This window comes from Paramacrobiotus metropolitanus, unplaced genomic scaffold (assembly GCF_019649055.1).
Source record: "Paramacrobiotus metropolitanus isolate TYO unplaced genomic scaffold, Prichtersi_v1.0 Parri_scaffold0000243, whole genome shotgun sequence".
Lineage (NCBI taxonomy): Eukaryota > Metazoa > Tardigrada > Eutardigrada > Parachela > Macrobiotidae > Paramacrobiotus > Paramacrobiotus metropolitanus.
In genome coordinates, this window is record NW_026570463.1 from 2,022 (window position 1) to 70,618 (window position 68,597).

A 68,597-nucleotide genomic window follows, 5' to 3' on the forward strand; every position below is an offset into this window, starting at 1 on the left:
AGAGTTCGTTATCCCCTCTGCACCCTTCAATTAGGAAGCCGACTGCTTGCTTCTCAGTGATGATTCTTTTTGCCTTGAAGCGCATCATCGCCTGGTAGTACTGGTCAAGTGATTCTTTCCCGAGTTCAAATTTCCTTGCATAGGCCTCACGTAAGCCTAAGACTTCTTCATCTCGGTCACCGTATTCATCTTTGAATTTGTCCATCCACTCTGTTATTGAGTATTCGATTCCATCTTCTGCTGCGATGTCCTTTTCTCCTTCAAACCATGTTTTTGCAGGACCTTTCACTGCACTGGCTATCTCAATCATAATTTGATCGTCCGTCAACTGATAAGTCCTTTGGGTTTCTTTCACCAATCGTGTCCATCCACTCACTGTGTCACGACTGCCGTCAAAGGTCATAAGTGGTGTCTTCCTGGCCATCGAGTTGAGTGCTTTTGTCAATTGCACCGCTGTATTTTCTGCTCTTTGGTCATCATCTTCTTCGCTACTTCCATCATCACTTTGATTTCGTTTCGCTTTTCCATACCGGGATTTCCTTGGACGTTCCTGCCGGCTGGGGGGTCTGTCCCGTCGTCCTTCATCGATGAACACATTTGTTTCGATGCGCGGAGGGAATTGTGAAGGGTCACCTCGACTCATATGCGGGTAACTTTCCGAAGGTGGTTCTTTGTCTTCTTTGCCCTTTTCACCGTCCCTTTCATTTTTGACGCTTCCTTTGCCAGTACCAGTTCGTAGCGGCATGTCAAAGTGGAAGCTTTTGCCCGTGCCCGTTTCATGCGCCTTGCTGTAACTGGGCGGAGGGGACTCCACTGTTGCCGTTTTAACTCCGTATTGTAGGAGTTGTTCATCTTTGTGCTTGTTAGACGTCTGGAGCGCCTTATTCTCATCTTCCAATCGTTTAGTTCTCAGTTGAAGTTCCTCTCTTTCTCTCTTTAGATCAGAATTTTCCAGGTTGACCTTTCGTAAGTGTTCCTGCAGTTTAAAAGACTCGTGTTGGGTGACCTTTTCATTTTCCCGTTCCATCTTTTTGATGTGCTCGACCAGCTCACTCGTTTCATTTTCGAGTTGCTGATACTGCCCAACGGCTGATCTCAACTGATCCTTGATCGTGATCAACTCATCATCTTTTGCCAATGCTGTGGTGGTCATCTCGACGAGGTCAGTGTTCAGCTTTGCAATTTCCTGACTCTTTTGAGCGACGTGTTGTTGCCACTCTTTGTCCTTCAACTCCAATGTTGTGACCATTGTGTCCAGTCGCCGTGCTTCCTTCTGCCATTTGAGTCCTTCCTTAGTGACCTTTTCGATGTCTTCTGTGACCTTTTCGTTCTCCTGGTTGACCTTTTTGATTTCTTCTTTCAGGCGTTGTCCTTCAGTAGCTGTAATGTCTCTTGCCTCTCGCATCGCCTTGATTGCATCATTGCGCAACTTCTCAGCTTCGTCCGCCCGTTCCTGATGACCTTTCGATTCGAGTTGCAGAGTACTGACAGCCTCCTCCCGTAGCTTCAAGTCATTCCTTAGTTTGAACGTCTCCGTCGCCAATGTTGTCAACCGTTGTGTGACCTCTGCGAATTTGGTCGCGTACTCGTCCCGTTTAGTTTCAGCTTCAGTGACCTTTTGACGCAACTGGTCACATTCGTCCTTCAATTCGGCTAAGTGCCGTGACCTTTCCGCCGACTCTTCCGACATACTCTCGTTAAGGTCACTGACTGCAAGATGACCTTCCATTTCTCTATCATCTACCATTTTCAAATATTCTTCTGCCATTTCCTTTTGTTTTTCGTATTTCACCTTCCATTCCTCTGCTGTGCTCTCCAAATAAGCCTGTTGCTGCTCCAATTCATAAATACGAGCGTTGAGGGATCCCATCTGATTTTGGTATTCCTGCCTCTTTTTCATCACCTGACCTTCCTTCACTTCGAGTTCCTCTTCCAACTCCTTTACACGTCTTTTCAGAGTTGACGTGGGACTGTTCGGTGATGGCGGTCGTACGTTGATGACCTTTCCAGTTTGCGTCCGTTCGATGAGGTGTTCCGGTATGTCTTTGAAAGGTGTCATTCCTTCAGCCCGGTCAGCTAGTTTCATCGCAGATTGGAAAGACATATTCATCGTCGTTTCATCATCCGTGAAATACGATTCATTCGATTCATCTGAGGCCATTGGAGTTGCAAAAAGGTCATCGTCTGCCGCTTTGTCGATCAGCGAAAGGTCACTCAATCCCAGTTCCGCCAGTTCCTCTTTGGTGACCTTTGTCTTTCCCATTTCCGTTTGAGCAAGGTTCACGTTTTTATCCTGCTCATTCATTCCACTGGTGGTAGCATCCGATTGTGATGCTCCAACTGGTTCCGCTCCCCTTTCTGTGGGTTTGTCCTCCCCGGTGACCTTTGTCTGGTTCATCGGATCACTTCCCGCCGTAGACGCGGGAGTGTGCTTCTGGTCGTCGCTTGAACTTTCCTGATTGGCGACCGCCTCGAGCGCCTTCTGATAAGTGCTATCAGAGCCTCGTGAATCCTTCTTCTCGAATGCCTTGGGCGCTCGAGTATTCCGTTCATGTTCAACTGGACGTGAGTACGGGTACAAATCTTTTTTGTACGGATTTGGTGCACCTTGCTGTGAGCTTCGGGAGCTTTTGCTTCCCTGACTGCTGTTGGATGTCGGTTCCTCTTGGTCTTTGTCCATGTTGATCGGATAACTTGGACGCTCCTGCCAATTGTTCTCACACACACGTTATTGTATGGTTTATTCAAGTATCCTAAAGGTCACTCTGTACCTCCGAAATTTTTCTAAGTCCTTATTAAAGGTCACTTTTCGACTGAAAAATTTCGACCAAGTCCCGTTTTAAAGGTCACTTTTTCGATGAAAAGTTCGAGAGATTTGCCCTAAAAGGTCACTTTCGGACAGAACTTCGAAACCGTTCTCACAGTTCAGAACACGTTAACGATTGAGTTCCTACAGCTGCTGATATCGCTGTACTACCAATCAACTCGATTCAGCTTTATGAAAGGTCGCTGTTGATCACTTTCAGATCATAAAGGTCACTAAAATGGGTCAATTTGATCAATTCCAACTTTTTTGGTAAAGGTCATTTTTCAAAGTCAAAAGTCAACTTCTAGTCTCAAAGGTCACTTTCCGACTCAACTCAACTCAAAAGGTCACTTTCCAGCTCAATTTGCAAGTTAAAGGTCAATTTCCAGCTCAATTCTATCAAAGGTCACTTTCTAGCTCAGTTTTGATCAAAGGTCACTTTTCCTTTGTCTGAACTTAAAAGGTCACTTTCCGTCTCACTTATCTCATCTCAAATCAAATTTCCCATTATCGCTCAAGTTCAACGGAAAATCCCCATTCGGGTTGTTTACCTCGTTCTGATTGGTCTGCTAGCTCAAAATGTTCAGTTCAAATTTCAGCCAATCACAGCTCAGATAACTGACCAATCACGTTAGTCCACTTAAATTTTTAATCTGCCTGATGTCACGGTCAACGGCCAGACATGCGCGCCGCGTGCAAAACTCCGCCTACTTCTACGCTCAGCTCAGTACGGACCAATGAAAATTGATAATTTTACCATCTAACCAATCCCGTAATTAATAACGGGTTTTCTACCTGTTTCCTCGTCCTTTCCACGAGAATCGTTCCAGATGATCCAGATTCTTCTTCCACTGTCCGTTCCCGCGCTGCCGCCGGTTTTACCGTAACTGTTGTGCCGCACGCTTTTGGTGGGTTACTGTGCCGGCTGACTGCCGTAGCAACAGTAGTAGCGCTCTACTCCAGTTTGGAGGAGTCTGATCTGTCTTTTCCCCTGCGCCCCTTTTGGCGCTTCGCCGCTTGTGGCCCACGGCTTAGGCTTCGCTGAAGCCTTGCCGAGTAACGGTGACACCAGTGCAGGTCTTCGCTGAAGACTCCGCACCGAGGAACACCGCCGACTGAACTCTTGAACTCTTTCACAGCAGTGGAACAGCACAGGTCTTCGCTGAAGACACTGTACCGAAACCAAGGCTGGTAATCCCGTCCGATGAGGAACTTGCACCGCTTGTGGTGTTGCGCTTTGCTGTCGGATAGACCTGTGCCTTACTGGTCGGGTTTCACGTCAAATAACAGGCCAACTTTGCCTGACACAATTCAAATCAGAGAACCGCTGTCGGCTCTGCTACCATCTAATGCTAGATCCAACAGTGATCCAGATACGGAGACCTAAACGGAATAGATCCCGTGGAAGCGAGCGATACGATATGGATCGCGAGCTATGCGGAAACACAAACGTCGCACCGTAAATCGCTGACTTTTTAATATTGAAAAGTCTGGAGAACAGAAAATCAATTATTGATCGGCGCAGCTCGATCGTAAAAACGTAGAGCCAATTCAACAGCGTGCAGCGCTGTACAGCACGTGCTATGCCGCGCCCACTATCAGAACGCAAGCCAATCACAAGAGACACAACACAGACACGTAGTCCAAAGGCGTGGCGCCACAGGCGTAGCGCCACTGACGTGAACGCTAGTGATCCCGGTCTCACACATAGTAATTGCGAACAGTTATTTCTACCTAACCAGGACACCGCGCCAGCGAGTATCCGCGTTTACGTAATTCTATTAATTTATTACTGCGCTGTGAAAAAGCGGGGAGACGGACAGTATCAATGTACCATGTACAATCAGAAATGGTTACGATGTTATAATTTTAATGTGACAGTAACACATAAAGCAAAAAAAATTCATAATTTTCATGCCGAAAATATAACGGCGCTAGTGGAGTTCGGGAATGGTAAAGTGTTTGACGGCAGTCTGTCATGCAACGGTTAAAGCCAACGGTAAAGGTTATTTCGAACGGTATTTGGGAAGGTCAATGGAAAACGGTAAGGTAATGGCGGCGGCAAAGGTAAAGGCAAAAGGTGAAGTTGAAAAAGGCAAAGTGCAAAGGCAAAGGTAATCTTGGCCGACCCAAAAAGAGCGCTGACATGCGGCAGCAGACTTCGAGTAACACCAAATCCTGTTTATAGAGATTATCATGCCATTACGCGTGTTCTGCATTAGCGCAGAATCCAGACGATACGGCTTAGTTAGGCAAAACTTGAACGAGAACATGCGGGTTCTTACTTTGCAGCAGTGACGACACAGGAAAGCGGAGCGGCCGCCGGCGTCTGTGGTAGTCCGACAACATCCGGGTTGTTGGCGAGCAGCCGTTGGATGGTGGCGCTGAACTGCAGGAGCTTGGCACTGCGCGCTTTCTCCTCTGCTAAACTGCTCTCCAGTTGCTGCAAGCGCAGCTGCAGATCCACAAGAAGCCGGTCCTTCGCGGAGATCTCGGTCGTCAGTTGTGCGATGACACCGTCGTGTTCGGTCACTTGCTGCTGCAGCGTATCATCCACTTCAACAGACACAGCATTCATCATTAAGATATTTTGTGGATGCTACTCGCACCGAAAACAAAAATGCCGGTGAAGAATGTACAGAGGGTGAGCCACCCACATTGGCACACTTTTGGTAGGAAATTATTTGTGAGTTCTAGACTCAAGTTCTTTTAAATCCGCTGATGCGGTAAAGGGGGTTTTTCAGGAATTTGTTTTGCGAAAGGCATTCCAGTTTTGAAACGCACTGTTTTTCTACCCCGCTCCAGGTTTTTCTTCCTGGATTTTGAAAGACATCTTTTACTAAGCTCAGATATATTTATCAAGTACAAAATACCCCAGGCTATCGGGTAATGTTTTTGAAAAAATTGTTGAAGACGAAAGGAAGTTTTAAAAAATCAGTTTGTGCAGTGTGCCAATGTGGGTGGCTCACCCTCTGTACTGTATTAACCTTGAGCGTCTTGCTTGTCCTCCGCCCACATCGCTCTGCTGCGCCTGTATTGCTTGGCAACAGGTCGGCCAGGAAGGAGTGCTGTGCGGCGTTGCGCCTGATCCATCGTTTTGAGCATTTCATCTCCGTTTAAACTCTCGGATATGGCTAAACGAAAACCATTAACAACCAGGACCCTTAGCAGTAATATACTGCTATGTACTGTTAATTTAGAATCAAAGTCGAATCAGATAACGTAGCATATTGAGAATCTACAAGATTTTCCAATCACATCATTCTTTAAGCGAACTTTAAACACGGTGGCTACTGTTGCCAGAGTAGATATCTCCGTAAATGGAGTCTGGATTCCCATCAAGATTTGTGAGTGTACACGTTCCTGCTCGGGGAGATAGATGATCTTCCACGTTTGCCCGTATTACTACGTTTAAAAACATGGCGAAAACAATTCTGGAACCTGAGATTTGGCCACAAAATGTGCTTGTAAAGGAGGGGATTTACAGTGTACTGAGCTGTGATGTTTAAATACGCTGCTGTATTCCTGTTTGAAGTTTGATCTGAAGTAGAGTGTATTCTGGAGAATTGTTGTTATTGTGAGGGTCTGCTGCCTCGAATGGGCTCCTGCCCTGAATCAGCGAATATGTACGGACGTTAAACCATTAAACTTGAAACCTTACTGCCCAGTGATGATAATAATCGTACATTTAATAATTATGTTAAATGCCCATTGCGTGTTGATAGTAAGAACATATCCTGGGTTTCCTTGGTTCGATTCCTACGTTGGGTACTCATAAAAATCAACCAAAAAACTAAAAAAAAAAAAAATTTTCCAAAAGCCTTGTAAGATATCTCCGTTAATGAAGTGTGGGTACTGTAGAGTGGTAATGATAATAATATAATAATAATAATAATAATAATAATAATAATAATAATAATAATAATAATAATAGTAATAATATTAAATAATAATAATAATAATAATAATAATAATAATAATAATAATAATAATAGTAATGTAATAATAAATAATAATAATAATAATAATAATAATAATAATAATAATAATAATAATAATAATAATAATAATAATAATAATAATAATAATAATAATAATAATAATAATAATAATAATAATAATAATAATAATAATAATAATAATAATAGCATAATAATAATAATAATAATAATAATAATAATAATAATAATAATAATAATAATAATAATAATAATTAATAATAATTAATAATAATAATAATAATAATAATAATAATAATAATAATAACAGTGTCTCTTTTAAGAGATATAGAGCCGATTCATTTCGAGCAGTTTTTGCGGATTCTGTGAGCGTTTTCGGACTTTTCTAACTGAACTGGATACATGAGAGCATCTAAGGCAGAATACCTTGTTGGGGTGAAGGTAGTTTTCTGGATCCGTTAAAATGGAGGCCGGTTCGTGGGTTCGACATCTTGGATTACGAATGTGCCATCGGAATGTTTGAGCTCCAGCCAGACTGCCTGTAAAAAGAGCTGCCGTAGAAGCAAAATCAATGGCGATCCCGTTTCTACTTTCGAATATTTTTATCCAAATTACAAGTCTGATAATCATAAAGACTGATTTAACTTTCCAGTACAGTATCCCATAGGTTAACTGCCAAATTAGGAATTATTTGCCATGGTTCTTTAATCCGCTGCAATGGACCATGCAATTCGCTAACTTCGGTCTGTGCAATCAGAATTAGTCAAGGCACCAGGCTGTACGGTCGAACAAGGTAGTAAACGTTCAGGCGATTCACTGAACAGTTGAACTGTGGCATAAAGGATAATTTAGCGGGGTTTGTTGATCTGACATAACTTTTCTTGCTTCGAGTTCGGCTCCCTTCAAGCTGATGGGTTCGTTAGTGACCCGCCATTTCGACAATACGGCCTTGTCGTGACGTAGCACCGGAAGTAGGCGTGGCGTGCTTATCCCTTCTATATATTACCGCCACGATACAGCATACACATACAAGCTTGTCCGGTAATTTCGTACGAATCAATACAGGGAAATACACAAATTTACGACGTAGTGTAGTGGCAATTGCCATAGAGCAAACTCGGCGCTTAATATGTGCTGTTTGTACCTTTACGTAGGAAATTACCGGACAAGCTCGTACAACATAATAATAATAATACGTGAACGAAGTTCTCGTAAGGGAAATGGCCCGGTACATGGTATCAAAAATGGGATACATGCACTAAAACTTTCGCTTTCGCGCCCTCCCAATTACTTTGTTGTAATATTTTATGTTATTCTAAAGCTGAATGATTTGTATACATTGTTCTGAAAACCGTTTGCGAGCGCAACATCCGGTTGCCGAGATATGGCGAGTTAAAATGGGTGAAAAGTTTCAATGCATTGGTGTGTACCGAAGGTCTGGTTATTACCCGTTCTTTTTGAAACTTTGCTATAAAAGACACATGGCCGAACCAATATCAGATCCATAGCGTTTTTTTCCAACTTTAAAATGAATTTCTAAATTTCAATTTCATTTTAAAATTATGGAAAAGCGCTAACGACCTGAAACTGGTTTACTTTCGACTTTATGGTCATGCGCCTTTTATTGCAAAGTTTCAAGCAGATCTGGTAATAACCAGACTTTTGGTACACAACGATGCATTTAAACTTTTCGTCCATTTTAGTTTGCCATATCTCGGCAACCGGATGTTGCGCGCACATACGGTTTTCAGAACAATGTATACAAATCATTTAGCTTCTGAATGACATATCTGTAATGTGTTATGAAAATGTGTTATCTGGACTGGACTCTGGAGTGCGCGAAAGCGAAAGTTGTGGTATATGTATCCCGTTTTTGACGCTATGTACCGGGCCATTGTCCTTAATAAGTACAGACGGAGACATAATTTCAGGAGATAATATTATGGAGAAATCATTTCGAAGTTAAGCACAGAATTCGGAGAACAGTATAAATCGTTTAGTCACTGGATGCCAGAAGCGTTGTCAAGTCTCAGTCGTCAAAAAAAGCCAAATTCAGCGGCTCCTGTCAGTTTCACTCTAAGAAAAAACCTAAGAACGCCTAAGAAAACACAGATGGTCCACTTTTGCAGTCGAACGAGCAAGTACCGGGTGTATGTACCCGAATTGGGCACCATGTACGGGGTCACTTCTCTTAAGATTCTAACGCACCGTGCTACCAGCCAATCATTTTCAAAATCCGATTTGAGTTTGATTCGAAAATTTTGAATCTGTGATTTTGACTTTTTGTTATTGAGATTCAGGACGCTGCATTGTCAACAGCGTGTGACTACTGACGCTTTATTAAATACCTAACTCAGATACGACGTGCTAACCCAATCGACCACGTTGACCTTTGTTAACTATTTAAAACACAGTAGTCGCTGAGCGACCGTCAGCCTATAGAAAACCATCCGTAGAATATTCCATTATCCGACTGTTGAAAGGCGATAACTAACTCTCTCCAGACTTGTTCTTCCATCACACTCTACAATGATATTCCATGCATTTTGCAAAAAACACAAATGAAATGCGTCTAAATTAACATGTACTCGTAGACAAAACATTGAACCAGTTTTCGTCGACGGATTATTAATGATTAAAGTCCACTTAACACGATCTTCACTGGTTAACACTTTTGGGCCACTTCCTTGATATTCTTCCTATAGTTTCTCATAGGACAATCCCGGTATAGTTACTAATGTACAGTTATTGCTGCCTGTTGTCTGTCCACAATGTACTTATGCAAAACAATATAGCGATGATTCATACCCACTAATCCCTTCCATCCATAGAAGTACTGTACCACGACATGACTGTCCATACAAACTGTAATTCTACCAGTCATGCTCATGACAACATCAACGGCAGATTCCTAAGCCGGGAGCCCAGATATATGACCGTATCGTACAAGGAGCAAATTTAAGATTTTCTAAGTATTGAAGTTTTGCATCAGGTTTCGGCCGCTCGGATTCATGTCCTTGGATCTTTTGTACGCTGTGTCATCGCTCGGTCTGTTGGGATAGTAAAACATCTACTCTAAAATTATGCTGCTTTTGACATTAATTTTACTGTGTGCCGGTTTATTGCAGAAGCGGTCTCAGTCCCTGCTCGGGCTCCCGCCAACAAACAGCAAGATGGCGCTTTAAATGGATTTGCGGTTGGAGGTATTAGCACCGGCTTAGCGCAAGCGTTTGACAGACTGCGCTTTCGTTTATGACACAACGTACCCGGCTATTCTCTGGTGCGGTTCCGCTTTAAGCGTGTGTGCCTGTACGGTGTCCATTCATTTCGGAAACCATTCATTTCGGAAACCATTCATTTCGGAAACCATTCATTTCGGAAACCATACGTTATCACTTGTACTTGCAATACTATTATAACAGTAGTTTAATATTACTATATTAAACTGGTACTACAGGTCGGTCGCGCCAAGTGTGGACAGTAACAAAAAATTCTCAGCTGCTACCGTTGAACCCCAAAATGCTTTCGTTATTTTCATATGATAGTTCTTTATCTACAGCAACTTTTTTAGTCCTATTTCTGCATTAGAAGCTAATATGTAGGGATCGGCAGCAGAATTTTAACTTTCTATTTTCTTACAAAAATCGCACTGCCTAATAAAAAATATTCATGATCAGTCAATAATCTTTTAAAAATTGTAAGTGGTTGAGAACTACCAACTAACGAAGTGGTCTTACAAAATTGCTTTTCTACCTTCCTTTATATTGCTAACATCTTACCCAACGCGAGCCGCGCTCCAGGCAACCACATCCTTTTGACGGTGGCTTTTAACATACAGGTCTATGGACGATACATCTTTTATTGAAATTTCCAAGAGCACGGATAGCGCAAGATTCTTTTACTTACCCACAGAGGACACCTTTTGGGTCACTCAATAGTTTTTAAAAAAGTCCTTACAAAAAAATCACCTTTTGAATTTTTTAGAAGGGAAGTTATAAACACCCGAAAACGCCCGCTACCCTTCTTCCTCAAGCTCCACCCTGCCCCCTACGAAAACGTTAAAAGGTTCCGGTTTTATTATTATTTTGTCCGCAATGAAAAGTTACACAAGAAAAGTGCAAAGTTAATGTTAAAACTACTTACAGAAATGTATTAAAATTTATTTTGTGCAACTGTCCACACTTGGCGCGACCGACCTGTATTATGTTTAGTAGGCAGTGTACAGTCTGTGTACTTTTTATCTGTACAATTAAACGGGTTCCCGACATAACAGTAATCCATGTACAAATTCTGTACAATCTTCATTTCAACGCAACATATTATTGTTTTATCGGCACGTCTCACGTTAGGCTGTAACATGTAAATGCATGGTTTATGGGCACGGTTTATGAAATACTTCTACGCGCAACTGCTGTGGTTTTTTCGTGTACCAAAGATTATTGTTTTGGTTATGACGCCGCTTATCTGCAGCCGTAATCGATCGTGCGCACTAATAGTCGCTAAATGCGGGTAACATTGCTGAGGTCGATTATTTTACAGTACTTCGTATGCGGAACCTTTAATAAGTATCATGGTACGAGTACAAACTATGCACCAGAACAGATGCAGTTAATTCTTGTGCTCTCATTGTAACCCACAACACAAGCAAATCGAACCGTCGACGTGGCAGTTGCCAGTTCAGTACAGTACATAACAGTTTATGAAAAAGATCCCTGAAATGCTTTTTCGTTGACAATTCACAATTCACAATTGTATAATTGTTTCTATACAATAATGGCCAAAATAACGTTTTCCGTGACTAACTGTAAAGGAAAAGTGTTGAAATGCATGGTTTCCGAAATGAATGATTTCCGAAATGAATGGTTTCCGAAATGATAGGGTGCCGCTTGTGGTGTACAGGCTAGTTCATGCTGTTCCATGACAGCAGCACATGTAATATGTATCGTCTGGCACAAGCCTGAACGAGTGGATACTTACTTTCAACGCGGAACTGGAAAACGGTTGGAGTAATCTTTTATTTGTTTATTTAAATAGGTTGTAGAACCTGTAGTTGAACCGTTGCGATTCACTGTTTGGCTATATCGAAATTTTATCGCAGCGTTCCATACGCACCAAGGAAGGAGGAAAGTTAGAAACAGCTTGACGATCTTCCGATAAAGCTGCACAGTTATGCTCGATCGCTTTACTTGGAATCTGGAAGTCTTTACAGTTTTGGTCGATCTGCATTCTGCACTGCACCTTAGGGACTGGGTTTCCTCCTTCCTCGCCGACATCCACCATGCCCATCTACACTGACCGCATCAACAGCGTCCATTTCCTGGGCGTCGACGGTTGTATGCGTTTAGGCCGAGTGGTCGACGTGGCCGACCGCGGACTCTTTATCGACATGCTCTGTACTAACCGGCGACGCGACCTTGTCCCCGTCGAGCGGGTCTTCATCCCCAGCGTCCGAATCGGTCGAACGGATCTCGCGGAGTTCCACGCTAAGTAGAGACACCTGGATGTGCAAGCGCTGGTCCGCGATACCCCCTCCGGACCGTAGGTGTGGTTGGACACCGACCTGACCAGTGTGCCGTACCAGAGCGTGGAAGTGGGCGTCGTCCAGTGGAGAGGCATGAGCGGGGTTCCCTGCACCGATATCGTCCCTCGGGAGCGTCTGCGTTCGCGTCTGACGCCCCGCCAGGAGTCTCTGGAGCGACGCTGCAACTGCATAAAACCGGGAATGCTCACCAAATGCAGCGTGCCGCTGCAGAAGTTTGGCTCGCTGTCGCGGGAAACGGCCACCCGGCTGATCGAGGCAGCGACGGTGCAGGGTGACGATTCTGTCCATTACCAACCGGAGTCATTCATGCGGATAGTGGAGCTGGTGGACGGCTGGTTGGGTGTTGTGTACGTGCCCCAATAGTGGGAGAACTGTGTCGCCAACGACGACCATTTCCAGGTACGGAGTAGATGACTGTCGGCCACAACTCGCGAACGGGATGTTGCGCGCAAACACGGATTTCACGTTTATGTCTACAAATCATCTGGCTACAGAATGTCATAAATCAAATTAAAGAAGCGTTTAAGACTGCGCGAAAGTGAAAGTTTTCCTGTGTGTACACGAATTTGGTACCATGTACCGGGCCATTTCCCTTTAGTAGATGTGCGACTGCGAACTGTACATTTACATCACTGTACATATGCATATAAACATTCACATTACATATAACTATACACTACATTTACATCACATATATATATACACATTTATACACACATATATATATGTATATATATATATATATATATATATATATATATATATATATATATATATATACATATATACATACATATTATTATTATTATACATTACACATTATTATTACATATTATTATTATTATTACGCATATTGGTTATTATTATTATGTTATTGATATGTTATTACACATACATGTCATCAACAATATACATATGTATTATTATTGTTATTATTATTATTGTTACATATTGTAATATTAATATTGTTACATATACATGTTATTATTGTTATTATATTATTACATACATACATGATACATATTATTATTGTTAAAGAACATACACATATTAGTTATATTATAATATACATATTATTATACATATTATTACATATAAGACATACAGATATATTGGTTACATATTATTATTATTATGGTTATTTTATATAAATAAGATATATATTATTATTATATTGGTTATTATTACATATATATATATATATTGGTTATATTATTATTATTATATATATATTACATATTATTGGCTATGCATATTGCAACAGTGGCCTATCTGGCTACTGTTCTAGTGGAGCGGTGATCAACCTTTACCACGATTAAGCGGCTGTTATGTAATGTAAGGTTGGTACGGCCGTCTGCGGTGCGGCCGGATGTGGACTCAGCAATTACTTAGCAGGCACCGGTTGGGATGAGACGATTCATCCCAAGCGGTCAAACGGAACAACGCAAACGCAACACATAGCAAGGTTTCTTATTGCAAGAGAATCAGCAAGAATTCAGGCAAGAGAAGCGGCAAGAGAACCAAGCGTTCCAAGACTAAAGTGAGAATTCTAGACATCGAGAGAAGGCCGGTAAAAATCCATAGAAATGTGGAGAATCGTTATCAGACGTTATGAATCATAATGCAGTAAAACAACAACCAATCATTGATGTTAAATGACCATTACTATTCGAAACTGGTGGTCTTACACGTTGTACAAATTCTATCGCTACATCCCTCACGGTAGCGATGAGATATACTTGTCTCATCAAGATGCTGCTTAAACAAAACAAAATAAAACAACATCAGAAATGAAAAGAAAATTAGAAAAATACTTGATTAAATGCAGTCCATTAAACGAACATGGTGGATCCACTTGTGGTGTCCATCCAACGGTTAGGATTCATCAGGCGGTGTCCGCTGTTGTTCCGTCATTTCCGGTAGGTGCGCTGGTCGGCATCACGCATACGATCCATCTGGTTACGGAGCTGGTCAATCTGCTGGCGTAGGTCTTGGATCTGGCTGTCCTTGTCCCTCACGGTAGTCGAAGACTGCGGTTTAATGTCATGTGTAGCATAACCACGAATGCCCAATGCGGTCATGATGGAAGCTACGTCCCGGTTAATGTTCAAACCAACAGGCATATCCGGCATTTCGACAACCGGTAATTTCTGGTTATACGCTGGCACTGCAGCCGTGGCGGCCAGCTGCGCATCGTACTCGCGGAGCGATTTAATTTTGTCAGCACGAATTTCATCAGTGAATGCACCATCCCAGTTAATTTCTCCAGGCATGAATGGCGCATCTACGGTAAAGTATCGGTACGGGTTAAAGTACTTCGGGTACTGTTCGACTTGTTCAAATCCTTGACGCTGTCCATTGTTAATGTAACGGTAAACGAAGCCAGTACGGTGTTCGTACAACCACTTTCCATCATCTCCCTGATAGCAGATCCAGGGAGAGCGCGAGAAACGATCAAAACGCCAGCTTTGGAAGTAGTGTGGACTAAGGACGGTGTCCATCGGAACCGGAAACGAACAGAATTTGTCGGTGTCCGCGTTTTCGTGATTCGTGCGTAGGCGATCGAGAAAGGTGAACGTGTTGCACAAAACCTGCTTCTGGGCGAGCTTAATTTCACGTTCTGTAGGATCGGTAGTAGTGTTAATGTCTCCAGCAGCACGCGCAACGGCAATGTCAATGTTATCCATGTGCCGACGATAATGTTCACGTGGTGTTTTGTTATGGAACCCGATGTATGGGTTGAATTCCTGGTACGTGGCGAGTTCAGCGGTTTGGCGAATGCCGCGGTTAATGTAACGAATGTTTTCAGTTGGTGGGTCAACAGCCGGGTAGTTGCGCTGACGACGATCACCACGATTAATGTTTCCATAATTGTTACGACCATTGCGATGACTACCACGACGAGCACTGTTGTACTGTAAGCTCTGACCATTGTACGGTAGTTCATCCTTCTCTTCTGTGGGAGCGTTCAGCAGTGGTTCACGAGTGGTGGACGGGTTAATATTCGAAGTGTCTTCCTGAAATAGCGGATCGTTGTAGTCCGCATGCGTTACGAGTTCGGGTTCGGTAGCCGGAACAGAGCTGGACGGTGCTGATAGCTGTTGCGGCTGCTGGTCACTGGTGTCCATGCCGGTGCCGGTGCTCTCGTCAACGTCCATGTCTACATAATGTATACTGTATTAATTTAATGCGCATCAGTTAAAGTACTGCCGGTTAGAATGCGCACGTCTTCGTAATTTACATCTACGAATAAGGGAAACTGCAACATTGTAATGTATAGGCTAAATCAACGCAGAAACACAGTTAATCTAATATCAAGGTTTATACGAGTATGTACTGTACTCGTAGTAGTTTAATTAATTTAATGTACGATTACGCATCGCCAGTTGTCTTTACATCTCGAGGTCGTAGTTTCTGTAAAAATGCATTCCGGCTAGCTAGAACGTCGGCATCGTAATGTTTGTATGACTTTAATTTGGAAACGTGAACAACATCAATAAGTTTACGTTTTGATTTTGCCTGGTCTAGCTTGACCTCAACGTTACCATTGTCGAAAACGTTCGTAATAATGTATGGACCTTTAAACTTATTAGTTAATTTTTCTGTGCGACCAACAACTCGTAGTTCATCTTTTACGTAAACTGAATCTCCAACACTGAACGGAATACCGACTTTATTTTGGTCGTAGTTTTCACTATTCCTCTCGTGCGTAATGTCAGTGAGTGTTTTAGCGAATTCCACTGCATGATGCCATTTCTGTCGCAGCTGTTCGATGTACGTTTTTATCGTAACTTCATTAGAGTTAGCCGAATTAATATTCCCGTAGATAGTATCAAGAGGCAATCGTGTTTCAACACCGAACAACAAATAATATGGCGTATGCAGAGTAGTTGAGTGTTTCGTATTATTGTAAGCATACGTAATATACGGTATGTACTGTGCCCAGTTATTCTGTTCGGAATTAACGTACATAGTTAATTTTTCTCCAAGAAACCGCATGAAACGCTCTGCTAACGTGTTCGACTGCGGGTGAAATGCAGTTGTATACTGATGGTCAATTTGTAAAACTTCATTAATTTTGCGAATAATTTTGCTGGTATATGCAACACCACGATCAGAAGTGATGTGCAGCGGCGGACCGAAGGGCAATATAATATTGTTGATAAAGAACTGAGCTGTCTCTTCCATGCCGGTAGACTTAACGACTTTGGTGACGACGTAACGAGAAACATTCTCAACTGCTACAATAATGTATTTTGCGTTGTCCGGCAACGCATGAAAGGGACCAACGTGGTCGAACGACCACGACTCCAAAATACCATACTGTTTAATTTGCTGCAAGTATCCGGTCGGTGTAATGTTTACGCTGTGACGTTTCTGACAGGCTTCACACGCATCAACATAATTTTTAATGTAATGCAACATTCTCGGCCAATAGTAACGGGATGACACAGCATGCCAAGTGCGGGTGAACCCAACATGAGCGGAAAGAGGGGAATCATGGCAAGCGTACAAAATCTCGGCTCGCATACTGGCCGGTATGCAAACAAGTAATATTCTTTTACCTTTACGAAGCCTGAACTTGTATAATATACCATCCATTAGACGAAATGTATCTGATAATCGTTGAAGATTTCTTGTCGCTTCCAGATACTGTGTGTCATCTGATACAAGTAGCTTAATTTTTGAAATAAATTCATCTGCGGACTGTTCGGCGATCAAAGTGTCACGACTTTGGTCCGGTAATATTGCGTACACGGGTATTTCACAGTCGTCTGCATTAATATCAGCTTGCTCATGGGGGTACCGGCTCAAAAGGTCTGCGTCTTGATGCAGACGGCCTTTCCGGTACTGCACTTTAAAATCGTATTCTTGCAGCAGGAGACTCCATCGGTTTAGACGACCTTGTGGTTCTTTGAGATTTAGTAAAAATTGTAATGCAGAGTGGTCGGAAATAACTACGAAGTGCTTTCCTGCCAAGTAGTGTTTAAACTTCTTTATTGCGAAGACAATTGCGTACAGTTCCTTTTCGGACGTCATATAATTACGCTGATGTTTGTCCAACATTTTTGAAGAGTATGCAACGACATGCCAACCGTCGGCATGTTGTTGTTCCAGTATGGCGCCGACGCCTAGTCCAGAAGCGTCCGTTTTAATTTGAGTTGGTAATGTATGATCAAAAGGTTTTAATATCGGTGCGGTTGTTAGGCACGTTTTCAGGCTTTCGAAAGCGTTTTGTTCCTCATCCGACCAACGGAAAGGTACATCTTTTCGAGTTAATTTGAGCAGTGGAGCAGCTAATGTTGAAAACCCGTTGATAAACTGTCTGTAGTAGCTAAGCGCACCAACAAAAGATTTAATATCTCTGGGCGTTTTCGGTGTAGGAAACGTAGCGATGGCACTTATTTTCGAAGGGTCGGGTTGAATTCCATCTCGGCTAATAATATGACCCAAAATTTAATTTTACTAAACCCTAGCTCACACTTTTTCGGGGAGATCGTAAACCCTGCGGAACTAACTGCTTTGAGCACCTGTTCCAGTAGCTTAATGTGTTCCTCAAAGGTCTCACCACCTATGAGGACGTCATCTACATAGCAGATGACACCCCGCCACTTCAGGTGGCTTAATATCGAATCCATCGCACGCTGGAAAGTAGCCGGGCCTCCGCATAGCCCGAAAGGCATGCGAAGATACTCGTATTGTCCATCCATCGTTACAAAAGAGGTTTTAGGAATATCTTTGTCAGACATACGTATCTGCCAAAAACCACTGTTAAAGTCAAGACTGCTAAAATATTTAGATGACCCAAAACACGAGATGGCGTCATCGACTCGGGGTAGGGGCCATAGCGGGCGCCCTGTCACGGCATTCAGTCCACGTAAATCGCAACAGAAGCGCGGAGCCGACGTGCTTCCTTTACGCTTTACAAGCAATACCGGGCACGCCCACGGCGAAGTGGACGGTCGTATAATATTCTTCTCAAGCATTTCCTGCACCTGTTTATTAATTTCTACACGTTGAGCATACGAAACTCTGTACGGTAATTTCTTGACGGGTTTATTATCACCTGTATCGATATCGTGTGTGACTTGGCTGCACTCGCCAAGTGGGCGGTTTTGTTTGGAAATACGTTTTGGTATTTAATTAGTAGTCGGATTAATATATTACGTTGCTCAGTGGTAAGATTTTGTCAAATTTTAGCTCTTTAATGTGTTCCATAAGCTCTGATTTATCAAGTACTGTATCTGTAGTTTCGATATTAGACACTTCAATTTCACCATATGTATCGACTGGCTCCATGTGGCCAATGAGAACGCCCTTTTTCAGTCTGACATCTTTCCCAGAAAAGTTTGTGATTAATATCGATACGTCACCATTCTCTGCTTTAATGATGCTGTTGGGTATGGCAACTAGATGCTGGTGCAGTAATGTTCTATTGCCGGTAATCATAATATCACCTGTGTACTTATCGGGAGCGGCAACTGTAAGTACTATTCCATGTTTAGCCGGTAAAGTGGTAGTAAATGCTAATTTAATGCCTGATCTATCCCAGCTTAGCACCGGGTCGGCATCTGCACTTACTGTAGGTAATGTATCTAACGGTGACGGCCATGGAGACGCGGGACGCTCGAGCGCCACCGGGCAGGAGTATCTTCAATTAATGTATTAGGTGATGGTGTTTGTTCTGTACGAGTATCCAGTAACATTTCTGAAGGCGCAACATTTTCGTGTGTTAATATCTCGGGTGTGCAGCTGTACTCTGTAGTTGTATTCCCGGCATCTGTACGAGTACTGCACGGGGCATCCATATCGGAACCAGCCTGGTCATGCTGCTCATTTTGCGCTTCCGTGATAGTTTCTGTAAGATCGCTTGCTGAGCGCTGTTCTTTTAATTTTGTCCGATAATTACGTACGAAACTTGTTCGCGGTACAAACATGTCTGCCATCATCATATCTTGTACATCAGACACTATCGGGGAGCGACGGAGTAATTTCTGTGTTTTAGGCACACGAGGCTCATCCTCAAAACATATTCGGTTACTATGACTGTTAATCCAAATGTTATGTTCCATTAGAAAGTCATTTCCTAATATGAACATATCGCCAGGAGTGTTACATAATATATATACTGGATGGCGAATAACTCGGTTCATAATTTCCATATCAACCTCAGTATAATAAGATTCAGGAGAAAACTGCCGGCTGGAAATTGTGACAATTTTTAATTTAGGAGCACCGTCTGCGAAGCGTTTGAACTTTAATTTTAGACTTGCTGCAAGAATTTCAGAAATTAAAGAAAAACTTGCTCCAGTATCGATTAGAACACGAAACATTTTGTCTTTAATTTTCAGCATGATATAAGTAGGACTCACTGTCTTTGGCATTTTATATGCGGCATATTCACTCTTTTTACTGGGTAATATTGGTAAAACAGTTTCACTCATTTTGACATTGAATGCATTAATTTCTGGAGAAGACTCATCACTGACATGTCCGCTGTCAATACTTTCGCTGTCGGAAGTTTCACTGTCGGTTTCAGGAATACTGTAATATACGGGAGGTATGTACTGATGACCATACGGCCCTCCTTTACGGTATGGTCTCAATCTTTTCCCTGCGGTGTACTCCAGAAGCTGTTGCCCTGTTTGGATAGACGCAGCTCGACAAAGTAATCGTATTCTTTCTGTACTTTATCAATGATTTCGCCAGGGCAGATACGAGCAATTTTAAATTTGTCATCTTTTTCGCGTTTGTTGCACTCACGGTACGAGTGTAAAAAGTCATAACACTTCGGGCAGAACAGTTTACCATTGGACAGTCTGTAACTGTCGAAGTCCACATATCTGCGGTCAATGCGGAAATCTCGTGATGACGACGAGTCACGGCGGTCACCACCACGGAATCGATCGCGGGAATTACTGTCATAACGCCGGTCGGGAGAGCGGCGCTCGGGGCGGCTGTCCTGTCTACCATAATTGCGACTCCGCGAGCGGTACCGATCATCATACCGGCGGATGTCACTGCTGCGTGATCTGTCTCTACTGAGCCGGTCACAGTAATCTGGACGGTGTGAACTGCTGTCAGCACTACTACGGGAATAATGTCCCTCACGGTTGCTGCGACCATAATCTCTGCTGTCTGAACGGGTGTACCGATCACGGCTCGCGTTCCGGTAATTGTCATCACGGCGGTCTCCATAAGATCGTTCACGACTGTGCTGCCTGTTACCGCTGGACGATCGGTCACGACGTGTATGTTCCGATGAATTAATTTTTTTGTTCTGGTCGGCGAAATTAATTTCGATAGGATTAGTGTCTGTACCTGGCGCTTCTACGCGATCTACGACACCGAGGGTCGTGAGAAAGGCACGCATTTCTCTTACAGTAGTCGGTTTGGACGCGGCCAAAAGCTTTCTGTATTCCGGAATGTCGCTAATGGCGCGGGTAATTTCAGCGATTTTACTCTGCTCTGACATTAAAGGGTCAACTTCCGTAAAGAGTACTTGCAGTTCGTCAAAGAACAGAGAAATGTCACTCCCTTTTTTGAAAACTTTTTTTGATAGTTCAATTCTCTTATTAAGTTGATAGTCTTGTGGTAGGAATCGCTCGATCATTGCATCTTTCCAGACCTCATAATGTTTCTTAGCGTGCGTAGGCCATAAAGATTCGAAATAAGCACGGGCAGTTTCGCCAAGGTAGTTTGGTAGTGATGTTATTTTCTTATCTGAATCCCAATTTAATCTCGCTGCAACTCTTTCGAATTGTTGAAAGAAGGCAGTTATGACATATGCCGGTTTATTTTCAAAAGTTTGAATTTTGAAGTCTTTTGCAGTCTCGCGGGGTTGATTCTGAACGGACATTGCTTGCAAAAGTGAATTAATATCAGTAGTAGAGTTGACCGTGGGTGCAACTGGCTGCACTGTAAACAGATCAGGTGTTTCGACTTTATTGCGCGGCACGCGATGCGTACTCGTAGGTACAAGCGGCGTATGCAGTGCGGCAGGCATTCGATCACATAATGGCGCGGTATACACAGCTTCTGTGCTGGGCATTATTAATGTATCAGTATATGCAGAACGTGCGTGCATCGGTACTGTACTCGAATGCGCTGGCTGATCAGTGTACATGCGGCGTGCGGCAGCGAGCTCTGCCTTCAGCGCTTTAATCTCATCGTCTCTCGCCTTCACAACATTCTGAGCGAGCGCCTGTGCCAACTCAATGGACGTAACATGTGTCTCATTCAACAGATCATCCAGATCCTCTCTTCCCTCATCCGGTAATTTCTCTCCCAGCCTGTGATACAATTTTCTGGCCTTGTGCCGTACTGGACTCTCAGTGTGATCGAGAGCGTCATTGGGAAGATCTAAGAGAGAGAATTCGCGTGGCGCAGAATGTGTTGCAGGTTCTCTCTCAGCTCTCTCAGACACTACGCGCTGACCTGTGTTAGTGTATACGACAGTTTCTCTCGCAGCGGGCTCACTCACATTCGCATCTGACTCATCGCGCACATGGTCCACGTGTTGACCAGAAGGCGCGGCTGGAGCTGTAATGTTTTGTCTGTGAGCGCTAGCGGCGGATTTCGGCGGGAAACGTACGCTCAACTGGAGAAAAGTAATATTCTGTGCAGACATGTGGCCAACTAGCGCGGTAATGTGAACTGCTTTGTTATCCTGCGCTTTGACGCGAACGTTCAACTGTCTACCAATCTGTTGCAGTTCGGTCTTAGTGTAAGCATCGTCAAGCTGATCTTCGAGTGTAATGTTAGGTACAGATTCCATGGGAGCAGTGGACCGGAACCGTCACTGTCCTGTATATACTGTATCTGTATTTCTCACGTACTGTAATGTTGCGGCGCCAAACTTTTGGCGCGCTGACCGGCAAGATAAGATGCGCGGGAAGTACTCGTATAATGTCAACGACGTCTATGTGCAGACAAAGGCGCAATGCGTAATGTTAAAATTATTATCCAGAAATCGTATTACCCGTAAAAATTATGTAAGTTACATGCAACCGATTCAAGGAGAAAACTCAAACAATGAAATTGCAAACGATTTGTAAACTTCTAGTATCGATATTATGTGCGCACTGATGTTAATTAATATCTAACCAGAATGTTCGCAAAAGCGCAATGCTATTCCACAGTGGGAAGTTTTACTCACCCAAATGCAGTTTGGGAATCTTGAAAGTCTTCAGGGAATCCGGGATTTCCGGTCCGGCGTAACGAACAGACTTTGGCTTGTGCAGATTCCGCTTGGCGGCACTGGTTAGGCGTTTGGCGGCTTTGGACTTCAGGGTGGTGGGAGAATGTGATTTAATGTCGGCTGGAAACGGTGTAATGTTGACAGTAGGTTAGTGTTGGCGGGAATCGGTGTCCGGAAGTTAATATGTGGCTCTTAACCCAGGAGCGCCATGCAACAGTGGCCTATCTGGCTACTGTTCTAGTGGAGCGGTGATCAACCTTTACCACGATTAAGCGGCTGTTATGTAATGTAAGGTTGGTACGGCCGTCTGCGGTGCGGCCGGATGTGGACTCAGCAATTACTTAGCAGGCACCGGTTGGGATGAGACGATTCATCCCAAGCGGTCAAACGGAACAACGCAAACGCAACACATAGCAAGGTTTCTTATTGCAAGAGAATCAGCAAGAATTCAGGCAAGAGAAGCGGCAAGAGAACCAAGCGTTCCAAGACTAAAGTGAGAATTCTAGACATCGAGAGAAGGCCGGTAAAAATCCATAGAAATGTGGAGAATCGTTATCAGACGTTATGAATCATAATGCAGTAAAACAACAACCAATCATTGATGTTAAATGACCATTACTATTCGAAACTGGTGGTCTTACACGTTGTACAAATTCTATCGCTACAATATATATATATATATATATATATACGGAAGTGTCTGACAGCAGTGTACTGCTGCCGGAGTTATGGAAGTGTTCTCCCACTTGGACACGGTAGCGCAAACAGCGCTGCGGCCGTCTCGGCGTCATGGAACCACCTTCTCACCCATCCGACGCTAACGACTACCCTGGTGATCCTCAATCGCAAAGACGACGAACATTCCCAGTTCTTCATGGCGGCGGTTATCTACAAACACCTAGCTCTAACATTCGCAACATTGTCGTCATGGCCGACGAAGAAAACAGGCCATCGGATCTGGATGATGTTCTAGCGGTGGCGGGGATGATCCACTACGTGGCGAAACAGCATCCCGGCATCCGCCTGCGGTGTCTGTATTTCCGGGGCGTAACGCTGCGGGACTTGGTGATTGGCGGCGTCCCGCGAAGTAACGTCGGCTGGGAATGCGTGGTACACCGAACGACGGAGGGGGAGGAGGATGATTGTCCCGGCGGGGATTGCCGATTCCCGACATTCGTGGAGGTCGTCGGTGGGTTGCCGTGTGACGCGCTCCGCCTGCTCGACGGCACCATTGGCCTGGTGTGTTCCGTCAGCGCGAGAGACGAGGATCGTCTCCGCGTCCGCTTATCCGGTACGTGGGATCTGCCGCTGGGTCCCGGGTTCGGCAGCGCCCTGTGGGAGGCGGTGGAGGAGCCGCTGTCGGCGCTGAATGAGGTGGACCGGCAGACTGGCAGTTGTTGTCGCAGTTTCTGAAATCTGTTACGAATCCAACGGAAAACTGTCAGGTTTCCGCAATCACGGCGTGCAAGGTGAGATGGACTTTATAAGAACAGAAACATAGTTGTTTCGCTGGAGCATCTACTGCGGTTTTTCTCATATGTCGGTCACTTCAAGTATATGTTTTGATATTTTGATCATCTGGTGTTAAAATTTCCGGGTATACAGAAATACCAGAAGTGAATAGTTTTTCATCGTGAAAACTTCGCTCATGAATTTCGAACCATAAACTGAAAGAAATGTCTTTTTAAGCCTACGCTGTTGTCATTGCAGATGTTATGTGCGCTGCAGTCGGACGATCCGCTTCCGTCCGCGCATTACCGCGGCAAGCGATGGTGCCGTGACAGATTGAACGGTCTGCAGCTGGAGAAACTGTCGCGCTTGACCCGGGAATTTCTATGCGTGCGCTTTCTCGGGGCATGCGTATGAGCGAGGAATAAGCCGATTTAAGCCTTATTTTGGAACTGCGCAATTTATCATGCTCTACAGTTAACACTGCAACGATTCTGTGCGTGTATTAATTGAGCTGGAGTTGTTAAGCCTGGTAAACTGTGAGTGTTGTGTTCCTGTTAAAGCGGATGAATGTTGTCTAAGCGCTTCACCATGTGTGACTACCTGTTCTTGTAGCCTGCCATGATCCCAGCATGACTAGACACATTTATCGGAAGCTTCCTATTCTATTTCAAAACTTGATTTTAGTTTTGTTTCTTCTTCCGTTCGTACGGGACGACGTTCTAATAAATTATTCCTGCAATCTGGCCGCACAGTGAACTGGTGTGTCTCTCATCTGGTAATTGTAATCATAGCTGCTTCGTGACCTCGCATCCTTTTCCAACCTGAACAGTCGTCAGCTCCCGCGAAGCGCTGAGTAAGTAATTCGAGTTGATATGTTTTAAGAGCATCGTTTTACTACCTATTTTGTGTTTTGATTTTGCAGTTCAGTCGTTCAGTCTCTGTCGAATGCAGCTGGTGTTTTGTGTGCGGTCAAGAATAAGCTCAGCTGTATAAAGTAGATTGCACTGGATGCAGCCAATTGCTTGGATTTCTACATGCGTATAAAGGTCAGTGACTTAGGTCACCAAGTCATCCACGATCACGGGTTTTCGGAATAATTCGACTTTTCTCAACAACGGACCAGCCTGCCGACACAAATCGAGTTGTTGTTTCAATCAACATACTGTCGGTCGGCAAAATAGCGGCGTTTGCACATTTTCGGTGGTGCACCATCTTTCCCGCGTTTAAACGTAGAGCACAGAAGAAGGCCGTTAATCCGTTCGTTCTCCGTTAATCTTTCTTTTACTTAAAACATGTATTCGGGAAAATAAACTTCACGCAACGCACTGAATTTCATGAGAAACATAACGTCTCACAACTCCGCATTTTCTACAGAGCGCAACTGTGAGTAGCGCAAACCAATTTATTCACCAGCGTGAACGTACACATCTTCCCTTAGATTCTCCAGTACTGTATACACAAACTAGACATCAAAATTGACAAAGTAAAAACTGCAGAACCATCCTCCGGCGAAGCGGTACGCCATTCAGGATTTAGGCTCCACACTCGTCTCCACGAAGCGCTGGAGGAGAAAGACCCGGGTCAGGCGCGACAGTTGCTCCAGCTGCACATCGCCCAGTCCGCCCACGCACCACTGCTTCCCGCGGTAATGCGAAGAAGGACGCGGATCGTCCGACTGCACCGCGCATAATACCTGTTAACAACGGAAAACCCAGATTGTTGAATTATTATTATCATTATTATTACTATTATTTCGACACAAGAGCAGACAACCCCGAGGTACTTTACGTCTGGTCGAACAAAAAGTAGCCAAACTCCAATCAAGGAGACTGCAACAGGCTACTGGAAAATCGTGTTGGTTATTTGGAAAATTTTATACTCTTTTTGGTTTGATTTTATGAGATAAAAGTTACCCAACCTAGGAATATGACAAACAATCCAAAATAGTAAAGCGGATGAATGTTGTCTAAGCGGTTCACCATGCGTGACTACCTGTTTTATCAGCTTAGCCTGATCGTAGCATGACTAGACACACTATCGGAAGCTGCCCATTCTGTTCCTAAACCTGATTTTAGTTCTGTTTCTTCTTCCGTTCGTACGGGACGTCGTTCTAATAACTCAGGCCTGCGATCTAGCCGCACAGTTACTGGTGTTTCTCTCTTCTGGTAATCGTAATCATAGCGGCTTCGTGACCTCGCATCCTTTTCCAACCTGAACCGTCGTCAGCTCCCGCGAAGCGCTGTATAAGCAATTCGAGTTTCTACACCGATCCACCGTTCTAGCATATTTTTCAAATTTTAAAATGAATTTCAAAAATGTCAAAAATCATTTTAAAATTTGAAAAAAATCATGGACGTCTGGATCGGTGCGATCTTCATGATTGTGAGCATTTACGTGCAAACTTTGAGGGAGGATCGGTCCATAATGAGACTTTTGGTACACCTAAACGCATTTAAACTTTTCGGAATTTTCAAACAGCCATAACTCCAGAACCGGATGTCGCGCGCACAAACGGTTTTCACACCAGTGTATACAAATCTTCTGGCTACAGAATGTCATAAACCGAAACAAAAATGTGTTTGAGAGTGCGCGAAAGTGAAAGTTTGCGCGCATTACACGAATTTGGTACCATGTACCGGCCCATTTCCCTTAAGAGCCTCGTTTTAATACCAACCTTGCAGACCGTGATTTCGGTTTCCTCCGGATCATCCATCATCAGCCTGCCCATGGCCCCCACAAACCGCGACATACACGGCACATCCCACGCACCCGGTCCGACCAGCGCCACCTCCTCCAGCGCGTCCCACAGCGCGCCCCCGAACCCGGCGCCCAGCGGCATTCTCGCGTCCAGCATGGAACGAACGCTCAGAAGATCCCCTTCTCGATTACTCAGCGAGCACACCAGGTCCACGCTGCAGTTCGTCATGCGGATGGCCTCACACGGCAGATTGTGGAGGGTCTCAACGAAGTCCGGGAGGTGGGAGTAGCGGCCGTCGCTGTTCCAGGCAATGGAGTGGCCGCCGATGACGCTCGTCCGGTGCACGGTGCATTCCGTCCAGTCCAGGGGATCGGTGACACCGTTGATCAGGAGGTGTAAGGTTAAACGGTGGAGATGCAGACAGCGCAGGCGGAGGCCGGGGTCGTGTTCCGCGGTGTAGTGGATCATCCCCGCCACCGTCAACAGATCCTTGAAGCGGATGTAAAATCACAGTTTAACGCTTTACAGTAATTAAAAGTTCAGCATGTGTCTTTTACAGCAGAGTTTCAAGAAGATCGAGTAATAACCAGACTTTTGGTACACACCAATGCATTTAAACTTTTCGCCCATTTTAGATCGCCATATCTCGACAACCGGATGTTGCGCGCGCAAACCGTTTTCAGAACAATGTATACAAATCATTTAGCTTTAGAATGACATAAAGTATTACAAAAAAGTGATTCTGAGTGCGCGAAAGCGAAAGTTTTAGTGTATGTATACCATTCTGGACGCAATGTACCGGGCCAGTTTCCTTATTAAAGACAGACGAAAGATTCGCAAAATTAATTTCAAAAATTACAGCTTTAATTTCAAAAGTGCACTTTTTGCAATAATTTTTAACAATCATTCTCGAAATGAAGAAACTGGTCAAATTAAATGCCGGTTAATTAAAATACGACGGAATAACGAATCACGATACATCACTTTTCCAGCTCTTCAAATATTCGGAAAATAAATTCAAAAATATAAAATTTTCAGTTTCAAAATTTGATTTGAAAAACGCCACAAAACTGCTTCGATTGACGACAGCTTACCTCCATGCGAAACGGCCGTCCGACTTCGGCCAGGACAACATGCTGGGTGTGGACGGTCATGCATTTAAAGACGACCGCGGCCATCCAGAAACGTCCGTGCACGTGTTCCCGGTTCGTAATGACCAGCGTCGCCGTCAGCAGCGGCGAGGTGACCATGTCGTTCCACGTCGGTGCGACGACGCGCAGCGCCGTCTGCGTCACCGTGTCCAAATGGGAAAACACCTCCATCCACAATTCCGCCGGGAGCATACTGCAGTCGGCTTCCGGAGGGTTCCTGGACGAATTCAGGCAGTGTAACAGGTCCGACTGGAGATTTACCAAGGCGCTCTGTCGAGGACAGGTAGAAGTCTCATTATGAACCGATCTTCTTCAAATTTTGCAAACAAGCGCACTTAAATGAGGATCGTTCTTTACAAGCTTGTCTCGTGATTTCTATCGCGACACAGGGACAAATACAAATTCAAAGGTCGCTACTACGACGCTCCGCGCCCACCCTAATTCCCTGTACGTACATTTGCCATTGCTGATACCTGCCAAATATCGATCTAAATTACGAACTATCCATATAAATTATAAATAACTTTTCTCTTTTATAATCCTCTTAACTAGACAGCAGGGAATTTTTTTGTGGCAGATGTAGTATAGTGCACTCCCCTTTCCCACCAAATGCATGCTAGCAGTGCCTTCAAGAAAGAAATTACGCCACATGCTTATACACCGAAAGAAAAGTCTACTGAATTTTTTTCGAATAGAAAATGGACTGTAAAATTTTCGATATTCATTTAAAAGGTAGAAAAAACGCCGATTTACCATAAATGTGCGGCTGTTAGCGTCACAGAGCCGCGGAATGTAGACCACGCCCAGCTGACCGTCGACGAGATCCACCGGGCGCAGGCGGGACTCGGCGCGGCCGTAGGAATCCTTCCAACGCTGCAGCAGCGCCGCGCTCTCGGCTGGCGGCAGCGAGCGGAACGTCTTGTCCAACGGCGCGACACTGCACGCGGCAAACATGCCCGGCTCGATCGGTTTGCCGGTGTCCAGCGGCCGGCGCAGGCGTTCCAAGGGGACGATATCGGAACACAGTACATCGCCGCCTAAGGTCAGAATTAAAGATTATGTAATAAACATTGCTTTTTTATTTATTAAAGAAATTAAAAGAAATATTAATAGCTGCTGATACATCATCATTTTCAACAGTTAGCCCATATGCGATTTATTATTAACTTTATTTCTCAATATGTACAAGGCGAGCTTCGCTCAACAAATATCATCAAATGAAGAATTTGTCCCAGTTAACATGAGAAGGGACTGTGCACAATACACTCAAAGCATTACCACGCATAATCTCCAAACTTAAACGAAAACATGTAGAGCGACTCTCACCCGTCCTTAAAAACAACTTCTTACCAATCTCCTTTAACGTAACAATGCCGGTTTCACACCAAGTGCCAAAAGACTCACATGCAAAAGCGACAAAATTACAGCGATCAGTAAGCGACTTGTATTTTCCAATCTTCTCCCGGCAAGCCAGTTCGGCGGCGGCGCCAGCACTCTTTGAGGTCGCGTCGATGTATGAATCCGCCATCGTGCCTCTGCAAGTAACCGTCCCATACTAAGGGCTGTCCGCGGTACCACTTCCAACGCGTAGCTCCATCCGGACGTTTTCCGTTTTCGCGCAAAAAGCTATTGTGGTTTATTTATTTTTATCAAACCGGCATTCAATTTGGCCAATTGTTGCAACTGTTTTATTTTAAAATTTTTTTTCGTAAAATCGATTTAAATGCTCGCAGAAATAATGTGATGCTCAATTTTCAGAATGATTTACAATGCAATCAGACGGGAACTCCAGGCTGCGTTGGAAATGACATAACAATATTTTTTAAATTGATTTTGCGAATACTTTTTTCCGGTTAGAAATTTTCGTGAACAGTTACTCCTTTGCATTTTCTTAAGCGGCTTTTAATCTGACCGATTTCTGCCATCTAAAAACTTATTTTAAAACAGAATCCGATCGTTAATTTCAAAATAGTATCACTTTCTATTGAAAAGCTGGGTTTCGATTCTGTAAACGATCTCACTGATGTGTAATAAAACTATGAAAGGCTTAATTGGTTTAACGCCCGCACACATTCAGGGCAAGGGCCTCTAAGCAGGGCGGCGCAATCCGAGGGAAACCGCGAAGCGGCTGAAAACTGCCCCGAATGGGGGTATCGCACCCCGGCTACGTCGTTAGGTCCGCGTTAGGCAGTACCACTGCACCACGGCGCAATACGTTGAAATCATTTGAAAGACTTTATCGCTGTACGTGAGCCGCTTCTCGCCTCACAGCGCCCAATTCGAGGCAGCAGAGCAAATTCTCCAGAAAACACAGTATTTCAGATCAAGCTTTAAACCAGAATAGTGCAGGGTATTTAAACACCACATCTCAGTACTGTGATATTCGCAGCTAGACAGGAAACATTCGCCACCCTTACCCTTACCACTGCCGGACTTCTTCCAGTGGACGACGGCCGCCGTGCAGCTCTGATAGCGGACGCTGATCAGTTCCCCGTCCAGCCACATCCAAGCACCCGTCGGCCCCTCGCGAAGCAGCACTTGCACGGGCACCTTCCTCCCTGCCTTCCCCGGCAAGTCATAGGCACTGAACGGGCAGGGGAAGAACACGCGCCCGAAGCGGACGAAGACGCGGTGCTGATCGCGGCAGAGAAAGTCGATGAAGAGCCCGCTGTCGGCCACGTCCACCACGCGCCCGAAACGCAGGGAATTGTCGTCGCACAAGACGCTGACGCTGTTCAGGCTGCCAACTGCGCCGGGCATGGTTCGGACTTTTCAAGCAGAGATTTATTACCGCTCACGCAGCACTAATAGGGCAATCTAGTGCAAGTCGAAACGATGATTAAAAATACAAATTTAGGGGAAAGAAAAAGGGTGAATGTTGATACGCAGTTTTTTGGAAAGTGAAAAACCGAGAAAGACAGAAAACGAAAACGGCAGCATAAGAAATCTGGCAAACAGCCATCCGTGTGCGGTGGCCACGCCTCCCGTGAGCACACTCAACGTAAACGCCATTCGATGGGTGGCTGCCAGAATTATTCATTTTAATTATTAAATATTCATAATATCATTTTATAATTATTATAATATTACTATAAATAGTAGAATTAAATTTTTAATAAATAATACTCTAAATTTTTAAAAAAATATCAATTTTAAAATTAGTTATCATTGGGGGATAAAACTGAAATATGAATTTTAACCACGCCCGACGCACGTTTTTTATATCTCCTAAAGCACATGACCGATTTCCTTCGAGGTAAGCTGTTTGGCCGCGGAAATAGCTTTCCTGTCTAACAAAATTTATGTTTCAAAAATATATTTAAACGGGACATCGTAAACAAAGAAATTCTGGGACTTCCGGAGGCAGACGCAATGGCAACCGCCCAATGCGGCAGTGAGATTGGGCGTTTTATAATTAATATTCAGTGCTTTATTTTCTGAGAATTCCTATTTTTGTCTGTTTGATTTTTTTCACGAAAACCGACTTTCTCTGGATCATTTCTATTTGCAAATTATAAATAAATTACACAATAAATCATTCCAAGTAGTAAATATGTCATCCGGAAGCAGGCAGATGCAAAACCAGCCGATACAGAAAAATACGGACGAAAATCAGTGCTTTTTCGGGGTTTATTTTGATTTTATTCAATTTAACTTCGTACGATTTTTTTCCAATTTTTATACTCGTAATTTAAAGGTGCAGTGCGCATTAACAGCAAAAAAAAGAAAGAGTGAGTAAAGAAAAAACATCCACAAACCATTCGCCACAAAAATCAAAAAAACATGTCAGTAAGCGCGCCAAACTATAAATAATCCGCATCCACGCCGCACCTTGGGAATTAAACCGCCGCAACACGAAAAAAATCCGCAAATATTCCGAAAAAATCTGCAAATATTCCGCAAAAATTCCGAAAAATCACGCGGACACTTCAGCCTTTATTGCGGGAACGCCCCGCCCTGCAGCAGCCGCTCCACGGCGGCCGTCACATCGCCGAACGTCGCCTCCAGCGCGCGGATATTCGCGGCGCGATCCGTGAACCCCATCGATTCCAACGTCACCAATTCATTGCGGAACCGCTCCTCGGGCGGGAGGACAGGCGCCGCCCCCGCCGCCGCCCCACCCCCGGCGGGGGGCGCTCGCAGCATCGACTGGAACATCTGCTCCAGCATCGCGTTGCCGCCGCCCGCCGCGGGCGGGAGGTTTAACCCTTGGCCCACGCCCCCCGCGCCCGCCCCGGGGGGTTGCCCGGGGATGGTAAACGGCAGGTTGAAGGGGAACAGCGTGGGCGCCAGTTCGTGGAGGGTGCGGTAGGATTGGTTTAGATCGCGCAGCGCCGTCATCCCGCGGGGGTCGCTGACCAGGCGGACGTATTCGGGGTTGTTCATGTTCTGTAACGCGCGCTCCATCAACTGCGGATTGGCGCTCAGCTGGTTCATCATGGCCTGCATGCCCCCCGGGGCGCCGGCCCCCGCCAGCGCGGCGAAGGGGTTGGGGGCGCGCGGGGCGCCGCCCGCGGCGGGGGTGGGGGCCGCGCCGGCACCCCCGCCGCCCCAGGGGTTGGGCAGGGGCTCCGTGTTCTCGGCGCGCGGGGCTTCCGTGTTGGGGGGCTCGTTGCGCAGCGTGGCGAAGGGGTTCTGGTTGTTCATGGCGTTGTACATGGGCTCCTGGGAAATCCGGATTAAAAAATCAATTTTAAATGATTCACAAGTCGAAATCAATTCATTTTAAAAGCAACCCGTTAAACATTTTCTGAATGTATTTTTTTAATAATTGTTTAACTTATTTTAAGTGAAGGAAAGCGGTGGAGATTCAACAAAAAACAGTGGAATAACGGTTAACAATTTATTAAAGAATTACGAATATTAACGTCTGCAATTAAATTAGTTTTGTTTTGCCTGATTGTACTGAAAGCAAAAAATTCCATCTAATTCTCGATTAAAATTTAATTTAATTCAATAACTGATTTTCCCTGTTTACAATTACCCAACCGCCAATTTATTCAAAAATTCCATTTGAATTAAGGCAATTTTAATGAGAATTCAGATTATTTTTTCGGATTATAAAACGTCCACAACTAATTTCAGAATTTCACTAAAAATTCATTTTATTTTCTCTGACTTATAAAATCCAAAAATCCGGGAATGCTCAGACTCCAACACTGCGACTTTTTAAGATTACTTAATTCGCAAAAAAAATAATTAAAATTCAAAAAAATTGTTCGAAAAAAAATGAGAATTAATTCGAAAAAAATTTGCAAAAAATCGAGAATAAAGTATAAACCCCAGTAAAAATAGAAATAAATCCTAAAAATTCACTTCCAAATTTGTATAAATTTCCAGCGTACCTGGTAATCATTGTAGAAGCGCTGCAGCGCGTTGAACCCGCCCGGGAGGCTCTCCAGATTGGACAGCGCCCGGTCGTAGTTGCGCATCATCTCCTGCATCATGGCGGGATTGCGCATGACCTGCATGGCCTGCCGGATGACGTCGGGGTTGTTCAGGGCGTGGCCCAGCTCCGGATGGCGCTCCACCAGGTTCTGGATCTGCGGATTACTGCTGACCACGTTGCGGATCATGTCGGGATTGCTGAACATGTTCTGGATCAGCGGATTATCCAGCAACTGCTCCATGTTCATCCCCGACATCCCCGCCATACCGGGCAGACCCCCCAGGGGGTTGGCCGACGGATTGGTCGGTCGAGCGCCTGCGTAATTGAAAATACGTTTTTCAAGCAAGAAAAATCAGTATTTCCCTTTAAGAATAATTTGTAAATTAAATTCCAACTAGAAACGTCGCAATTATTTCCAAACAATTATTTTTCTACGAAAAAATTCAATACTTTTTATAATAAATATAAACTGCAACAGAAAAGCCCAGTATTTCCGTTACAATAATTTTAAAATCAAATTTCAACCAGAAACATAAAACTATCTGCAAATATTTATTTTTCTATGAGCAAACCAAAATTTTTATTACGGATTTGTAAGAAAAAATCATTGTTTCCGTCATAATAATTAATAATTCAAAACAAAACTACAACAGGAAAAGCCAAAATTTCCGCGACTCTACTGAAATAAATTTATTTTTGAACATGAAAATCAATATTTTTACTGCAATACGATATTATGTAAAGTACAATCGTTATTTTTGTCATAATAAGCTGCAAATAAAATTTCAGCAATAACAATCAATAGTTCCGTTACAATATTTAAAAAATTATTAAACAGAATTTAAATGAAAAAAATACAAATTGAACTACACAATTTCCAAACATTCAAAGTTTCAAATTAACCGTAAGGGCCATCGTGAGAACACTCATACAAAATGTGCCCATGCACTACAATATTCCTGTTCAAAATAATCAATAAAAATCCGTATTTCTATTACATTATTCATCACTTCGATTTTGTTTCGCAATTTTTATGTGGGTAATTTTCGCCGGATGATTAAGCGTAATTAGATGCGTCACTCTTTTATCAAACCACCGCACAACGTTGCCGTGACGCTGAATTACGTCATTTACCGATTACCAGCGATTTCTGTGTTGTTACAAGGAAGAAAAGCGACGTAATCGGCTGCGATGTGTGTTTACCTGGAGGCGTGTTGGCCGGCTGGCCGGTGGGTGTCCCGGAGGTGGGCGTGACGGGGTGGGTGGCCGTCGCGGGGGCGGCGGGGCGCTGCGGGACGCGGACGACCAGATGGATGGAATGGTGGTTGCGGACGCCGTAGGACTGCAGTGTGTCCTCGTCCTTCATGATCTTCCCGCCGTACACCAGACACAGCCGCTCGAACGGCTGCTCGAACACCGCACTCACCGCCTCCCGCACCTACACACCCACAACACATTACCATCGACACTTGGGAGAAAGACACCGTGATGTGCAGCAGAAATACAAAAATATCACATTTATTCACAAAAATTCTTCAGAAAATTCCCAAATCGCTCTATGCTTTTGAAAATACGTTTAAAAGATAATAGAACAGTAACGGCAATAATAAAAATACCGAAATAACGATAGTTATTAGTAATTTATAGTTTTATACAACTTCATACAGGAAAACTGCGTAAAATCGGTTAAACAAAATAATCAAAATTAAAATAATTTCAAAAGATTTCCCAAACGGCTACAGATTCGTTGAACCTACGCCAAAAATAGTATAAAAATGAAAAATAATAATGTTATACGTAAAATAATGAAATAGCAATACGGTGTGGTAGTAATTTACACAACCGCATGCCACAGAACTACGGAAAATCGACCAAAAAAAAATCCGAATATATAAAGAAAACTGAAAATTCCCACGAAAAGTCCACAACAGATGCATGTTTTATTCGTAAAAAAATTTTATAATATTCGGGACTACTCTCCTGTCATGCTACTGCAGTGGAATATTACCATTTACACTGAAAAGCTGAACCAAAAATATAAAACACAAAATTAAGCAATACTCAGAATACTGCACCGAAAACAACGCTTGAAATAGTTTTCCAAATTACCAAATAAAATTTTTTTCTTGCAGCCTGGTAGATTTTTCGGTTAACGCGCTTATGGATAATTTAGGTAAATACTACTACTTCATAAAAATAATAGATATTTAATTATAAATTATAACAGTACTGAGAAACTGAAGCAGCACGTCGCCGCGACGTTGCATCAACACGGAAAAACACGTTCCCGCGCGGATGCCACTCACCGTCTTCACGGTGCTGTTGGGATCCACCTCGACTTCTTTCTCCAGACTAGGGGTTTTGATCTTCAGTTTCCACTGCTCACTGGCCGTCCCGGGCGCGGCGCCGTCCGCGGACATGGCGGCGTCGTCCGCGGGCGGAGCGCGCTGATCGTCCTCACGCTGATCCGCCGAGGACATGCTTAACACAACTACAAACACGCCCCGATCACGTTACACCGCACGCTGATATTTTTAAAACATCTGGCGATATTTTGCCCTTCAAGAGGGACACAATGATGACACGGGAGACACGTACGTAGGGAAGGAAAACGCGGAAGATCGACGATGCAGCTCGTCGCACGCAGGTTGCTTCAACCAACTCCTAACTTCAAAATTCCGAGTTATATGCGACGATTTCCGGTGGAAAACGTTGGAGAGATACTGCCAATAAAAACTACCGTTGGAGAAATGAAAAGGAATCCGGAGAAAAGGAGAAAACAACGTGGAAACGGAGAGCTCGTGGAAGAAATGTTTGCGGATTTTTCACTACTGTGACTAGTGTTGATTGAGCCAATGAGCAGCAATCAGAAAGTGCCAGATCATTAGTATTGCGTGGTACAGGGCGTGTATGGCATGCGCCACAGTGTGCTGTTCGCGGAAATGCCAACCGCCCGCGGTGCTGTGCGTTACATAATCCGCCGAATTCCCGTGTTTTGCAGCGTTTCTCAATCGGCTGAATGACGTAGTCCTTTACACAAAATTAAGTTCATAAATTGTACGATAAAAATGATGAAATTAATCAACTGTTTCGTTTAACACATTTGGCTAGAGTAGAATTTTTAAATTTGTTGGTGTAAAGTCTGTATCACCGTCAACCAATCAGCAAATCGCGATTTGAGCATTGTGATCGATTCGACCAATCAAAGACCGTGAATTGCAGAACGTCAATTTCGATTCGCTGATCGCTATCACGGGTGTGGACCAGCGTATCGGGCATTTTTCGGTGTTTATCGATTTCTTTGTTGCTCCAGATATTCCAGATCTTCGATCGTTTTTCACAAAATATATTTCGTCGTGTTGTTCATACGAGCTTCATCAACGCAGACGAAGTTTCTTCCGCGAAAGTGACGAGAATAAAGATAAGTTTATTTCCTTGACTGATTTCCTGTGGAACTGAAGGAGGAGGTGCTTAATCTTGTACACTGTCATAAATTTTATTTGTTTTAATTTTTGTTATTTTTCCCTCTGATTTCTTTGGCTCCGCGTTTCCTTGTGGTGGATCCAGGCTGATTGGGAAAGATGATCGGCGTCAAAGGTACGTCAATGAAGATGCAGAAGAGATAGGATCTTGCTTCGTGCGCCAAGGTTGAATTTGTAGATGGCCGATTAGATTTGAATGGTGCAGTGATGCAGTCATCAGAATGCATGGACTCTGCTCTGCGCGTTTAAACATGCTTTAAAGACGCAGTGCAGCGCCGTACAGGCTTATCAGTCAGGCAGGGCCAATCTTGTTGACGTTCACAAAGTTCCCCTTATCTAATCGGCCATTTATTCATAAATCGTATTTCTTTTTCCTCAACAACCAAAATTAAAGAATAAACTTTTTTTCGTATAGAATTAATTTTTTTCAATTTTTTTTCTGCATACTTTGCAAGTTGAGTGTTGATTGGCTTCCGAATCGTTCTAGATGTGTAATTTACCGTAAATTGTGGATTCTTGATTGGGTTCTTTAAATTTAAATTGTATTGTGTTTGGTTGTCGGGAGAGCGTGTGGGTGTTGGAGGGAATTCGTTTGACATAATGGAGACTCGTTTTTCAGCGTAAGTGAAGTGGGGATGTGGATTCTGGAGTTTTGTGAGTGCAGTGAAGGGGAGGAATTAAATGACGAGGCGCGTGTTGTTTGTTGTGCAGGTTGGTGTGTCTGGCGTTTTGCGGATCGATCGGCCTCATGTTCCTCTTCCTGGCCTGCGCGCTGCCTTCCTACGGGTACATATCCACCGAAAAATATTTCTTTCCATTTACCAATATCAGAACATAAATTTTCCAGTGTATTTTAGTGATTTTTGTTCGTTTTAATTCACGTGGAGGCGTTTTTTACACTGGCAGTATTTTACGTTGGATTTTCTACGGAATTTTCTGTATCGGTTGATTTTGCATCAGTCTGGCTAAGAACGACGCATTTACAACGTAGAATGGTTTCTTGTAATTTTCTTTTTAATTTTTTAACAAGTAGTGCAGAGGAAGTCAGTTTTTGTGGGGAAAATTAAAAAGGAAAACAACGGGAATTTTTTAAAATCTTTAAAATTAACATGCGCACTTTACAGACGCAAGTGCAGCCGCCCGGTGCGCTGCCGCACCGGGCGGCTGCACTTGCGTCAGACGCGGAAAGTCCTGGAGTTTCCATCATTTGAAATGTTCAGCGTAGAGATTTTCGTGAATCAGAAATTGTGTTACATAGCTAAGTGATTTCCACGGGGATACAAGTTTATCTGAAAGAAATCGCCCGTTTGTGTTAGAAACTATGCGTCTGGAAGCGACGCTAGAGGTTGTCACATTAGTGCTAGTGTTAGTAGGTAATTTAGGTTATATTTTAATCCATGAATAATTGTTTACCTAACGTAAATGTTTTTTTAAAAAAAAATGAAAATGTTCAGTGTTCAGATTAAATTAAATTTAAATTGTTGACTTAAACGGTATTTAAATTTTTTCCCGAAAATGGATGAATTTGTTGCCGTTGCGCAGGGTGTGGTGGCCGTTCTTCGTGGTGTTCTTCTACGTGTTCGCCCCGGTGCCCATCGCCATCGCCAAGCGCTACGTGGATGGCGGCGCCGGCAGCGGGGGCAGCGTCAATAGCGCCATCGACGTGGCCGTCTTCATCGTCGCCTGCATCGTCGTGTCCGCCTTCGGGCTGCCCCTTATCCTCGCCCGCGCCGAACAGGTAACTTAATTCTATTTATTTTCAACAAATTTTCTGCAATTTCCTTGCTCACGCGGCCCACCATTTCGTAATTATTTTCTGATTTATTCTGGAATTGCTTTACGCTTTTCGTGAAAATCGTGACCCCGACCGAAAAAATGTGGGAAACAGCAAACATGACACGTGAAGACTCTCTGAAATTGTTCTCTGTGGCAAAATAAAAAATAAACTAATTATCTTTTAAAAAATAATTTCAATAAAGTATGGAAAAATAACTGGTAGTGATAATTTTAAAACAAACGATTAGTGATAATTCTAAAACAAATTATCCACCCGAGAAATTAATAATAAAAAAGGTAAAGGATAAGAAAATAAGCGAGTATTAAATAATTTCAAACAAACCATTGAATCAAATAAGGAAATTCCGCAGGATATGATTTCTTAAAAATGACACCTTAAAAAATAATTCAATAGAGCACGAAAAATAGTGGTATTGAGAAACGAGAATTAAATTGTTTAAAAAATAAACAATGTGATAAAATGAGTGATATTAAATTAAATAAATTTAAAAAATGGGGAATTTTGTAAAAAATTGAAAGAAATTAAAATATATTAATTTGTGGCTTTTTGCAGATTAAATGGGGCGCCGCCGCCCTGGTGGAGGCCGGCAACGTGGTCATCTTCCTGACGATGCTGGCGTATTTCCTGGTCTTCTCCAACGAGGACGTCGACTACAGCATGTGGTGAAAGTGACCCGGCCTGTTGGGGAAATTTTCTCTGTTTTTTCTGTCTATCTGCATCGATCTTCTGCCAAATTATTTTGTTCGGTATTCGCGCAAATTGCGGTTTTGTTGACGAGATGGATTAGCCGATGATTTCGCTCGAATTGCGGAGCAGCAAGCTGTTTTCTTTGTGATCTGATGGCACAGGAATCATTTCTCTCTCATTTTGGCCTTCGTGTGTTTTTGTTGTATTTTTTCCCGCGGAACATGACCATTAAATTTTGCACAAACACAAAGGAATAGCATAGGAACACAAATCGTGCTCTGTGTTTTCATTGCGGAATTTGTCCGATTTGTTACTCATATGGACTGGAAACCAATCAGATTCCTCCTACGAAATCTGGAGGGCAATTACCACAAAAAAAACACTATTTAATTTTTTGTCGAATTTTCGTAAGAATTGACTACCGATCACGACGTTACGATAAAAAAGGGAAATTAAGAAATATTGGACTAGGTAGTTAACTACATCCGTAACAGCCATGACGGCCTCTGCTAAGAAAATTATGTTCGGACGAACGGGTTGGCCGATTTTGACGCGGTAAAGTGCGCCAGAATCGTTGCAACGTAGCGGGTGATGTTGCGCTATTGCCGACCCGATGCGCCTCAAGGGGGGAGCACGACTTTCGAAAAACGAATTGTTGCCATGGGCCTGCAAGTCTCGCCTTCGACCTCGCTCCAAACCGGTTAACATAAAGTATAGGCACACGAGTTGCACGAGCATTATTTGCACGGCAGATCGGCCCTCTCGGCCTCGGCTCGAAAAATATTAGGAAAAATACCACAGAACTGTACCGTAACAACCGTGACGTTCAAACCTAAAAAAGCAATTGGCTGAACGGGTAGGCAGATTGGCTCAACGGGTAGGCAGATTTTGACGCGGTCAAAAATGGCACATTTGCATTACAAAATGACATTTGCATTACTACCTGCCCAAATTGCAAACTTTGTTGATATTGTAATCCCGCTAGCCGTTGAAACACTAAAAAACATATCGAAAATAAGATGTAACTACGGACTGGTTGCATTTAACAATTGCAGCGCATCATTCAACAACTTCCCGGACGTCTTCATTTCCTGTTCCAACTTAGCTTGCTGACGCAGCAGATGTTCCAGAATTCTCATTAAGCGCGCGTTTTTACTTCGTAGAACCGTATTTTCTCCTTCGATTTTGCAGTAAGCTTCCTTGTAGTCCTTGATTTGGTCGTTACTGACTTCCAAGTCCAACTGAAGTTCTTCCGCACGGAACTGCAACGCACGCTTTTCCGACAGCATCTGCCGATTGTCTTGAAGAACCGAATATATGGTTTGCTCCAACTCTTCATTTTTCCACGCCAGATTTGCAATGCGGACTCGGCTTTCTTTCTCAACTTCCATTAACTGGGCTTGCTGTTAACCGAAATAAAGAAGGTTCAGACACATAACCAGAGCACGAGGTTTTTTCTTTCTCCTCCGTTATCAGTTTGGAAAGTTCCTCAGTTTGTGCATAGTTAGTTCGAGGACCCAGTGAACCAAACTCAACCATCAGATTATGATGCTTTGCCAGACCTGATCGCAAGTATTCAGCAGGATTTCTGTCACCAGTCGGATTCAATTGCCCTACCTCCGCTGATTCCTTTAAAGAAATCACGACGGGAACCTGGTGCGCTACAGGATCAAGTTTTCGAACGTGCGGCGACCCTTTAAGAGAAATTCTGAGTTGCTCCATTTTGGCTGCAAAAAATTGTAAAAATGAAGTTCAAAAAACGCTTATAATCAACAGCAAAAATAGTGAACAATGAATTCGAAATTCGGTTCTCAGCCCCATTAAAATGACTTATCCCATCTCCATTGGCCCTTCCTTTATTTGGAATTACAATAAATCACATTTATCATGACTAAGCTTTTCGTCAACGGATCCTCTAAAATTCATAAATTCGTTGAAAAAGGTTCTTTAATAGAAAAGAAAGGACCGCTTTATTCCAACAGGCGGCGTACATCTAAAACTTTTTTTGAATTATTCTATACAAAATTATTTCTTGTTAGCATTTGTTTGCATGTTATTGCTGGGGCTTTTGTTTTTAGTTTTACACATGTTAAGTACATGATAAATTTGGTTTTTGAAGTTAAAAGTACTCATGTCCAGTCAGAGCATCAGTTCACGTACTGATAAGCGGTACATAAAATCAGGTAGAAAATTTAAAATACCCAGTAGTGGAATACAGTGAACACAAAGAGTAGATAAATATCAGTAGATTCAAGCGAATAATGTAGCGGCCTGAAGTAGCATAATTCGCCAAAACGTTTTCTTCGTCGTTTGTTCTGCTTTCACTAGTTTTTGCAATCTTCAACTTGGATGTACGCTCATATGTTTCCCTTGACAAAAACTTTACTTCCATATCTGCTTGCTTCGATATATCAAATTTTAGTTAAAATACTGTTCACATAATTCGTTATGCTTTTGAAAGCTTTGGTTTTCACCATTAATCCATAATAGTTGTCGATTATTCGACATCAGATGCGATTTAACGATTATGTGATAGCAGGCAAAATTTGTTACCCAGTGACTAATTAGCACTCACAGTCTTTCTGGCTTCGATTCACTCTGTATCTGACTTGGTATCCCTTCTGGTACCCACGGACTTGGCGCGGTTATCTGTGAACCACATGAGTGTATAAAGTGTCGCAAGCTAGTATACCGATGTGCACACCTCGGCCTATCCTGCTTTTTTCTCAGCCGGCAGGCACCCTCGGCACGGCAGGCTCAATAACATTGTATGCCGCGCTCTCGTTTCTGCCGGCTCCCCCGCTAATCTGGAACCACGCGGCACCTAACACACTAGCGAACTACGCCCAGACGGCTGCACAACGTTTGCATGGCAGAGGGGTATGTGCTTGGCGTGGTATATCACTTTTGTCGATACGGTTGCTGCTTCCCGTAGAAGGTCTACTTCGTTGACTGTCGGGTAGGCCGCGGTACAGGCAGAAGAAAAGAAAGCCATATGTGTACTCGTACCTGAGTGGGCGATACATTTTCGCCGCCATTGCCTTTGAAACAATGGGCCCATGGGGACCGTCAGCTACCGCTATTATCGAGAAAATCGGGAAACGTCTACGTAATCAAACTATAGAGGCCCGCTCTCATAAACTTTTCCGACAGCGACTCTCCCTAGAGATTTAGGGGGGAAATGCGGCTTCAGTTTTCGGACCAATGGACGGAGTTGAAAAGTTTACTGAGCTCTTTCTGTTGTGATAATAAAATCTTTCACCGTTTGGTTAACTTCTTAATGTTTTTTTAATTTGTATTCTGCAGTCGACGGCTAATGACCATATAGAGTAAAATATTTGGCATTTGAAACTTTCAAGTTGACTATTCATTCAAACTTTTCGAAATAGTTTTTAACTTCGAAGCTTTAAGAAATTTTGTACTTTTATTCACACGATCCTGTCAGTGTTTGTGTAAGATGCCTCGTGAAACAATTAAGAAAAAATTCGTGGAACTTTAGCCTTACAGGTTTTTTCAGTAATATGGGCAAATGTCTGAGGAATATTGATACCAGCGTGGAATTGAACTGTAGCAGTAAACCTTCCAGCTAAACAGAATCATTGTCAGACAAAATGAGGTATACAGCGATGTGTAAGAGCTTATGAAGTCTACGCGCTACCAAAATCGCCTTTTATGGCGCATGCAGTAAAAGCGCAAACAAAGAGGATCGTGGCGGGCAAACCATGTCCTCATTATGCACTCCGGAACTTGCCGTAAATTCCAGACTTCTTTAGTGATCATCCCTTGGATTACGCTCATCATCCCAACTTAAAAAATGACGATATTGCAAGATTTAAATTTCAAGACGGAAGTTCGTTCACTGTGGGGTAAAGGCTCGTATACTGGTCTGCGGATCCGTAAAACAGTTAGGGTTGTTGTCTTTGCGTTTCTTAGTGTCCGCCCACATTCATAAAGCCAAAAACGAATTTCTTCTACGATCTGCGTAACTGCAACAGAAACTACAGCAAGTCAGCTAACAAAAATATAGCACGAATACAGATTTACCCTGTTTTTGCTTTTTCTGATAATTTTCATGAATAGTTTTCAACAACAAAATTGATAAAATTAGTACCTTTTTCCCGATTTTTGCAAGAGCACTGTGAATAGTTGCCGAAGCAGGAGGGTCTTGGAAACCTCTGCTATCAATTCTCCTGGATTTGGAATATCAATTTCGTGGCCGTTTTCCATAAAAGCCTCTGCGTCACGAAATGGCCAAAGAGCAGAGTAACATTAGCATGAATACATCAACAAGTTGGAAAACAATTAACTCTCGGTACTAATGATAAAGTTTTTATTTTGCGTTTTTCTGACATAGATTCCTTTACGTTCACACCGTTTAACTTCTGTTCCTTTGCCGCTGGCACTTTTTCATTGGTTAGCAAAGTTTCCAATAACTGAATAACAATACCTCTAAGATATTGCACAATGTTTTGGAAAAATTATCTGAGTAATAAATAGCTGGGTTGAAGAAGAATAATTTAATTGGGATGAGTGATGAAAATTTCTATGCAGGGATCATTATCGCGCTGCAGTCGGTGATTCTGTTGGATACTGTCGGGATTGACAATCTGTCGCCGGCCTTCGGGATTTTTTTGGTGGTGCTGGGCGCCGTTGTTGGCCGGACGGCCCACGGCATTAATTGTGGTAGACAGCAAAGTGATTTTTTCAATACAGGTTTATTTGGAGTAAATCGCCTCTTTGCGTTAGAAACTATGCGCCTAGAAGCAGCGTATTGGTTGTCAAAATTTGTGCTAGTATTAGAGATTTAAATTTTAAACGTTGATTAAATTTTTTATCTACCGCAAATCTTTTAAAAATTGAAAATTGCCAATTAACATCGTATCTAAATTGTAGACTTTAATGATACTTAAATTCGAATTTTATTTCCGTCGTTGGATGAATTTGTTGCGTTACGCAGGGTGTGGTGGCCATTTTTCGTGGTGCCCTTTTATTCTTTATTCTGAATTTATTTTGTGCTTTTCGTGACTGCGACTGAGAAAATGTGGGAAATAGCAAAAATGACACGGAAAACTCATTGAAAATTGTTCTCCGTGGCAAATTATAATGAATAAGCTAACTAGTTTTTAAATAAATCTAATAAAGTATGGAAAAATTACCGGAATTGGTTTTAAAAAAATTATCAATAAGAGAAATAAATCATGAAAGAGACTAAATGTAAAAAAATAATAGAGTAATAAATGAATTCGATCAGAAGATATATTAAATAAGGAAATTTCACTAAATGAAATTTCTCAAAAATGGATATTGTTCTAAGTGGAAAATAAGTACAAAAGATGCTAAAATCTTTTCTTAATTAAAGCTCGAAAAATAGTGGTACCGAGAAAGAAGAATTAAATTGTTTAAAAAATAAACAGTGTGATATTAAAATAAATTTAAAAAATCACAGGAATTGACTCAAGATAACGACGTTACGATACAAATGGAAAATTAAGAAATATTGGGCTAGGTAGTTACATACAGATACCTAATACTCATAACGGTCCGTAAAAATTTAATTTTCACAGGAATTGACTAAAGATAACGACGTTACGATAGAAAAGGGAAATTAAGAAATATTGGCTTAGGTAGTTACATACAGATACCTAATACTCATAACGGTCCTCATTCTCATAATCTTACTTATTCAGTTATTCCTACATTCCTACTCATAATCGGTAAATTATCTGCACCGAACGCGAAGCGCGAGGTGCTAAGTACAATAAGCCTTCGTCAAGCAATAAACGCATCCATAGCATTCCGTAGCAGAGTATACGCTTTCCATAGCAGAGCTTGTCTGTCGCCCACGAAGCGCGTGGGTCACGCTTTTCCAATTCCACAAATTTCCCTTTCCATTGGCAGGGGTATTTCATAGCGTAACTGACGTAAGCGCTGTTTCAAGGACGTCGATAACATGGTTTTCTAATGGTTCTGGAAGCGAGCAATACTTGGTCTTGGTGCCGTTGGTATACGATTCTACATTATTAATTCCGATTTTAAATTTACATGATTTTGATTTTTTTCATGAGCAGTTATTGAGCACAAACTTTCTTGGTAAGAATTTCGATAAAAACCGTTTGCTTTTATTCACAAGTTGTGGACCACATCGAAATCTTTTCTGAATGTTTTCCTAAATGTAGGGTTCTGTAATGTTTTTCCTGAATGTAGTTTCCCAGATTGTCAGTAGATCTCGGGATCGTAGCAATAAACTGGAAAAAGCCAACGTCCAACTTAAACCATCCCCGAAGAGCGCCATCAGAACTGGGTTTGCTGTGCGCCGTCACTCAGCCGCCATGTCGATTCATAGTTTCACATTCCTAGCGGACAGACGCTCGCGCTCGGTGCAATGATGTGGTTAACAACCACCACTAGTACTCATAATGACTGTAAGTAATAATCATGCTTCGCTTCTACCGTTCATCATATTTCAGCTCATAATCATAACTCATACCCGTACCGATACCACTACTCATACCAATCCTTAGCGTTGCACAACGCGTCTTTTCGGTGACATAAATTATTGGCTGCCACCCATTTCGCCTGCGGGACATTTCGCCTAAAGGACATTTCGCCTAAAAGACATTTCGCCTAACAGTTTGATTCGAATCATAAATAACACAAATAAGAAACCTAAGAAAACCTACAAAACTTAGAAAACCTAAGAAAACCTAAAAAAACTAAAGAAAACTAAATAAAACTAAAGAAAACCTAAGAAACCTAAGAAACCTAAGAATAACCTAAGAAACCTAAGAATAACCTAAGGATCATAAATAACACACCTAAGAAACCCTAAGAAACCTAAGAAAACCTAAGAAAACATTAAAATATTAGAAAAAATAATACACCATAACAAAACGCTTTTGGTGTTAGCGTTATTAATATGATTCGAATTGAATTTATAGGCGCAATGTCCCGTAGGCGAAATGTCCCGTAGGCGAAATGTCCCATAGGCGAAATGGGATGATACCCATAAATTCATGCCTGGAATCGTATTATGTTATTACTGGAAATCCATAGCATGCTATTACGTTAAAAACATGAAAGAGCTTTATTTTAAATGAGTAAATAGATTCGAGGAGAGATGGGCATCGATGCCTAAGAATCTAAAGATTATTCTGCAATCATGATTCACTTGGATACGCACGCTGTGATGCTGGAATCACCGAGGTGTGCATCTCGATTCCCCGGGATTCACTGGAATTCACTGACAAAGTTTTTATAAAAAATTACGATTATTCTGCAATTATTCTGCAATTAAGATTTACTCGGATACGTACGCTGTAATGCTGGATTCACTGCGATGAAATAGCAAAAAATCAAAATTGGCACAGAAAACCCACTTAAACTGTTCCCCGTGGAAAAATTAAATAAACTAGTTAAATCTATTAAAATATAAATTTAATAAGTTATGGAAAATAACTGGCACTGATACTTTTGGAAACAATTATCAACCTGAGAAATAAGTAGCAAAAGATAAAGGATAAAAAAATAATCGCGTACTAAATAATTTCGAGCAATTGATTGAATTAAATAGTAAAATTCACCAAAATAAAATTTCTCAAAATTACACCTCAAACCAATTGAAATTGTTCGGTTCGGAAAATGACAGTAAATAAATTAAATAAATTGCTTAAATAAAATTAAACGGATCACGAAAAAAAGGAGTGTTACTGGTAAACTGAGAAACAACTAAATTATTATAAGTATTCAATTGAAAAATGGTGGTATGGGAAAAATGGGGAACTTCTGATTGTATAAATATAACAAGATCGTACAAAAAATTTACTGTGATAAAAAAATTGTTTATCTAAAATTAAATCAAAAATATGAGGAATTTTATAAAAGGAGAAAATTTTACCATGTGTTAAATGTTAATTGTTGCAGATTAAATGGGGCGCTGCCGCCATTGTGAGGCCGGCAACGCGGTTTTTTCCCTAACGATGCTGGCGTACGTCCTGGTCATCTCCAACGAAGATGTCGACTACAGCATTCGATAAAAATACTTAATGAAACTGTTCCCGGTATTGCGTGGATTTTTCCCTGTTTTCAGTTTTTCTACATCGATCTTCTGCCGAATTATTATGTTCAGTATTCGCGCAAATGGCTGTTTTGCTGACGGGTTGTATTAGCGGTTCGATTTTCGGTCGAATTGCGAAGCAGCAAGCTGTTTACTCTGTGATCTGATGGCACAGTAATCAATTCTCTCACATTTGGCCTTCGTGTTTTTTCGTTGTTATTTTCCTGCGAAACATGGCCCTTCCAGTTGAATTCAGCGCTACAAAATGAACTGGCACTCAATTAGCAACTGAGCTGCTTAATTAGTTTATTGATCTGAATTAGTTAATTTTTGACAAATGGCGAAACCTTCTTTGCGAAAAATATCCCAGCATATTCTTACAACTAGAAGAGCGGTGCAAAACATTCTGATCCATCGCGCTAATTGTTTCCCTCTTATACGTGCAATTAGCAACGTACTACGTAGCTTCCCTGTAGAAAATTTAAAGCGACAGTTATTTTGTAAGCACAATATGAGGTTCTTTCAGTCAAAATTCTTGAAGTATCATTTTCTCTTATTTCTCGCTCCTTATCCCTTCGCTGTTTTTCGAGTCTCCGGTGCCGCTCATGCAAATCGTCCTGCGATAAATGCATTTTCTCGCTGATGCGTGACTAGTAAGCGTAGCATTCAAACATCGCTCGCATAAGTCCATCGGTATGTGTTGTTATTGGTTATTGCTTATCTCGTTGGACTTGGAACCAAAAAAATTGTTAAAGCAATACCAGGCTGGGAATCATGAAGCTGGATATGCTTGAGGTCTGCTATTGTCTTGGGACCCCTTGAGTCATAAACCAAGGGATCCCTTGAAATCGACAATTTCCATTCGTGGTTGGTAGGCCAATGACAAACGGTAAAAGCAGTTCAAATATTGTTTTGGAAATACCAACCAGGCACATTTCCAATGAAGTGCAGTGGTTGTGGAATGACTTTGTCACAATCCATATGCTGTATACAGCATATATAATGTAAATGGAATGTTAGCCAATTGGAATACGTGATGCCTGTATTAGCCCTCCCTCTATCTAGTTCTGAGGTGGGGCTTGTGTTCTTACAGCGCATCAGCCGAAGCTTTCCTATACAGTGAGAAGACCTGCTATGTAATACAGAGCAGGCAGGTTCAGCTAGACTACGCTTATACTATGTGGAAACGGATTTAATTTTGTCCTGTGCAGTACTCGTACGATTTGGAGAAATCAGCACGTTGACGATTTTTAAAGCTTTACACGGCAGCGCTAGGGGCGCAGGTGGCGCTCAGGGGAGGCAGAATGAGTTATCACTATAGTTTGGCAGCCCGAAGCGCCCTCTATCATCTGCCGCTTTGACCAGCTCGACATGTTGAGCCGTTCGCGCTGTTTCTGTCTAAACGGGACTGACTGGAAGAACGAATTATTACTCACATTATTATTACCGTGTTGGCAATGCAGTGTCTTCGAGGCTCTATGGCTTACGAATATTACGGATCTTTAGATATTATTGTCTTGTTTTATTAAATGGGTATTACTAATTAAAATACTTTAATTACTGAAATTAATTATCGCTATAATTACTGAAAATGAATTCCCACCGCCGTTTCACGGCAAATGAGCTGCTGTATCTTATACTGAGCGACAATGTTCAAGACGATCGCGACGAATTATTGCCACACAGTCTGGATTTCGGTGAAGATTCCAAGTTGCGTCAAAATCTGGATTTGATTAATAATCCAGACTCCCAGGACTCAGCAGAATGTGAAGAACCTTCTCAAGCAATCAGATCGGACCACGACAAAGATGGGAACACTCAAGGTAAGCAGCAGCTAAATATCGTTTTGCAGTACACTGTATAAGCTCTTTGTAGCGATTTTGTTACTATTCTTAAGAAAACTACTCGACTCAAATTATTACAGTATTACTGCGCATTATGTTAATTTATTTAAACATCGTTTCCTGCGCTTAGTTAACAGTTCCTGCGTTCACTTCGTAATTGCATTAATTTTTAGCGTCGTCGGAACCCACTGTTGACATACCGTCTGACAGCGAGCCACATGCAGAATTATGGAAAGCCATTGCTACGTCAGCTCCGACAGCGCCCATGACACCCAGCACCTCTGTTGTGAAAAGAAGAGGACCCCTTCCAGAGAAAAATGGGAAGCAAATGAAAGATCTGCGGGAGTCCATAAATGCCTTTTCTTGCGGTTGTGATCCAGGGTGCGTGGCCAAGATTCTTGTCGACTACTTAGAAATGTTTATGCAGCAAGTTTCCCAGCTCACTCGCCGCAAAAGATGGCTGTTTTTGAAAGGGAAATTAATGGAGTCAACAAGCATTTCTGCTGCAAAACGGTGTCTATAAAGCGGAACGGAAGAATTGTCCACTATGCAGTTCCGTGGACAGTACAGCTGGTATTCAGTTGTGTCGCGAAGGGTTTTTGTTCGTCTTTGGTCTCAAGCAGCAGCTACTTTATGTGATCAAAAACCATCTTTTTTCCGACGGGATCTCGGATAAAGAGCACGGTCTTGTCGGACATAAAAGTTCGCACTCTTTGTCTGCTGAGGATACTGAAAGAGTGTCGGCGTTTATTTTGGCTCAATCCGAAGTTTATGGCTTACCAATGATTTTCGTTGATAAGCGAACCAGCGCAGTTTGCCCAACCATTTATTTGCCAGCATCCGCAGAAAAGATAAAGGTTTGGCGCGATTATAAAGATAGATGCTTTGCAAGTTCCGTCCCTGTTCGCCATGTGCAATACACCACGTTCGTGGCTCAGTGTCTAAAGCTTCTTCCGCATGTAAAAGTAGTGAATCTGCGCTCGGACATTTGTTTCACCTGAGTTGACATTGCTGGCTGATATTTTGCAAACCTTCCTATAGCAAATTAAAAAATAATCGTTGTTGTTTTTGGTATTATTTTTTGCGGTATAGTTACCGAAAAGCGCCATTGCACATTTGCCGACACTATTCTCATACCGCCACAAACGACGGGAAAACTGAAAAACATGTCCGCACCAGATTGCGTTTTTCAGGAGATAGTACTGCCTGGACTGATCAAAAGGCATGCTCAAAAATTCACCTGAAAGACCTTAGAAACGTCACAGTTTCACGATCTCAGATGTTTTTTTTTAAATTCCGCGGGAAATTATCAATTTCATGAAGAGGGAGCAAAGCAACGAAAATTTCTACGACAGAAGCGGAAAGAAACTGGAATGATTTATTCAATGAGTCTTTATCAGAAGCAAGTCAATTTCCTCGCAGTCTTTTTCATATATGCATAACATCCTGCTTAGAATCGTAACACAAAACCATCAGCGTGATACCGATAAATCATTGCAAACCGAAGTGCGAAATTAAGCTCAATGTATTTTGCTTCCTGCCCGAATGGTTATCTTGGTAAGAACTACAGAAAGCAGAATGAAAAACGTGCCTACAGATTGGTTGTCAAAAATAATTTTAGGGCATCATCGAGCAACTTTTCAGCCATCTTCACCTTCTGTTCCGTCAATGCTCGCTGACGAAGCAAATTATCTAGCTTTTGCGTTACGCGCGTGTTTTCCTTTCGGAAAACCGCATTTTTACCTTCAAGTTTGTAGTAAGCTTCCTTGTAATGCCTTATTTGGTCGCTAGCGCCTTCTAGGTCGAATTGCAGTTCCCCTGCTTGCTCTTTAAATGCATTTTTTTCGGACTGCAGTTACTGTTTGCCTTCCAATAGCAAAGATATGGGTTTGCCTTCCAGTAGCAAAGATATGGTGTTCTTGCACTCCGCATTTTCGCGGGCCAAATTTTCCATCCGGACTTGCATTTGTTTCGCAGTTTCCACCAATTGGGCATGCTGTCAATCGAAATATATTAGTTAACACATATCAGGTACGAATGGAGTTTTCTTTTTGTTACCTCCATTATGAGGTTGGACAGTTCCCTGGTTTTTGCGTAGGCAGTTTGAGGACCCAGCGATCCGAACTCCACCAAGACATCATGGTGCTTTACCAAACCGCATCGCAAGTGCTGGATATGGTTGCTGCCCCCAGTGGTTTCCAATCGAGCTTCCTGTATTGATTCCTTTAGAAGAACCTTGATGGAAACTTGCTGCGTTAAAGGATCGAATTTCCGTACCTGGGGTGATCCCTTTAGAGGAATTTTGCGTTTTTCCATTCTGGTTGCTTGAAATCTTAGAACTTCGATTTGAAAACGTTTCTTGCCGAAACCAAAATACTTAACTTTGGACAGAGAATCCGAGTTTTCATTTACAACCATCCAACGGTATTCAGCGGTCAAAATCAAAACTGGATTGCGACTAAAATGAATAACAGCGATTAATAAAATCCAAAACAGTCAAGCAAATGCTGTAGTTGACTCATTGAGATAATTCGTAAGTCGCTTTTCGTTATCTCGTCAGCTCTCATTTAAAAGTGTTTGATAAGTGTTCCTCTCCCATTTGCAGCGCTCTTTGCAGAAACCCTAGGTTTACCTTCCGTTGCACGTCAGCTTTAGGGCTGCAGGTGGCGCTCAGGAGGCAAAATAAGTTACTAGTACGGTTTCGTAGCTTAAAACGCCTTCCACAATCTCGTGTTTGGTGCACTCTGATATGTTGACCCGTTCGGTGCTATTCGTTTTTAAGACGGACTGGAAATGACCACAATGTCCCAATAATATTATACGCAATATCACACAGCTTGGGGATAGGTGCTTATAATACTGCTGAATTCACTTTTGACTTTTATTTTGCGAGCAGTTTTCTTTTTTATGCATTGCTTAGTGCTTGAACTAAGTATTTAGGACAACTGTTATCATTTATTAATTTATCACTTGACCTTAAAACGAATTTCTTTCGTCGATTTACTGCAGATCAGCTTTTAGAATTAATTCATAATTATCCCGACGCGGAGGATCCTCCTGATATTCTAGCGAAAAGAACAAAAGTGGTGGAAGAGGACGAGTTAGGAAGCAAGTAGTAGTCATATTATAATTGGTCAAATTTTCCGTTTGTTTGCATTTCTTGTCCACCTGTATTGTACCTGTTGATTGGCGAATAGCTATTATCTGTTGCGTAAATAAACTAAACTAAAAAAATAAATAACTTTTCGCTAAAAGCAGCGCAGTTCTAATAATTTTTAACGTTCTTAAGATGAAGCGGAGTACAATTGTCGCTCATCTGACTGACAACGAACCACATGCTCAGCCATGGAATTCTGTGATCACGCCTGAGGAGTTTTCAGTTCATGCAAAGTCTTCAAACAAACCGGGCTCTCCTCCTGGAAAGAAAGCTGACAAGGCCAAGATTTTTCGATAAAAAAATCAAGACTTTCCGTGACGCGATGAAGAACGCGTCGAGAAAATTCCTGTGGACTTTTTGGTAATGTATATGCAGCAGGAGCCGGAATTATAACGACAAGGAAGATATTTATGAAAGGAAAAATATTTGAAACAATAAATATTTCTCGTGCGTTAAACGCGCAGCTGATGGCGATTCGAGAGTTGGAAAAAGAGCACGGCTTAACTCGAAGTTCGGTTTTACGGCGGGTATCGAAAGGTGTCTTCAAGGGTCACGTTTGTTTTTGGGATCCACGAGAACTTCCAGTATGGTATTTTCTGAATAAAAATAAATTTCTGAATAATGTAAATTCTCACAGAGCTCGGCCTCAGGGAGAAGAAACGGCACAGTGCTTTATCCGAATGCGGCTTTGAAAGGGTAGAAGCTTTCGTAATGAGCATAGCAGAAGTGTACGGCTTGCCAATGCCGCTTGTGAAAAACCGGATCAGAAAACGATGCTCGTAGCGAAAAATCCAAGTTAGTGTGATTACAGGGACTCCTAATCCAGTGCGTCAAGTGCAGTGCTGTATTTTTGTAGAATTATGGTTGAAACATTTACCGAAACAAGACGATTATAAGCCCATGGTCAGATAATTTGTTTTACTTGCGACCTGCTGATTGATGTTATCAGATAATTTAAATCAGAATTAATAACAAATAAATTTTCCCGGTTGTTTTAATTAAATTTTCCCAGAGTTATTCTTTACAAATCCTCTTTTTTTTGTTAACTCTTTTCAAATTGTTTTTGTCACACTACCCGTTGTGAAGCCAGTAAGGAAACAAAACTTAAGGAATATCATGAGCACGTTATACTATACACCGAGAAAAGAAAATTTTATTGGGAGTGCATTCGCACTGCTCGGGTGTGGTGCAAAAATTACGGAATAATTGTTTTTGACCAAAAAAGCAGCTTGTTTCCTATCACTGGCGTGTATACTATTGCTGTTCGCTCTTTTGAATTCGCCTAACTTATAATGTTTACGAAATAACATGAGCTGACAGGGCCTATACACTTCGAAATCCCTTTATGACTGCTCATTTTTGGCCTTGTCAACGAAGCCCTGCCCGGGTGTTCATTTTCCATTTTTACCAACGCGGAAACATTGGGTCAAAAAGTGGAGGGTCCTTATACGGTCCTTTCACAATGGGTCAAAAAAACAACGCGGAAACATTGGGTCAAAAAATGGAGGGTCCTTATACAATCTTTAAAAAACGGAGGGTCCTTATACGGTCCTAACACAGTGATTTCCTTTATATATCGAGACTTTAAGTGAACGCCAACGAGAAGCAGCATTAAAAGTATGACTAGGACAATTGTTTCGTTTGAATAAAAATAGATACATCATAATATCTAATTTGGCGTTGCTTAAAGACAGTGAGAGGTTCGTCACAGTGGAAGCTCAGTGCGTGCTGGTTTGCCATACCAAGTTCAGTCTGGATCGTGTTACGTACCATGCGGAAGTTGTGTAACGATGAGCGCATAATGACATAATTCTGATATCAGATAGTTATGTAAACTGTTAACGTGGAATATGTCATCTTTATGATTGATGTGTGTGCATCTTTTATGCTAAGTGCTGCTTAATGGTTTCTTAATGAGCTCTTAACGGGATGAGTGTACTGACGGATGTCATAGTTAGATCAGCGTCCTAATGTCGTGTTAGTATTTAAGTCTTTTTGCCTGCAGTGCACAAGTTAGTGTGTTGGATTTTCAAGTCTAGATCACTCTCTTAGTTCCGCTGTGTACAGACTCCCGGAAGTGCCTATTAAAATGTAGTTAACCTTTTCATGTTGCTTATGCTTACATTGCGCTACCTCCGGTATTCAACCAACCCAACGCATTTATAAGCGTAACATTTGGCGACCACGATGGGAATACCGTGTCAACCAGGTACGCGTAGTGACCTTAAGCGTAAGTAACACTTTTGCAGAACATCTTTTCTTAATGACCTTTTCAGTTTTAGTAAATTTTTCGGTGTTTAGTAAGAGGTGTCGGTGCTAATCGCTCGTAATTATCTGCTCCTATGTTATAAGATAATTTATTTAATTTTGAAATAATGTTGCGTAGAGGGCACCTTGATTATGTATCGGATGTCAGGAAGGTTGGCAAGTATCCATTTGATATGAGCCGAAAAAAATTTTAAAATATTTCTGCGGTGGTTACGTTGTCTTATTACATACAGCGAGGATAGCAAATCGAACGACCAGTGGACCACTTCTGATCATATTTAGCGCCTTCCGTTTAAGTCAATCTGAACAGCGAGCGAACCGCATAAGACATATTTGCAAGATATTTGTTTTTGCATTTGTTTTTGTTGTTATTTCACTATTGAAACTTCCGATATATTGTTTATTTTAATAACAGTGTAAAGAATACATATAGTGAAATTGTAAATGTCTTCGTTTCTTTTTATTTGTTTACGGCATTTCAGGTTGTTTGTGTTAATACTTAATTTTTGTTTCACACTTACGTTATCTTATACTGGCGAACGATATACGACATACTTGGATTCGAAATTCTGCTGGCGGCATACGTTTCCGTTTTTTATAGTGCGACAGTGGCTTAGCATGCGCGAAAGAAATGCGTCTTCGTCCTATTTTTGGACACCAGTTCGATAACATTAATTTTGTGGTTGACGGTTGCATGGGACATGTGGCTATACATTTTATTGCAGGGACAGGGAGTAATACGTACTCCAAAGAACAGCCGAAAGCGCGCTCGAAGTGCGGTGCATGGCTTGCGTTTTATTAAATAATGTCCTAATGTGGACGTGGACGAGGTGTAATTATGGACACCACTCGTATATTTAATTTGGGCATGGGTTGTGTTGCACGTTTTAATTATTGATATACAGTAGTTACTGATGCATTCGCTCAAAAATGAGCGCGTCGAGTCTGCACGCGTTTGCAGAAGGGTCCTGCCCAACACATTAAGTAAAAAGCATTGCAGAAAGGGCAATGTCGATGTTGCAGCGTAATGCAGTGAGTGCAGCAAGCCACGGGGAATTAAGTTTTGTTGTCCCGTAGAAAAGTCAATAATATTTGGATTAATGCAGCGAAGGAAGTATTTGTAAACAACCCCGAGTCCCCGAACCCCGGAAGAAAGTGATTTAAGGCCCGCTAAGCCTGGATAAGAAGTTCGTCATGACCTTTTACGTTGTTTGTTGTTGTCTATCCTTTAGTGTGTCTACTGCTGAAAAAGTCATAGCGATTACGGACTTTGGTAAACCCGGAAAAAGAAAACAAACATTTTGAAGTGCTCCTGAGTGAAAACTCTGGACGAAAACAGCATTTGATCTATCCCTATGGAATCAGGCCTACGGCCCAATCTAGGAGAAACGTTTTTCAGATCGGATTATAGCAACAGTTGCAGTTTACGAGTCGTCTCTTGCCCCTCGAATCCTTGGAGAACAATACTCTGGTGATCGACGCCAGCATGTACAGTAAATGTGTGTGGTCTACGGCAGTGTGTGGTCTACGGCATCCGCGAGGAATGTTCTCACCCATGCTCGTGTACTGGTGCTTACTAATTTTCATAGAAAAGTAACTACTCAGTGCGACTTAGCGAAACAAAAGTACTCCAGGATGATACAACGGTCTGCCTCATCTGGATCACAGAATTATTCACAGAACTTTACTGTGATGGGGAAGGAAAAGCTAGCGAGAGCAGTAGTGATGCGCCGGTTCTTTTTGAAGTGGGGAGATTTTGGAACGGTTGAAGCATCGTTCCCAAGCAAGCGCTCGCACTGCCAGACCTCGTTAGTGAGCAGAAAGATGAGATTAAGCTGGAGCGCACCGGCGCTGGATTTACAGTGCGACCATAAACGATGAAAGTTCCGAAGAGAAAAACAAATGGCCGATGATGTACTGTTGCCGATCATTACACGACTGAACGCACAGACGACGCCGACGCATCTGAAAAGTATTTCAATGTGCAACTACAGCCAGCCAAAAGTCCAGTTATCAAGAATGTCAAAAGTGCTTTGGAAAAGGAAAACGACAAAAAATTGAACGAAGAGAAGTTGAACGAGCAATTGCGGCAGGTACCGTAAGCCAATACCGGAAGCCGTCGTGAATTAACGTCCGGCAACCAAAACGGCTTTAAGGAAGGAAGAGTCCGCAGATGACAACCAGTAAATACGATGCCATATATTCAACCTTCAACATACCACTGCGAGCGGCCAGGCAACATATCATTAATCATGTCAACCCGGGAGGATTTGCGTGCAGCTATACAGTACATCAGCAAGGACCAAAGAAATGCTGCGCATTTCTTATTCTAAGCGGGAGGAAATGTTACGTACCATGCGGAAGTTGTGTAACGGTGAGCGCATAATGACATAATTCTGATATCAGATAGTTATGTAAACTGTTAACGTGGAATATGTCATCTTTATGATTGATGTGTGTGCATCTTTTATGCTAAGTGCTGCTTAATGGTTTCTTAATGAGCTCTTAACGGGATGAGTGTACTGACGGATGTCATAGTTAGATCAGCGTCCTAATGTCGTGTTAGTATTTAAGTCTTTTTGCCTGCAGTGCACAAGTTAGTGTGTTGGATTTTCAAGTCTAGATCACTCTCTTAGTTCCGCTGTGTACAGACTCCCGGAAGTGCCTATTAAAATGTAGTTAACCTTTTCATGTTGCTTATGCTTACATTGCGCTACCTCCGGTATTCAACCAACCCAACGCATTTATAAGCGTAACATTAATGTAATGCCAGTATGAGGACCATGATGTCATGGACCAACGAGATGGACCATTACATAACCTGGACATAATACTTGTGTAACCGTAATGACCTGTCAAAACTATGTATTTTTACTAATATGAAGTCATTCGAAGTCATAATATGCTGATTGAATACCGGCAGATGCTACAGCATCTGTTGTAATGTTCTCTGTGCTGTATACACTAATGAACCTTTAATGTTTCCTTTACATTAAGCTGTCATAACTAATCTGAGAATCACAACTGGATACGCTAGCATTTCTCTTATAAACCAGTGTGCCGGCTGGGTAAAAACTCACTCTCATTCGACTCACTTTACTAACACACTTTTGAGGATTAAAGCACATTTTATCAGTATTGCACTGCTTATACCGGGATTACATTACCCGTGACCGTTCGACCTCGGTCATAACAATCGGTTATTTAATCCGTTAAAGAAGAAGCTCGGAAGGAGCGATAACAGCGTTCCCAGGCAATTTATTGAGCTAGCAAATACGATGCATCATTCTAGCGGGATTACTCATGGCGAATGGGGCTTCATCCTGATGGACGGGAAGCTGTACTTCGGTGACCGCTACTGCACCATCTCTGGAATTCGGTAATCTCAACATTCAGTATTTTCGAAACCAACAACAGCGGAAAAAAGAATTATCAAGATGAAAAAAGGCAGAAATTCATTCGCGCAAGACGATTTCTTCGACATCGTTCATCCAGTGGGATCAACAAGCGATAGAAAGAACTATCTGAAGGATAAAATTCCGGACCACGTTCGCTTGAAGTTCAACAGAGTTTTAAAAAACATTCTTCCTAGCCGTGTTGTACTTCCCTCAAATCCTTTGTACTTTTTTAGGGATTTTTATGAGATTTTTTTGGTTGTATTTGAATTTAAGGGGCTGGTCCTCGTTGGCCTTTTCTATAATGTGAAAGTTAAAATTTCACGGTTATCTATACGCCAATTTCTGCGCAGTAATGACGACAGTTTTACGTTATTTATCATCAGAAATTTCAGGCCCCTCTGGGGCGCGGTGCGTCATTTAAGAAGGGGCAGTCTCGTAAACTTATATATTTAGCGCTAATTTACTAATTGTGCCATATTAAATTTGTTTTATATTAAAAATATTATCATCGTAAGTTTTTCCAAAATATTGCAAAGATTGCCAAAATTTTTAGCAATCTTTGAACACTTTATTCTCGAAATCGTAGTTTTGGGGGACAGATTCGGTAAGCAATAACTTAAGTATTTTTGGTCAGATTTTGACAATTTTTGAATCAGTTTGTAGAAGAAAGCCGGTTTTATAAGACAGTGTAAAAAGCCTGGATTCGCTATGTGACTTCAAATCTCGGAAACTTAAGTAGCTGTTCATATTTTCTAGCTTTGATTGAAACCTGTTTGTCTTGTAATTGGTGAATGTTGCTCTATTGAGAGCATGGGGATGGTCTAAGCAGGTTAGAAGGTTTATTATGCTGATGCACCCTATAGATCAATAATTTTGATCAAAGGGAATGTTAGTTGACAGCAGTAACTCGCTCTATACAAAAAATGCTTGAACTGGTCATGGACGCATAAGTTATTGGTTTTTGGACTATTTTAACTTTGATTCAAAAAACGTTCTCCATTCAAACTATGGTCCTGCATTGGACAAAGAAACCCCAGTTCAGTTCAATTCGTAGTTATGGATTGAATCGGATCGGAATTTCACTGACTGAAACGGATCGGGACTGAGTATGGAAAAAACCCCCAATTCAGCATGAATTTGAATAATAACTTCTTGCAAACTCCCCTTCAAAAAGTTTATATACGTTTAAATTAAACCTTATTAAAAGCAATCAAGCGGTCCAAGTAATCAAGTGATGCCATTTCAGCGGTAGTGCCGCGCTTTTATAAGACACAGGTGTCCCCATGCGAAATCTGGGACACTATGTGCGATGTTTATTTAGGCCGAGTCTGAAGAGTTTCCCCTGCGCAGTGTCCCTTCGTGCGTGAACTGGAAAGCGAATGTCCAGCGCCACATTCAAGACGCAAGTCTGGCCGCGCCGTAGTTAAACAGAAAATCGATTTTTTTGAAAAAAAGCTCTACTTTTAATCTAGAGTGTACCAAAAATCCGATTTCACTCGATTTCGCAGTATATTTTTAAATTGACCACGATTGTTTTGACACGGAATGGCTTAGTTGGCTTAAATTTTAAATTAGCTATTGAATTTCAAAAACTTTGAAATTCATTTTAAAATTTTAAAACAACATTTTTGCGGTGGTTGCGCGTCAAAACGATTCTTATACCGATGGTCATTTTCTGGTGAAGTTTGAAAGATATTGAATGATAACCAGACTTTTGGTACACCGAGGCCACTTCAAGATTTTTGCCCTTTCCATTTTTAAATAACTTTGCAATAAAACGTTGTGCGCACATACGGTTTTCGATATCGCTTTAACTAGTCTCTCATCTGCGGATAACAACAAAAAAATTTAAAAATAATAATTGTTTGTACGCAGATAATTGAGTTAGTACAGGCAGACATTGATATGAGGCTATGTACCGGGCCAAATCCCTTAACGCATTGCTTTGCATAAGCGCGCAGGCTTTACGGCAACTTTGACAGTTATCGTCGTGGCTGAAACGGTCTTGCGGACTTGCGCTAAACGTCACGAATTTGGGGAGGAGCAACAGATAACAGCAGTAAAACTTAAGAGCGAGTGAAAACTTTATCTCCTTAATCTCAGTATGCGATTATATTACTAGTACGTTGTCTACGAGCATGAACATACAATACCTCTAGTCAAAATTTCGCGCTTGACCACACCCACTGGGCCATTGCCGATGAAAGTTTTTTTTAAGTATACCCTAGGGCCTAGGCCTACTCTCCCTTCAGACAAAAAAACTGCATTTTTCTGATAGGCGAACATCTGACCGGGCCCTGGTCCGGTACTGTAAGCCAAAAAAGCCGGTTTTACAATGGCTAGCCGTATACGGCACTGCACGGTCAGTCCCGCCCTTTTTGTCCTATTAAAGCGTACCGTACTCGTACCGTACGGTCCGTACCCGTAGGACGGTAGGACACGTAGGCAGAAACCGTACGTATCGGGCCGTAGCCATACTACACTCAGTACACTGTTTTCGGTCTCAGGCTCAGAATGGGCTGGTGTCACGAGCCGAAGTTGTCAGTCGTGCGCTTTGTATTTATTGGAGCTGAAGAGCCTCGCCACCGTACACCACACGGGGGATTTTCCATGAACTTGCCCGGGCATCACTACACCGTCCACCCCAGCCGCCCACCACGGCAGTCATTGCACAATATTTTGCGAATCTGCCTGGTTTCCTTATCGCAGTACCGACCAGACAGACAGCTGCAGTCTTGCCCAACGGTTAATCATCCATCTGCATGTTGATTCATGAATCATCCATCCATCTTGATCAGCAAACATTTCACCATCATCTGACATTTTTAGTTCCTCTCTTGACATAGACCATTTTTTAACGTTGTTGGGGATGTTGTTATTAATTTAATTGTGCAAAATCTGCAGCACAACGCCACCATGGATAGCGGCGAGCGCACCCAGCTGACCCGCCAGATCTTAGCCGAGAATCTCCGCACGGTGGACGAGCCGCGCTCTGACGACCCGCTGCTGGAGCAGCGCGGCGGGGGGCCGCGGCCGCGCTACGCCCCGCACCACACCCCGCCCGAGGTGATCCGCACGGCGTCCCCGCGGGCCGCGAACCCGGGGGTCGCGGGGAGCCCGAAGGAGTCCCCCACCTCGGAGACGGGCACGCGGACGTCGCATGCGCCCGACGGAGGCTACGGGTGGGTGATCGTCTTCGCCGTCTTCATGATCACCGTCATCCAGGACGGGTTGACGTTCTCCTTTGGCCTGCTGCTCCCGTATTTCAAGGAGGAGTACGAGGCGACGGACGGGTCGGGCTCGGCGGTGAATAGCATCTTGATGTCGTTTACGTTCTTTCTCGGTAAGGACAAACACTAAACAGGGCGAAATTAATTTGCAGCATTCCTGTTATTTTGCTGATTTTTGCTCAGAGGTTCGTCCACGTTTTGTATTTTTTGAATGTTATGAAAATTAATTTGAGCGTCGTGATTCAGATTGTGTCTAGCGCATTTTCCCCGTGTTTTTATAAGTTTTATTGTACTTGTTTTGCTTATACTGCAAAATATTTTTATTGTAATTTATTTATATAAAATTTTATTTCAATTTTAACGTTTATTTTCGTTTTGTTTTGGAGTTTTACCCTATTTTGCTTGTGCTGTATTTTATGCGGTTTATGTTAAATTATTATAAATCATTTATGATAAATGACTCTCATTTTCTTTTAACGTGGTGTTCTTTATCGAACCGCTGCATGTCAGGAATTAATTTGAAATTTTATCTCCTGCTACGGAGAAGTTTGGATGAGTGACTTCACTGACCTAGGACGAAAAATTTCTTTTGATTTTCCATAAAAATTATTTGTAATTTTTTGTTGTGATTGGATGCATCATGCATGTAAAGTTAAAGTTAAATCATCTACGATGTTAGATGCAAAGTTAGATCTGTTATTCGGGCCGTTATTCCTGTGCTGGTTTGCGTGTTGTCTGCATGTTAGCACTGTTTTGCAGCGCCCCTGGCCAGTATCTTATCGGACAAGTTCGGCGTGCGGAAAGTGGCCATGTGCGGCAGCATCATTGCCTTCCTGGGCGCACTACTCTCCGTCTTCGCCACGAAAATCTGGCATCTCTGGATCACGTACGGCGGCCTCATCGGTATGTGCGCTGCCTGTGTCGGAAATTATTTTTTATTTCTATTATATTTTATTATTCTTATTTTTAAATTAAGAAAGAAGAAAACCTAAGACACCTAAGAAATTATTATTTTTTTTACGAAAATTAATCGATTTTATTTTGTACAGCATTTTCCTGTGGACTAGTTATCGTCACTAATTTTTTTATATATTAAATTTCTATAAAGAAGAAATCGTTTAGTAGAGGAATTTATGATAAGAAAATTTCCGTGTAATAAAAAAATTATTTTACTGTTGAATAATTCCCTGGGTGTTTTTTGTTTATCGAAATTCTGATGAGTGTACTAGTAATCAGTCAGCGCGAGATACCAATGGTCGGCGTATCGTGCCGTTGCACTACGTTATCGGTTGTTCGTGCACCGATGACCGTTAAGTTATTAACGATGATACATTGATTAGCCGTCCGTAATTATTACTGCGTAAATTTATTCCAGTTTAGAAAGTGGTTTACTTGTTTTCTGCGTTTGAATTTTATTTTTCAAATGTTAATTTGGGTTTAATATTTTTAAAAAAAATTTTAAAAAAATCCAGAAAATGTTAAATGGATTTAGCATTTTTGGAAAATGTCAAATCCAAATGTCCAAGCCGGCCTTCGTAACGAGCGCCTCATAGTTATTGTATAACTCAAAAAAATAGTAGTGTACGTATCTATAGAACAATGTAAAGGATTTTTTAATTCATTTTGGCGATACAATACAGTCACAAATTTCCGATAAAAGTGAAAGATTTGTACGGAATACACAGCTCAGCCGATTACGGAATCGCAAAAATTATTTCGTATACATCGCAAAAATAATTTTAATAATTTAGGTTTTCATTTAATTGATGCATGAACGTAGGCATCGGGTTCGGGATGATCTATTTACCGGCCATCGTCACCGCCGCCTCGTGGTTCGAGGAGCGCCGGGCGACAGCCATGGGGCTGGCGGTGTGCGGGACGGGCGTGGGCGTGGCCATGTTCTCCTTCACCGTGGAGCCGCTGATCGCGCAGTACGGCATGCAGGGCTTCCTTCTCGTCTTATCGGGCATCGTTCTAAACGTCCTCGTCTTCTCGGCCATGCTGCGCGGCATCCCCCACTCCAGCTACGAGAAGCGCAAGGCGCAGCGCCGCCGCAGCGGCCGCGGCGGGCGGGACGCCGGCGACGAGGTCCAGATGGAGCCGCTCAACGAGAAAGCCGCACCGGTCAGTTGGTCGGCACATTTCCAATAGGGAAAAAATTATTTTAAATTTTTTTTTACCTTTTTTACAAATTGTCCCTGAATTTCCAATAGGGAAAGAATTATTTAAAATTGTTTTACCTTTTTTACAAATTGTTCCTGAACTAGCTGTTATTTTGAAATAAAAAGTCCAAGTTTTCGTATTTTCTTGTGAAATATTTGCATGAAAATTTGGATGATTTTTCCTAAGAGGGTTTTTTTTAGTAAACATAATTCTAGAATAATTTTTTCACACATTTCGTGAAATATTTTCTGTTTCTAATTTTTAAAAATATGAGAAAATGGTGAATTCGAGAAAATAACCGCATCAGTATATTTCGGATTTTCATATCTTGCATAACGAATATTTTCACACGTGTACTATTTTTTATTTTTCAAAATTATAATTTAAAAAAATATTTTGTAGGTTTTATGCCAGACGAATGGAATAAATGGAATAAAAATTAAACTGAAATAAATACAAGGGCACCTAAATATTTGGAAATATTTCTCCAAAAAACAATGGTTATTTTCCCGAAGTAGCAGTGTTTTCTCAGTTTCTTCTCCAAATTAAAATTTTGAAAATATTGGCTGACCAATATATAAAATGAAATACAGATGAATAAAATGGCCATAAAGTATTGAAGGAATTTTCTGTAAAAAAATACGTATTAATTCATTCATTCATTTAATCATGATTAATGGCGTAAAAATTGACGGAATATGTGGCGATTGTAGGACACTGACACGGCGGCGCCGGCCGCGGGCGGCCGTCTGCCGTTCCTGCGGCAGTGGCAGTACTGGGTGATGCTGGTGGTGATTCTGCTGTGCGGCTTCAGCGCCTACATCCCCTTCATGTTCCTGGTGTCGCGCGCCCAGCACGACGTGGGCCGGCACGTCAACGGGCAGGCGCTGACCTACATCACCGGCGGACTGAACGTGGTGGGCCGGCTGTTCTCCGGCTTCCTCTCCGACCGCAAATGGTGCAACCGCGGCGTGTTCTACGCCAGCTCCTACATCATCTCCGGACTGAGCAGCATCTTCTCCTGGTTGTGCTATAATTTCGAGACGTTCGCCGTGTACGGCGCGGTCTATGGATTTAGCGGAGGTTAGTGCGAGATACAAGGCATTTTATTGGCAGAATTTTATTTTATTTTATTTGGAAAATAATGTACGAGTATTTTATTAGGGAAATATTATTCTGTTATATTTTATTGGGAAAGTAATCAATATTGGGAAAATAATTTATAAGGATAATGATATTTTATTGGGAGAATATTTTATTTTATTATATTTCATTGGGAAAATAATTTATAAGGATAATGATATTTTATTGGGAGAATATTTCTATTTATTAAGTATATTTCATTTGGAAAATAATTTATAGGGATGGTGATATATTTTATTTAGAGATTATTTTATTATATTTCATTGGGAAAATAATCTGTAATTAGGAAAATAATTTATAAGGATAATAATATTTTATTTGGAGAATTTATTTTATTCAGAAAATTATCTGCAACTGGGAAAATAATTTATAAGGAAAATAATCTATGATTAAGGACTATTATTTTATTATATTTTATTGCGAAATTATATTCTACTGGGAAATTGTATATAATATTACATTTTATAGGGAAAATTTTATTTTGTTTGGAAATTTATGCATAATACGCTGATTTTATTTGAGCAGTTATTATTATCAAAAATACATGTGGAATTAAAATACATTTTGTCGGTGAAATAAGCGAGCTTTTCTGTGCAGGGATCATTATTGCGCTGCAGTCGGTGATTTTGTCGGATATTGTGGGGATTGACAATTTGTCGCCGGCCTTCGGCATCTCCCTGGTAGTGCTGGGCGCCGCGTCCCTCGCCGGACCGCCCACCGCCGGTAAGATGCGCCTTCTTTTTTTAAAAAAAAATCCCCGTTTATTTGCAGATTTAATTCCATAAAAATGTTCGATTACTCTCCTGCTGGTATTTTTTTTTTTAATTTTTTAATGTGGGTTAATGCGTATGTTAATGGAAATCTGTTGCACAGTTCTGTATTTTTATTCAGCTCAGTATCTTATTCAGTTTCTGTTGTAGTTTTAATTTTCCTTCCTGTCTTCAAAGCGATTTCCTGTGGTTTTTTTTGTATTTTTGTTCTTCCTAAAATTTATTACATGTACAGTAGTGATTTTCTGCAACTGTATGCTATTTTATTTGAACCCGTTTATTTGATATCTTTTTATTTATTTATTCATTTATCTGTTTTACATGATTTTATTGATGAATATTTGTATTGTATTTATTAATTGTTTATTCATTTTTAATTGTTACAGCAGTTGGTGTTAAGTTTTTATTTTTGTCATAAATTTTTTTCAGTTTTAGTCATTTTTCTTATAATTTGTATTAATTCCAATAATTTTTGTTATAAGTTTTTTTTTAAAAATTGCAGTACTTTTTGTTATAATTTATTTTTAATGCCAATAAATTTTTTTAAAATTCCAATAATTTTTATTATAATTTTATAATTTTTATTATAATTTTAAAATTTTTATTATAATTTTTTAAAAATAATTTTTGTTATAGGTTTTTTTTTTAAAAATTGCAGTAAGTTCTGTTATAATTTATTTTAATGCCAATAAATTTTTTTAAAATTCCAATAATTTTTATTATAATTTTATAATTTTTATTATAGTTTTTTAAAAATAATTTTTGGTAGGAGCGATCATCGCGGCGCAGGACAACGAGTACAAATGGACGTTCGTGGTGTTCGGCGTGATCGTGCTGATCGGCGGCGTGATCTTCCTGGTCGTGCCGTTGGGCGATCTGTGCCGGCGTCTGCTCGGGAAGCGCGGCAACAAATACACGCCCCCGCAACCCGGCAGCGTCAGCGCCTGATTTCTGCTCAATTTCCACGCGGCTAATCAATTACACAACGTTTTTACCGGGTTTTACGCTTGTTTTCTTCGTAGCATTTTTTTTATATATGCGTATGATGTGTTGTTAGCGGTGGCGTTTGTGCATGCCCGACAAAAGAGTTCCTGGTTTTTGTTTTTTGTTTTTTGCCTCTGATATCGTTTAACGTTGGTTGGGTTTGTTTTTGTTTTTTCGGAGTGATTGTGTTGTTTGTTTATTCGTTGGCGCTGTGTTTTTTACCGATTAAAAATTACCAACGCCGAAATCATCCGAAAATAATATTTTTCAGTAAATAAAATTTTTCATCTAAAAATAATTCTCATAACAACAAATAAATAAACTATAAATGAATAAGAATAATTTTTAATAAGTATTAAATTCTATTTTTCCCCAGTAATAAATCGGGGTGAATAGAAATTGTTAATAATTTTTTAAACTAGCAAACTGGATAAGATTGCAAAAGAATATTGGATTTTATTATTCATTGATAAATAATAATAATGAAAACTCTGAATAATACTAATACACAAAACTAAACGCAACTAAATGTTTAATACTTCAATTTTTTCAAACCAATGGATTTCCCAGCGTTTCAAAGGCGGCAGGTTTCGTAGTGCAGTGCCACAAAGTTGTAAACTGGTAATCTGCGACGGCCCGTTAGCTGGCTGCTTAACAGCGTAGTGCAGTAACTCGCCGTAATAAAATTAGCAAAAATATATTTTTTTTTTATTCTGTACTAACCAGTAACAGTGCAATAGAAAAACTTACCATTTTCCAGTTTTTCACTACATCTTGTTGCGAAATTATTTAAAAATTTCAATTGCTATGCGTTGCTCTTTATACGTATACTGTACCTGAATAAACTGTGAATAAATCAACCAGAAACTGATGTGAACTTTATTAGCGGTATAATTATGACGCCAAATTAATTACAAAATAAACGGAATCGCCGCGCGCGCGTCAGCCAGAGAGAACACTGGAGCATCATCACGAAAAATACGAAACAAAAAGAAACACGGCGCGTGAAATTAGGAACATCGCGAAAACCAAAGCAATTAATTACAAATCATCCCGAAAAATCCCCCAAAAATCCGTAATAAATCGCGCGTACATAGAAAAATACAAAAATAGCAGCCAATAAATCCCGCAATACGAAAATCAATAATTATTCCGAAAAAATCCCGTCGACGTATAATCCACGCAAACATCCCATTTCGCAACGGAAAATAATAATTCATCATTTTTCAAATTCCCACAGGAATTGGAGGAAAATTCGGATTCCGCAACGAAAACTGGGGAAAATTCCAAAGTCGGGAAAAATCCATTCCGCAACGCATAAAAATAGTCATCCCGTTTTTTCCCAACAAAACAAGGCCGCCAAAAATTGTCGTGGACGAAGGCGATATCACAACCCGGTCAAAAATGAAGAAAAATCGCGAATAAATCCATCAATCCGGTCAAAAATGTGGATAAATCCGCAAATAAATCGGCGAATAAATCCACGAATAAATCCGCGAATAATCCGAATAAATCCAGAAACATTCCGAATAAATCCGCGAATAAATCGGAATAAATTCGCACAATTCAGCGCCGCGGCGCCAATTTGGGCGAGGGGGCCGGGGACGCCCCGCGCGGGGCACCGGCGGCGCCAGCCCATTGACCACGCCCAGCCGCCGCGCCCCCAGCAGGGGCGAGCTGCCGGGGGTCCCGGCGGCGCTCCACTCGTCCTCGACGTCCACCAGCGGCCGCTGCGCCCCATTTTCTTCACTTTTACCCCCCGGGGGCGACCCGCCGACACCCCCCGCGGGGCGGAAGGGCTCCACGACCACCGCCTCCGTGTCCTTGATCTCGGCGCGGCAGAAGGGGCAGGTGGGCGTGGCGGCGGCCGTCTCCGAGTCCTGCCAGTGCTGCAGACACGCCGTGCACAGGAGATGGCCGCAGGGCTCCAGACGCACGTCCTTGTCGCGTTCGGCGCAGATCTTGCATAACTGGAAGGTGCTGCCCATCTCGCAGTACAGTTCGTACTGTTCTTGGGTGACGCGGATGTGGTCCTCGGTGTCCGGGCCCATCGCCCACGAGAGGTCCACGTTGACGTGCCGCCCGTCCGGATACAGGTAACTGCCGGCCCGAGAAACACATTTTACGCTTAAATTTCATCGTGCAAATGTGTAAAAATATTTTAGCTGCGTTTTAACAATTAATTTTCTGATTTTTTTAATTTAAATTATTTCATTTCTCAGCGCTCAACCCAATTCAACTCGCGTTTCTTCCCATTACTTCTTAATAATTTTTTTAAAAAAATCTTTATTTTAAATATTTATTGTTACATTTATAATTTTAAGCTGTATAATAAAGAATTATTTTAAAAATAATTAAATAAGTTAATTTATTAAAATTCATATAAAGCAAACTATTTAAAATTCGTACAATTACCTAATAA

The 68,597-nt window shown here is 42.0% G+C and overlaps 10 protein-coding genes across 14 annotated transcripts in view; 3 read left to right on the forward strand and 7 right to left on the reverse strand.

Moving 5' to 3' along the window:
- Window positions 1-5,087: 5,087 nt before the first annotated feature.
- Window positions 5,088-7,454, reverse strand: LOC129601514 (uncharacterized). The gene is made up of 3 exons (XM_055500353.1): window positions 7,192-7,454; window positions 5,794-5,940; window positions 5,088-5,362 (listed from the first exon to the last, which is right to left on the reverse strand). The coding sequence occupies exons 1-3, from the start codon at window positions 7,253-7,255 to the stop codon at window positions 5,088-5,090; spliced, it is 486 nt and encodes a 161-aa protein (XP_055356328.1). The 5' UTR covers window positions 7,256-7,454.
- Window positions 7,455-14,137: 6,683 nt separating this feature from the next.
- On the reverse strand, window positions 14,138-23,171 carry LOC129601508 (uncharacterized). Its single transcript, XM_055500343.1, has 2 exons — window positions 22,467-23,171; window positions 14,138-15,467 (listed from the first exon to the last, which is right to left on the reverse strand). The coding sequence occupies exon 2, from the start codon at window positions 15,463-15,465 to the stop codon at window positions 14,218-14,220; it is 1,248 nt and encodes a 415-aa protein (XP_055356318.1). The 5' UTR covers window positions 15,466-15,467; window positions 22,467-23,171; the 3' UTR covers window positions 14,138-14,217.
- Window positions 23,172-25,315: 2,144 nt separating this feature from the next.
- On the reverse strand, window positions 25,316-30,714 carry LOC129601510 (uncharacterized). 3 transcript variants are annotated; one of them, XM_055500348.1, is made up of 6 exons: window positions 30,233-30,292; window positions 29,214-29,344; window positions 28,563-28,846; window positions 27,753-28,079; window positions 26,635-27,147; window positions 25,316-25,653 (listed from the first exon to the last, which is right to left on the reverse strand). In XM_055500348.1, exons 2-6 carry the CDS (start codon window positions 29,335-29,337, stop codon window positions 25,486-25,488), a joined length of 1,416 nt encoding a protein of 471 aa, XP_055356323.1. In that variant the 5' UTR covers window positions 29,338-29,344; window positions 30,233-30,292; the 3' UTR covers window positions 25,316-25,485. The 3 variants fall into 3 exon arrangements, with proteins under 3 accessions (XP_055356323.1, XP_055356321.1, XP_055356320.1); XM_055500346.1 differs by lacking the exon at window positions 29,214-29,344 and having other exon boundaries at window positions 30,233-30,714; XM_055500345.1 differs by lacking the exon at window positions 29,214-29,344 and having other exon boundaries at window positions 30,227-30,714.
- A 714-nt stretch (window positions 30,715-31,428) lies between these two features.
- Window positions 31,429-36,267, reverse strand: LOC129601511 (ubiquilin-1-like). Its single transcript, XM_055500349.1, has 5 exons — window positions 35,797-36,267; window positions 35,505-35,689; window positions 34,402-34,636; window positions 33,155-33,513; window positions 31,429-32,474 (listed from the first exon to the last, which is right to left on the reverse strand). Exons 2-5 carry the CDS (start codon window positions 35,676-35,678, stop codon window positions 31,746-31,748), a joined length of 1,497 nt encoding a protein of 498 aa, XP_055356324.1. The 5' UTR covers window positions 35,679-35,689; window positions 35,797-36,267; the 3' UTR covers window positions 31,429-31,745.
- A 561-nt stretch (window positions 36,268-36,828) lies between these two features.
- On the forward strand, window positions 36,829-39,343 carry LOC129601507 (leptin receptor overlapping transcript-like 1). The gene is made up of 4 exons (XM_055500342.1): window positions 36,829-37,300; window positions 37,392-37,466; window positions 38,223-38,418; window positions 39,031-39,343. The coding sequence occupies exons 1-4, from the start codon at window positions 37,281-37,283 to the stop codon at window positions 39,142-39,144; spliced, it is 405 nt and encodes a 134-aa protein (XP_055356317.1). The 5' UTR covers window positions 36,829-37,280; the 3' UTR covers window positions 39,145-39,343.
- A 194-nt stretch (window positions 39,344-39,537) lies between these two features.
- LOC129601506 (uncharacterized) lies at window positions 39,538-40,907 on the reverse strand. 2 transcript variants are annotated; one of them, XR_008692235.1, is made up of 2 exons: window positions 40,728-40,886; window positions 39,538-40,568 (listed from the first exon to the last, which is right to left on the reverse strand). XR_008692235.1 is itself a non-coding variant. In XM_055500341.1 (2 exons), the coding sequence occupies exons 1-2, from the start codon at window positions 40,885-40,887 to the stop codon at window positions 40,191-40,193; spliced, it is 483 nt and encodes a 160-aa protein (XP_055356316.1). In that variant the 5' UTR covers window positions 40,888-40,907; the 3' UTR covers window positions 39,538-40,190. The 2 variants fall into 2 exon arrangements, 1 of the variants encoding a protein (XP_055356316.1); XM_055500341.1 differs by having other exon boundaries at window positions 40,783-40,907.
- A 7,646-nt stretch (window positions 40,908-48,553) lies between these two features.
- LOC129601512 (uncharacterized) lies at window positions 48,554-50,209 on the forward strand. Its single transcript, XM_055500350.1, has 2 exons — window positions 48,554-49,041; window positions 49,236-50,209. The coding sequence occupies exons 1-2, from the start codon at window positions 48,810-48,812 to the stop codon at window positions 49,583-49,585; spliced, it is 582 nt and encodes a 193-aa protein (XP_055356325.1). The 5' UTR covers window positions 48,554-48,809; the 3' UTR covers window positions 49,586-50,209.
- Window positions 50,210-50,865: 656 nt separating this feature from the next.
- LOC129601513 (uncharacterized) lies at window positions 50,866-51,470 on the reverse strand. 2 transcript variants are annotated; one of them, XM_055500352.1, is made up of 3 exons: window positions 51,340-51,470; window positions 51,121-51,273; window positions 50,866-51,058 (listed from the first exon to the last, which is right to left on the reverse strand). In XM_055500352.1, exons 1-3 carry the CDS (start codon window positions 51,376-51,378, stop codon window positions 50,918-50,920), a joined length of 333 nt encoding a protein of 110 aa, XP_055356327.1. In that variant the 5' UTR covers window positions 51,379-51,470; the 3' UTR covers window positions 50,866-50,917. The 2 variants fall into 2 exon arrangements, with proteins under 2 accessions (XP_055356327.1, XP_055356326.1); XM_055500351.1 differs by having other exon boundaries at window positions 51,121-51,408.
- A 9,091-nt stretch (window positions 51,471-60,561) lies between these two features.
- Window positions 60,562-66,414, forward strand: LOC129601509 (monocarboxylate transporter 12-B-like). Its single transcript, XM_055500344.1, has 6 exons — window positions 60,562-61,228; window positions 61,875-62,018; window positions 62,896-63,239; window positions 63,992-64,361; window positions 65,019-65,144; window positions 65,961-66,414. Exons 1-6 carry the CDS (start codon window positions 60,802-60,804, stop codon window positions 66,137-66,139), a joined length of 1,590 nt encoding a protein of 529 aa, XP_055356319.1. The 5' UTR covers window positions 60,562-60,801; the 3' UTR covers window positions 66,140-66,414.
- Window positions 66,415-67,039: 625 nt separating this feature from the next.
- LOC129601505 (E3 ubiquitin-protein ligase CBL-like) overlaps window positions 67,040-68,597 on the reverse strand; it is a 5,838-nt gene continuing 4,280 nt past the window's right edge. The window contains exon 5 of the mRNA XM_055500340.1: window positions 67,040-68,275. Within this exon, the coding sequence (XP_055356315.1) occupies window positions 67,615-68,275 (661 nt within the window). The 3' untranslated portion in view covers window positions 67,040-67,614. The remainder of the gene's footprint in view (window positions 68,276-68,597) is intronic.

Coding starts and splice junctions, on each gene's coding strand:
- LOC129601511 (XM_055500349.1), bottom strand. CDS start 35,678: ATGTCCTCGGCGGATCAGCGTGAGGACGATCAGCGCGCTCCGCCCGCG. Junction 33,514..34,401: donor GCCGGCCAACACGCCTCCAG/GTAAACACACAT, acceptor TCAATTACGCAG/GCGCTCGACCGACCAATCCG. Junction 32,475..33,154: donor GCTTCTACAATGATTACCAG/GTACGCTGGAAA, acceptor CGGATTTCCCAG/GAGCCCATGTACAACGCCAT.
- LOC129601506 (XM_055500341.1), bottom strand. CDS start 40,887: ATGGAGCAACTCAGAATTTCTCTTAAAGGGTCGCCGCACGTTCGAAAA. Junction 40,569..40,782: donor CTTTAAAGGAATCAGCGGAG/GTAGGGCAATTG, acceptor TTCGGTTAACAG/CAAGCCCAGTTAATGGAAGT.
- LOC129601513 (XM_055500351.1), bottom strand. CDS start 51,378: ATGGAAAAACGCAAAATTCCTCTAAAGGGATCACCCCAGGTACGGAAA. Junction 51,059..51,120: donor TGTCCAACCTCATAATGGAG/GTAACAAAAAGA, acceptor TTCGATTGACAG/CATGCCCAATTGGTGGAAAC.
- LOC129601512 (XM_055500350.1), top strand. CDS start 48,810: ATGAATTCCCACCGCCGTTTCACGGCAAATGAGCTGCTGTATCTTATA. Junction 49,042..49,235: donor CAAAGATGGGAACACTCAAG/GTAAGCAGCAGC, acceptor ATTAATTTTTAG/CGTCGTCGGAACCCACTGTT.
- LOC129601509 (XM_055500344.1), top strand. CDS start 60,802: ATGGATAGCGGCGAGCGCACCCAGCTGACCCGCCAGATCTTAGCCGAG. Junction 62,019..62,895: donor CACGTACGGCGGCCTCATCG/GTATGTGCGCTG, acceptor GCATGAACGTAG/GCATCGGGTTCGGGATGATC. Junction 64,362..65,018: donor GGTCTATGGATTTAGCGGAG/GTTAGTGCGAGA, acceptor TTTTCTGTGCAG/GGATCATTATTGCGCTGCAG.
- LOC129601508 (XM_055500343.1), bottom strand. CDS start 15,465: ATGGACGTTGACGAGAGCACCGGCACCGGCATGGACACCAGTGACCAG.
- LOC129601510 (XM_055500345.1), bottom strand. CDS start 30,569: ATGCCCGGCGCAGTTGGCAGCCTGAACAGCGTCAGCGTCTTGTGCGAC. Junction 28,847..30,226: donor GAAGTCCGGCAGTGGTAAGG/GTAAGGGTGGCG, acceptor TTCTGACCTTAG/GCGGCGATGTACTGTGTTCC. Junction 25,654..26,634: donor CCGAAATCACGGTCTGCAAG/GTTGGTATTAAA, acceptor CGTTGTTAACAG/GTATTATGCGCGGTGCAGTC.
- LOC129601514 (XM_055500353.1), bottom strand. CDS start 7,255: ATGTCGAACCCACGAACCGGCCTCCATTTTAACGGATCCAGAAAACTA. Junction 5,941..7,191: donor ACTACCTTCACCCCAACAAG/GTATTCTGCCTT, acceptor GTTTTCGTTTAG/CCATATCCGAGAGTTTAAAC. Junction 5,363..5,793: donor GGACAAGCAAGACGCTCAAG/GTTAATACAGTA, acceptor TGTCTGTTGAAG/TGGATGATACGCTGCAGCAG.
- LOC129601507 (XM_055500342.1), top strand. CDS start 37,281: ATGGAGACTCGTTTTTCAGC. Junction 37,467..38,222: donor TGCGCGCTGCCTTCCTACGG/GTACATATCCAC, acceptor GCCGTTGCGCAG/GGTGTGGTGGCCGTTCTTCG. Junction 38,419..39,030: donor TCCTCGCCCGCGCCGAACAG/GTAACTTAATTC, acceptor GGCTTTTTGCAG/ATTAAATGGGGCGCCGCCGC.